The sequence below is a fragment of the Jaculus jaculus genome, chromosome 1 (genome assembly GCF_020740685.1).
Source record: "Jaculus jaculus isolate mJacJac1 chromosome 1, mJacJac1.mat.Y.cur, whole genome shotgun sequence".
Classification (NCBI taxonomy): domain Eukaryota; kingdom Metazoa; phylum Chordata; class Mammalia; order Rodentia; family Dipodidae; genus Jaculus; species Jaculus jaculus.
In genome coordinates, this window is record NC_059102.1 from 150,039,880 (window position 1) to 150,109,230 (window position 69,351).

The window sequence follows — 69,351 nt, forward strand, 5'->3', positions numbered from 1 at the left end:
GCCTGGATATCCATGACCTCACAGTGTCTGACACTACCCAAACAAGACCATCATAATAGGAAGAAAAGATCATGACATCAAAAGAAAAGAGATGGCTTGAGAGGGGGAGGAGATATGATGGAGAGTGGAGTTTCAAAGGGGAAAGTGGGGGGAGGGAGGGAATTACCATGGGATATTGTTTACAATTATGAAAGTTGTTAATAAAAAAAAAAAGGAAAAGAAAGAAACTGGAAATAAACCTTTCAAACAAAAAAGAAAGAAGTGGACTGGTGTGAGCAGAGGGATAAGGCACAGAAATGAAATCTTTGGGCCAATACTGCTGCCCATTCAGCTGCAACTGAGAGATTGCAACCTTTGAGATTGGGCCAGCTGACCTGCACTGGGGCAACAGGAAGAATGTAGACTCTTTTGAAGGGGTCTGAGTGCTCAAGGAGTGTCCTGTTCTTCAAACTCTGCTCTTCAAACCTCCCCCCCCCCATTAATAATTTGGGACCCTACCTGGTATTGTGAAGTATAAGAAAGGCAGGAAAGAGAGGGTCATTGAATTTGCAACATGGTCTTGTGTTCTGGAAACAGCCATGGGCAGTGTGAAGCAGGTTTGCTGGATGCTTGCATGAAGACCCAATGGAACCATGAGGATGAACCGTGGGGTTGCAATGGAGACCCAGAGGAGATGCTGGGACCACAAGATGGCTGCTAAGGAGAGCTGATGGCCCTGATGAAGTTTTCCAGGACTGTGAGTAGCCTAGCTGGAGGGGCACAATTGGCACTGCAGGGACATGTTGCTAGTTAGAATTATCAAACTTGGAGACTTGTCACTGACTAGTCATTGGACTTGGAGTTACAGAGTTTGATGTTTGCCCTGTTTAAATCTTGTATTTGTTGAATATTTCTTTGCTGTGCCCAATGTCATCTTTGCAGTGTGAATGTTTATTCTGTGCCATAATGGGTTTTTTTTGGGGGGGTGGTGGTATCATGGCTCAATTAAAAAATCTCAGACTATGAAAATGTTTGAACATCATTGGGATTGATAACAAACTATGGGGACTTCTAAAGTTGGATGAATGCATTGTAATTTACATCATGTATGGTTATCAGTTTACGGGGGCTAGGGTAGAATGTGGTGGTTTGATTCAGGTGTCCCCCATAAACTTAGGTTTTCTGAATGCTAGGTTCCCAGCTGATGGAGATTTGGGAATTAACACCTCTTGGAGGCAGTGTATTGTTGGGGGCAGTTTAATGGGTATTATAGCCAGTTTCCCCTTGCCAGTGTTTGGCACACCCTCCGGTTGCTATTGTTCACCTTATGTTGGCCAGGGGGTGTTGTCCACCCTCTGTTCATGCCATTGTTTTCTCCTGCAATCATGGAGCTTCCCCTTGAGTCTGTAAGCTAAAATAAACCCTTTTTTTTCAAAAGCTGCTCTTGGTCGGGTGATTTCTGCCAGCAATGTGAACCTGACTGCAACACTCTTAAATATAACAAATAAAATAAAATAAAGTTTTTCTTAAAAAAAAGAAAGAAAGAAAGAAATAAAAAGAAGAAAGGGGAATCTTCTTGAGTTCCAGGTCAACCTGGTCTACATACCAAGTTCCAGGCCAGTCCAATCTACATAATGAGACACTATCTCAAAAAACTAAGGAGAGGGACTAGGAAGGGTGATGGTGCACTCATTTAATCCCAGCACTTGGCAAGCTATGTTTGGAGGATTGCCATGAGTTTAAGGCCAGCCTGGAGCTACAGAGTGAGTTCCAGGTCAGCCTGGGCTGGAGTGAGATCCTGCCTCAAAAAAAAAAACAAAACAAAACCACCACCACCACAACAACAATGAGCTGGATGAGGGATGGAGAGAGGGCTTAGTGATTAAGGCAATTGCCTGCAAAGCCTAGGGAGCCAGGTTCAACTCCTAGAACACACATAAGCCAGATTCACATGGTAATGTATGCCTCTAAAGTTTGTTTGTAGTAGATAGAGGCCCTGGCATGCCCATTCTCTCTCCCCCACCTCATAAATAAATAATTTAAAACAATTTTTTTGTTCATTTTTATTTATTTATTTGAAAGTGACAGACAGAGAAAGAGGCAGAGAGAGAGAGAGAGAATGGGCACACCGAGGCCTCCAGCCACTGCAAACAAACTCCAGACGTGTGCGCCTCCTTGTGCATCTGGCTAATGTGGGTCCTGGAGAATGGAGCCTCGAACCAGGGTCCTTAGGCTTCACAGGCAAGCGCTTAACCGCTAAGCCATCTCTCCAGCCCTTAAAACAATTCTTTTAAAAAGCTCTGGATGAGCTGGGAGTGGTGGCACATGCCTTTAATCCCAGCACTCGGGAGGAAGAGGTAGGAGGATCACCGTGAGTTTGAGGCCACCCTGAGACTACATAGTGATTCCAGGTCAGCCTGGGCTAGAGTGAAACCCTACCTCACAAAAACCAAACCAAAACAAAACAAACAAGTGCTGGATGAAACGTGGTACACATGTCTGTGATCCCAAGGTATCTGTGATGGAGCCAGCAGAATCCAGGAGCTCACAGGCTAGCTAGACTGGCACTTGCAGTGACAGAACAAGAGACTTTTTCTTGAGATGAGTGTAGAAGGAAAGCCAACACCCCGAGGCTGTCCTCTGACCTCCACAAGCACACTTTTGCACACATACAAATTAAACAAAAAAACCCGGGAGCCGGGCGTGGCAGTGCACACCTTTAATCCCAGCACTCGGGAGGCAGAGGTAGGGGGATCGCTGTGAGTTCAAGGCCACCCTGAGAGTACAGAGTTAATTCCAGGTCAGCCTGGACCAGAGTGAGACCTTACCTCAAAAAAAAAAAAAAAAAACCTGGTGGAGGATCAAGAAGGGCTTCGTACCCAACGTGCAGGTTGAAGGAGTTTTTTTATGTGAATGATGCTCTGGAAAAAGTACTGTTCGAGGAATTAAGGCATGTCTGCCCCAGTGATGGTGTTTGTGGCTCCCTGCCAGCCATAAAGCAAATTGGAAACGTGGCAGCCTTGCCTGGGATTGTTCATATATCAGACTTCCTGATGTCCATTCGGGCTATGACTTTGCCACTGAGAATATGGCTGCCTTTGATATGAATGACCCTGAAGCAGTGGCATCCCCAGTTGGTGCTGGATCTGACATTCACTGTGGTGTCCACTTGCTAAGAACCAGTTTAGATAAAGGTGATGTCCAGCCTGTGAAGGAGCAGCTTGCCCAAGCTATGTTTGACCACATCCCTGTTGGAGTGGCATCCAAAGGTGTCCTCCCAATGAATGCCAAAGACTTGGAAGAGGCTTTGGAGAAGGGTGTAGATTGGTCCCTGAGAGAAGGCTATGCCTGGGCAGAAGACAAGGACGCTGCAAGCTGACCCCAATAAGGTTTCATCCAGGGCAATGAAAAAGAGGCCTTCCTCAGTTGGGGACCCTGGTGGCGGGCAAGCACTATGCAGAAATACAAGTTGTGGATGAGATTTTCAATGAATATGCTGCTTAGGTGACGGGCATCGACCATAAGGGACGACAGGTGTGTGTGATGTGTGTGTGTGTGTGTATGTGTGTGTGATGATTCACAGTGGAAGCAGAGGCTTGGGCCACAAAGTAGTCACAGATGCACTGGTAGCTATGGAAAAGGCCATGAAGAAAGACAAGATTATAGTCAGTGACCGGCAGTTGGATCCCTTCCCCAGAGGGGCAGGGCTACTTAAAGGGGATGGCAGCATCCGGGAACTATGCCTGGGTTGACGGCTCATCCATGACCTCCTTAACCTGTCAGGCACTTGCCAAGGTCCTCAACACAACCCCTGATGACCTGGCCCTGCAGGTGATCTATGATGTTTCCCACAATATTGCCAAGGTGGAATAACACGTGGTGGACAGGAAGGAGCGGACGCTGCTGGTGCACAGGAAGAGAGTCCCGAGCTCTCCCTCCACAGCACCCCCTCATTGCTGTTGATCACCAGCTCACTCGTGCTCATTGACGGCACCACGGGAACCTGTAGTTAAGTTCTGACTGGCACTGGACAGCACATGACTGAGACCTTTGGAACAACCTGTCATGGAGCGGACCATGCGTTGTCCCAAGCAAAATTATGGCGTAGTTTGGATTTCCAGGATGTCTTGGGCAAATTGGTAGATATGGGAATTGCAATCTGTGTTGTCTCACCCAAGCTAGTTATGGAAGAAACCCCCAAATCCTATAAGAATGTGACAGATGTGGTAAATACCCACCACGATGCTAGAATCAGCCCGAAGGCCAGGAAACTGAGACCAGTTGCTGTGATCAAAGTGCAGAACCCTGGGCTGGAGAGATGGCTTAGCGGTTAAGCGCTTGCCTGTGAAGCCTACGGACCCCGGTTCGAGGCTCGGTTCCCCAGGTCCCACGTTAGCCAGATGCACAGGGGGGCGCACGCGTCTGGAGTTCGTTTGCAGAGGCTGGAAGCCCTGGCGCGCCCATTCTCTCTCTCTCCCTGTATCTGTCTTTCTCTCTGTGTCTGTCGCTCTCAAATAAATAAATAAAATTTTAAAAAAATGCAGAACCCTGACTAGTGGACCCTCTGGACACTACTCACCCTCGGTAAAGCAGCAATGGACTGACACGTTCTTAAGACATCAGGTTGAATACCTGACCACGTCCCAAGCATGCGGCAGTAGCTGCACTTGCTAAAGTGGCTGACAGCAAGCTGTATTTCCAGGAGGCAGTGTTGTAAATCAGCCTCCCAGGAGTCACGTCCTCCATCTGAAACAGGGTAAATATGCTGCCTCCCACACAGTGGGTTTTTTTTTTTTTTCGTTTTTGTTTTTTGTCCCATACAGTTTTAGGAAATCTGATCGGGCATGGGGGGTGTCAAGAAATTTGCCTTACTCAGTCACAGTAGTCTGTCGTGTCAGGATGAAGTTCTTTATACTACGCTCTGTTTTTAGCACAGGAGGTGTCATGAAGAACATCCTATTTTTGAGGGCTGGAGAGATGGCTCAGTGGTGGTTAAGGCATTTGCCTGCAAGGCCAAAGGATTCCAGTTTGATTCTCCAAGACCCATGTAAGCCACATGCACAAGGGGGCACATGCGTCTGGTGTTCATTTGCAGCGCCCATTCTCTCTCTCTCTCTTTATCTGCCTCTGTCTCTCACTTGCTCTCTCAAAATGGATACATTAAAAAATAAATAAATAAATAAATAAAAAGGTTTTTGATGTTTCAAAAAAAGGCTGGGCATGCTGGCGCACACTTTTTTTTAATAATTTTTTAAAAGTTTTTATTAGCATTTTCCATGATTATTAAAAAAATCCCATGGTAATTCCCTCCCTCCCCACCCTCCACACTTTCCCCTTTGAAATTCCATTCTCCATCATATTACTTCCCCATCACAATCATTGTACTTACATATATACAATATCAACCTATTAAGTACTCTCGTCCCTTCCTTTCTCTACCCTTTATATCTCCTTTTTAACTTACTGGCCTCTGCTACTAAGTATTTTCCTTCTCACGCAGAAGCCCAGTCATCTGTAGCTAGTATCCACATATGAGAGAGAACATGTGGCGCTTGGCTTTCTGGGCCTGGGTTACCTCACTTAGTATAATCCTTTCCAGGTCCATCCATTTTTCTGCAAATTTCATAACTTCATTTTTCTTTACCGCTGAGTAGAACTCCATTGTATAAATGTGCCACATCTTCATTATCCACTCATCTGTTGAGGGACATCTAGGCTGGTTCCATTTCCCAGCTATTATAAATTGAGCAGCAATAAACATAGTTGAGCATGTACTTCTAAGGAAATGAGATGATTCCTTTGGATATATGCCTAGGAGTGCTATAGCTGCGTCATATGGTAGATCAATCTCTAGCTGTTTTAGGAACCTCCACACTGTTTTCCACCCAAGACCAATATGTTGAAGGGTTTCCCCTACTTTTTCCTCTAGCAGTTTCAGAGTTTCAGGTCTGATGTTAAGGTCTTTAATCCATTTGGACTTAATTCTTGTGCATGGCGAGAGAGAAGAATCTATTTTCATCCTTCTGCAGATATATATCCAGTTTTCCCAACACCATTTGCTGAAGAGGCTGTCTTTTCTCCAATGAGTATTTTTGGCATTTTTATCGAATATCAGGTGGCTATAGCTACTTGGGCTTACATCTGGGTCCTCTGTTCTGTTCCACTGATCTACATGTCTGTTTTTGTGACTGGCGCACATTTTTAATCCCAGCACTTGGGAGGGAGAGGTAGGAAGATCAACATGAGTTCAAGGTCACCCTGAGATAACATAGTGAATTCCAGTTCAGCCTGAGCTAGAGTGAGACCTTACCTCAAAAAAAAAAAAAAAAAAAGCAAAGAGAGAGAGAGAGCATGCACATACACACCCATGCATACATGTGCACACAAATAAATAAATAAATTTTTAAGGTCTTTAAAAACACTAAGAAGGGACTGGAGAGATTGCTTAGTGGTTAAGGTGCTTACCTGCAAAACCAAAGGATCCAGGTTTGATTTCCCCAGGACCTATGTAAGCCAGATGCACAAGGTAGCACATGTGTCTGGAATTTATGTGCAGTGGCTGGAGGCCCTGGTGCTCCTATTCTCTCTCTCTCAAATAAAATAAATAATAAAACAATAACCACCCAGCATGGTGGCACACGCCTTTAATCCCAGCACTCAGGAGGCAGAGGTAGGAGGACTGACAAGAGTTTGAGGCCACCCTAGGACTACATAGTGAATTCCAGGTCAGCCCTGGCTACAGTGAGACCCTACCGCAGAAAAAAAAAAAAAAGGCCTTTAATTCCAGCACTTGGAAGGCAGAAATAGAAGGATCACTGTGGGTTCGAGGCCAACCTGGAGCTAGAGTTCCAGGTCAGCCTGGGCTAGAGACCCTACCTTGGAAAAATAAAACACTAAGAAGTGACCACAGCACAGTCAAGATGGCATTCTGGGTACTTATGAAGAAAGGACTGTGGCACAAGCTGGCACAGAGCTCCACACAGTCGTGGCCTCAGGTCCTGGCCATACAGCAGTCAAAGACCTGGGGGTGGGGGGTAGCCTCATATGCTTGTACATGCCTTTAATTTCAGCATTCAGGAAGCAGAGGCAGGAAGATTGGTGTGAGTTCCAAACCAGCCTGCGATTACAGAGTGAGATCCAGGTCAGCCTGGGCTAGAGTGAGACCCTACCTGGAAAAAAAACAAAAAAATAATAAAATAAAATAAACTGAGAGGTGGGAGGGATGAGGTGCACTGATCATGCTAGGTAGACAAGGAAGACATGTGAACTCAGCCCAAGGAAGGAGGAAAGACAGGAAGAAGGAAGGAAAAGGAAGAGGAGGGGAAGGGGACTCCTATAAGCTGGAAAAACTAGAGCAGCGGTCATAGCCAAGCTCCCTTAGTGGCAGCCAGCTCCAGGCCAAAGGCACAGTCTTGCCTTCATCTTTGCCCACAGGGATGGGCCTCTGTCCACACACAAGGGAAGCTACTCACGGGCCGCTCTAAGTCCCAAGGCATCCTGAGGAGGGGTTGAGGCACCGATGAGGGCAGAGGAGAGACTCCCTGTAGAGCTCCACCCCCAATTCAGTGCCTAGCACAAGCAGAGCCACCATGTGCTGGGCTAGACACCAACACACCGAGACCGGCCTTGCTGCAAGGGGTTCCGAGTACTGCCCCGGCCTCGGACTATGGGGTGGAGACAGTCCAGCTCCAGCTGTGAGCATTAGAATGGGGGAGGGCACGACTCTAATAGGAAGTAGGAGGCTTGTTGGGAGGTAGAGGTAGGAGGCAATGAGTTCGAGGCCACCCTGAGACTGCATAGTGAATTCCAGGTCAGCCTGGACTAGAGTGAGGCCCTGCCTGGAAAAAAACAGAGAAAAAAAAAAAAAAAAAAACAGAAAGAAGGAGAGAAGGGGGCGGGAGTGGGAGACTTGGAAATACTCCTGGGGCGAGACCTTTGTTCCTGCGCTTCTGAACCTGTCCACTAAGGGGCAGTATATCGAAGCCCTCGGCCTGGCCCTGGCCATAGATTCAGGGATGGGCTCCACCACAGGTGGGAAAGAGACGTTTCAAGTACAAGGATCCCTTATTGGATTTGAATTTCAGGTAAACAGCAATACTCTTCCGATCTATCGTGGTTTGTGGGTTTTTGTTTTGTGTTTTGTTTTTTTATTTTACCCCAGCTACACAATTAGATGGTGTTCATCTGAAAATCAAATTCATCCTGGGTCTGGCTTCCCTTTGCAGGGGCGGGCCTCTGGATGGGTCACCAGGAGGCCACACCTGCCCCAGCCTTGACTCAAGTACAGCTCCTGGACCTTGTCGCTCCAGCTCACAGTTACCCCCAGGTGGGAGGGCCTAGCCCATTAGCTTCTACTGAGCACTCCTGGGTTGAGACAGTGGAGGGTGTGGTGAGGGTCAAAGGCCGGAAAATGTGGGTCTGCTGGCTCTAGGATGGCTCCGTTTGTGTTTAGTGTCGTTGGCATCCCCCGAACTGCACAACTTTGCCCAATTGAGCCTGGCGGTCCTGCCCAGTTTTTGTGGCCCTCTTCACGATCATCCCGCCACAACCTGCCTGCTCCTTCTGGGGCCTCCTGGGTTCCTTTCAAGTCATGAACCCACGTGGAATTCACCTGGGTTTATGATGCGAGGAGGCAGGAACTGAGTCACCTCCAGTCTTTGGGAGTTGCCACTTGCCTGGGCTCTGTGGAACGACCCACCCTCTGACATGGGGTACAGGCGAGAATTTAGGGGCTCTAGAGAGCCAAGGAGAACAGAGAGGTGGGGGTGGGGATAGACAGCCCCCAAGGCACAGAGACTCTGTGAAGCTGTGTCCCATCCCTTTGGGAATATGGCATTCGCACATCTGGAGGGCTGCTCTGTGTCCCCAGAGGCTCACCAGCTCTGCTGCAGCTCCTTCCACGTGGCCCCCCAGTCCCTCCGCTGTCCCTTTCTGTGGACCCTGGGCTCAGCCAGCAATTCCAGGCCTCCACCTGTCCCCACACTCCCAGCACCACCCAGCCACCCAGCCTCTCTAAATGTAAGAGAGGGTCCCTCATTACTTCTTTAAAGCCATGGGGGACACCTGACAGTGGCGGGGGTGGGGGTGGGGTGAGGCTTGCAAAGAGGGCTGTCAAAGTCAGACCCAGAAGTAGAAATGGTAGGAAGAGCGACGGCAGGGGTTGGGGGCAGTGGTGGGCAGGAAAGCCCCCTGCCCTTGTGACCAGGGCCTGGCAGGACCCTGAGGATTCCTCTTCTCCCCTGACCCACATAGGCGCATGGGTCCCACAGCCAAGGCTTGGCTCAGCTTCCTGAGGACCCGGGACACTAGGCTCACTGTGTTCTCTTCTGGTCTCCTTGGAAGGCCTGTTTGGGCCGTCATGGTCATGCTAAGAGTGGGACTCATAGAGGCACGGTGACAGCTCAGCTCACACAAACACCATTGTGTCAGCTCTTCTCTCCTAGTCCAGGGCAGCACTGGCCTTCCCCGTGGCGGGAGAGCACAATGGATCACAGAGGGGAAAGAGATTGCCAGGTTTTTTGACCAGAAGCGGTAGACCTGACAGGTACGGTCTTGGGCTGCAAATCTAGAAGCCAGACCCCAGTCTTCATCTTTCTGAGAGGGTGGTTCTCATGGGACTTGCCCTGTTGAAAGTCTGCGGTCAGGGCTCCTGAACAGAGCTGGACAAGGCACTGGCCAGGGCTGGAAGTGAAAACAGCTTGGCTGTCTGTCCCCAGCCGGTTTCATCAGGTGGCAGAGAAAGCTGGAGGAGAGCAGCAGCCCGTGTGACCGCAAGGGTCCTTCCACCCATCCCCTTACCTACTCAGTAACAATGTGGGAACCAACCAACCTTGGATCTGTGGCTTCCAGACTGCAGATGACCACCGCCCCCAACACACCACACACACACCTGACTGTGGAAGCAGAGAGTGATGTCCATAGGGCAAAGTGCTGGGTGGGCGATCGAGATGGCTCTCCTGCCCTATGGGGCAACATCAAGGGGAACTGGCACCACCCCTGCCAGGCAGAGGCAGCTCCTCCCTGGTGGGGAGTGTGGGGTGAGGCCGTGCTGCTCAAGGGCTCTGTCCTTGTCCCTCCCTCTCCAGCTGGCTTGAGGAGCAGCCAGCCCAGCTGACTGTGTTGAGATGCCAGCTGGGCCAGGGGTCAGATGGTCTGAGCCCTTTAACCACGCTCTGTCAGGAGCCCAGCACATCTGTCTCCACCACCCACTTCACATGCCAGAGGCCTCACAAGCCATTTCATCATCACCGGACCCCAATGTCACCATATCCCTGTCCCCTTTACACAGATAGTACACTGAGACCCAAAGACACAGGACTAGCCCGAGGTCACCCAGGGCCACGTGGTGCAGCTGGGCTGCCTGGCTCTGAGCCTGGGCAGTTGTGCCTCGCCACCAAGCCACTCTGAGAGGCTTGGGAGCTTGGACACTCCCTCTAAACCCTCCCAGGACTCCTTTTCCTATCCTAATGGGGAATGGGTGAGCTAGCCAATGACTTGACCTCCCAGGTCCCTGGCTCTGGATCTATGGAGTCTTCTCTCTGTCTGAGGAGGGTCTCGGTCCCTTCTAGAACATCATGCACAGCGTCTCTCTGCCTCCCTCCCCCAGCCTGAAGACCCAGATGCGTAACTTGACCCCAGAGCCCAACTGAGTTCTGCCCCCTCCCCGACCCCACCCGCACCCTCCCTGTTCCCTTGGGAAATGTATGGACCCCCGTCCCTGGAGGGACAGAAATCTGGCCTGATAGTTCATCTATTTTTAAGCGCAAGCCCATGAAATATTCAAGGGCTTCTTTATTTACAGGTGGCAGGGACCTGGGCATCGGTGTCCCCTGTGTCACACCCACCAAGGGGCCCTAAAAACCCAGGGAGAGCTATAGGGGATAGGTCAGTGCCAACTCCTCAGCTGGGCTCTGGGCCCTCCCTCTCTCTCCTCACCTCCCTCTCTCTCCTCCTTCTCCCCTCCTCTGGTCTGCCCTGAACTCCTCAGGAGCTCAGTGCTCTGGAGCTGCCTATCCTAAGGAGCAGAGCTCATAAAGGCACCGTCCCCTCCCCCCCCCCACAACAGCCCCAGGCTTTTACCTCCTGCCCAGCTGATTGCTGTTCTGGTCAGTGTCACTCACCCCCACCCAGGGCCTCAGGCACCATGGGGCGGCTCACTTCCTCTCAGCGAAGCCATAGAGGCGACGTGCCTCTTCCTTATTACCGACTAGGATGCTGCGGCTCTGATGCTCGGGAGTGTGACTGAAGCTAGGTCAACCGGACTTCAAAGCCAGGTGGCCTGCCCTGCCCTGCCACCCAGCAATTTATCTCTGCCTCCCTGAAATGAGGAGCTTCGCGGCCCTCTCCGGCCCTCAAGCTCCTAAGCGAAATGACTACTTAACTGGGCCTCCTGGAGAGGAGACTGGGAGGGTCTCAGCCCCCCCACCCCCGCCTGTGGCAGCGTGTCCCCACACCGGGCATCCTGTCACCACCAGCATCTTCCCCAGTGGGTCCCCTGTGAGGAAGGCAGCTCAGCCCTGACTATGCCACACCTGGTGTCATGTGTTGGCTGGGTCCCAGCCAATGCCCAGGAGAGCTCTTGGCCATCCTCAGCCTGCAATGGGAGAGCCAGCCTGACTCAGCCTCCACAGGAAACGCATCCCCCCCCCACACACATACACAACCCAGGGTGGTGGGGGCAACTGTTCCTACCCAACCCAACCAGCGCCTCCTTCCTGATCCTACTCTTGGATAAGGCTGCCAGAACCGAAGGTGGTGTGGCCAAGAAACACTATTTTAGGACTGGAGAAATGGCTTAGCAGTTAAGCGCTTGCCTGTGACGCCTAAGGACCCCGGTTCGAGGCTCGGTTCCCCAGGTCCCACGTTAGCCAGATGCACAAGGGGGCGCACACGTCTGGAGTTTGTTTGCAGAGGCTGGAAGCCCTGGCGCGCCCATTCTCTCTCTCTCCCTCTATCTGTCTTTCTCCCTGTGTCTGTCGCTCTCAAATAAATAAAAAATGAACAAAAAGTATTTTTTAAAAAAGAGATGTTTTCCTTTAAAAAAAAAAAAGAAACACTATTTTAGAGGAAATCTCTCTCAGTATCTCCGATAGCCTTAAGGTCCTCTGAGGCATCATTTCTAGAAGTAAAAGGTTTTCATGTTTTTCTTTTCTTGTCAGCCTCCAAATGTGACACTAATCAAAACACAGTTTCCTTAGAACAGCCTTCCCCATGCGGGACACATGCCCACTTTCTCCTTTCTGTAGGAGGCGAAGTTGCCAATGTCTTTCACCGTTTTAAGGCCCTAAGAGGAGGGGGGGGGAGGTCAGGTGATAAGAAGAAAACCAACCGCCTTGTGCCTTGTCTCCGGGAGAGCCACAAGGCCAGCCAGATCTCTGGCCTCAAGCTGACCCTGCTACCACCCCTGGGAGCAGTGCAGTCACAGAGCCCTAGGCAGTATGAGGGACAGGGGCATGAGACCTAGTGCCAGGCCAGCCTCCTCCCCACTCTTCACTCCTGGGCTGGGCCTCAGTTTCCCAACTGTAAAATGGGGGCAACCCCTTAGCTCTCATTGGGAAGCCTTTACCAAGCACATTTTTGGTATCAGACATTGTTGGAAGGGCTGGAACTGAGCAAAGTCTCAAAGGGGAATGTTTCAGTTTGGAAGCACAGGGGAGGCAGACGAGGTGAGAAAGTGTTAGGAAGAATGTGAGGGACCACGCTATGAGGTACCAAGGCGGCTGAGGTGGGAGGATCACCACAGTCCAGGAGCTCAAGACCAGCTGGGCAACATCGAGAAGTCTCATTTCAAAATAATACAAAATAAATAGAGAGAAAGAAGGCGGACTGGGAATTAAGGAGGAAGTATTCTGTGTAGCCCTGAGGTAGGGGGCTGTGAAGCTTCAAGGACTGGGTTGCACTGGGACTGAAAAGAATCTGGGGACCCCTGCTGCAAGCCACACATCAGTCTTCACCAGATTTCTCTCCAAGGGTCTCTGGGTAGTCTTTTCCAAGAAGCTAAAAAAAAAAAATCTCTGGGCTGGAGAGATGGCTTAGTAGTTAAGCAGTTGCCTATGAAGCCTAAGCACCCCAGTTCGAGGCTCGATTCCCCAGGACCCACGTTAGCCAGATGCACAAGGGGGCGCACGCGTCTGGAGTTCGTCTGCAGCGGCTGGAGGCCCTGATGCATCCATTCTCTCTCTCTCTCTATCTGCCTCTTTCTCTCTCTTTCGCTCTCAAATAAATAAATAAAAATAAACAACAACAACAAAAATCTCACAGCCTGCCATGGCCGCCTCTCAGCCTTGCAACATAGCCTTTCCTTACACAGGGCCTTGGGCTCTGGGACCTGGGGCTGGAGTAGGCCTCTTTCCTCAAGAGTGGGAAGGTGACAAGCTATCTCTGTTCCAACTAAACAAAACAATGCCAGGCAGTTCTGATAGGTTTGATCCTAAAATGCCCACAGGTGTGATGAAAATGGCACCACACTGACAACTCAACTATGAGGGGAATCCAGCCATCCTGCCAGCCTCTAGAAAGAGCTGCTGCTACTGGCTGGGGCAGCTGAGAACTCAGTGCCCTGTGACAGTGGATGTTACAACAGCCCGCGGGCGATTTTGCCCTGCTGAGGAGAGGAGAGGGAAGCGGTGCCCTCAGAACAATCCGGGGGGCGCGGGGCAGCTGTGAGCAAGTGCAGCACGTTCCCACCCCTGGGTGCAGGGGACTTGTCTGAAAAGGAAGCTAGCTGCATTTCGTCAACTTGATCTACTGTGAGCACATGATCCCTGGTTGGGGGTGGGTAGGTGTGGGTGTGGATGTGGGTGGCTTGGAACAGCCCGCACAGGACCTTCTCCTCCTCCTCCTCCTAGGGTGACAAGTGTCCCAGGGAGCACCAGCTGCACAGGGGCCCTTGCCAGGCTGACAGGTCTGCTGAGCTGAGCCAATGGGAACACAACTGCCCGATAGCCACTGGCTGGCCCTGCACCAGAAGGTCTTGGGAGACACATGTCACAGGCACACACCTCCAGAAAACTGGCCCTGGTCCCTGTCGGGCCCCTTTCCCTACCTCCCCTCCCCCAGGCTGCTGCATCACGGGGGGTGGGGGGTGGGGGGGTGGAGCTCCAGAGTTGGCTCAGTGTCCCCCACCCTAGGGGATTCAAAGGGCCCTGGTGACCATCCAGGTGACCATGGGCCATTCATTAGTAGTTCAAGGGCTTCTTTATGTGGTGACTAGACCGCCACGATGATCCTCACGCCCTTGGAGGAGCTGTGGTTCTGGGCTGGGTGTGTGTGTGTGTGTGTGTGTGTGTGTGTGTGGTGGGTGTGTCGGGGGGTAGGGGGAGAAGACCTGTAGCTGCGAGGCGGGAGTCTGTAAGTGTGGGAGGCCACTCCCGAGCTCAGCTCACCCTGTTGCGCAGAAGAGAGCCACGGTGGTGGTGGTGGGGGGGGTGGCGAGCGCCACCCAGAGCCTCAGGGACTTGGGGCACGGGGCGGGGCCGGGATGGGTGACACAGCGGTGTGGGGTGGGGCGGGGCGCGATGCCCCGCGAGCGAGCCGGACCGGGCGGGGCGGTGATGAGGCGGGGCGGTGGCCGCACCTAACCTGTCCCGCCCTCCCGCGCTCCTCTCTCTCTGTGTCTCTCTCTCGCCATAAGGGGCGGCGGGGCTGGCGGGGCGGCTGGACGCCGTCGGGGCTGGGGCGCGGCCACCAATGGAGCAGCTGTGGCCGTGGCTGACGGCGGCGCTGCTGCTGCTGCTGCTGCTGGTGCAGCTGAGCCGCGCCGCCAGGTTCTACGCCAAGGTCGGCCTGTACTGTTTGCTCTGCATGTTCATGTCCGCCGTGGCCTCGGTCGTCTGTCTGCTGCGCCACGGCGGCCGGACGGTGGACAACATGAGGCAAGTGCGCTGGGGGTGTGGAGGGGGGGAGCTGGGTGCTGGGGCGCGCGCGGGGGGGGGGGGATCCCGTGGGAAGCAGGCAGGGATCGCGCGCGCTTCCGCTTCCCGAAACTTTCTCCGCTCCCCGCACTCTTCCTGCTCCGCCCCGCCGTCCCGGGCCCGCCGCCGACCGGCCCGCGTCACAATATGCCCACCCCACCCCCGGGGCACGGCGGCAGCGCGCTCTCGGGGCCTTTCCTCGCCCGTGCGCCGGCTTCGCGGTGGATGGTTGATGGGACTCGGGGTGGAGAGCCAGGGGCGGGGGGGTGCGCTGCTGCGCGAAGCTGGGAAGAGACCCGATCTCGTTTCACCGATCGCGGGGGGGGGGGCGGGGAGGGGGGAGAACGAGGCCGGTGATGGGCTTTAAGGGAATGTTCAGGGCCGCAGACACTTCGGGCTTCCCTTGTCGTCTCTCTCTCTCTCCCTCCTCCCCCGCGCCCACCCCGTCTCGGCCTTGGTCGCAGGTGAGGAGGAGACACCTGTAGCCAGGTGTGGCCGCAGATTCCTCTGGCCTTAACTTCCTCTTCTGGGGAAGTGGAGAGATGAGAGGGGAGGAGCTGCCTGCCCCTGGGCCAGCTAGGGAAGGAGGAAGGGTAAGGGGGACAGTGGCGCGAATCCCGCCCCCCCCCCCCCGCAGCCTCGCACAGCAGGGAAGCCTGGTGGTCAGGCAGGGAGTCAGTTCAGGGCTTTGGGCTGGGCTGACCTCTTCTTAGTTGAGGGGACGGCTTTCTGCTCTTTCTCCCAGTTGATGGTTCACGGGGACTGTTTGCTACACCTCCTCTCTGCCCTGTTTGGACTGTCTAGCTGATGGTTTTGCAATGCCCCAGCCTTGGCTGGGTGTAGGGCATCCTGTGATCCCTGAGGCCCCATCTTCTCAAGTGGTTACAGAGTTTCCTGATTTTGCACCATCTCCACTGTGGCCTGTCTTGGGGGGAGGGGGTGCTGTCTGAACCAGCCATATTTCATGAGTCCCAGGTCTCATCAGGAGAGTGGGCCCCCAAGAAGCCCAGTTACAGAGAGGGCTAATTATTCATCTGTGGTGACCTGTCCGCTTTATCCAGTGTTCTAGGGAGCCGGCCTAAGGTTAAGACAGGTGTGTGGAGGCGTGCCTCATACCTCCAGCTGCCCTAAAGAGGGGTCCTCCACCCTATACAATGTCCCTCCGCCTTGTCTGAGATTAAGATGAGGGAACTGTCTGAGCCAGAGGAGGGTCTCCACAGGGCTCTTAAGGCCAGGGGCCTGGTGGGCTTTCTGCCCTCTCTGAGCCGGATCAGGGGAGGGTATGCCTGGTTCTGAGGCCCTGGGCCTGACAGCTTAGCGGGGTGCACGTGGAGAGTCTGGGCCCTGGGCTTTTTGACTGCCCCTGATTTGGGAGCTCCTTGTAGTTGGTTTTAGCCCTCTTCCCCTGTAATAGCTCTCCCATCCTCTTCCCCCCCTTCGCTTCCTACCTCACTGGCAGCTCTTCTGGAACTGCTGCTGGCTCCTGGGCTGGCCAAACCACCATGGGTTTGTGCCATCCCCAGTCCCACCGTACCCAGCCTTCAGCTAAGACAAGGGGTCCCTTGGACCTTTCTGTACCCTCCCCCTAGCTAGAGTCTAGACAAAGACCTTGTACCCCCCAGGACACTGGCTGGCTAACAGCAGGTGTTCTGTCCCGGCTGGTGGGAAGAGTAGCCTGGAGGCCCAGGAGCCCCTCCCCCCTCCCCTCCCCCCTGCCCCCTGCCCCCTGCAGCCCCATCCCAAGGTCCCTGTGATGACTTCCCTCAATGACAATGGCCAAGTATTGGATATGGAAAGGCAGGATCTGGAGGCTGTGAGTCACTGGGAGGGGTCAGTGTTGAGAAGGGGCTTGCTGGGTCAGGGAGTGTGAGTCAGGGGGAAAGGAAAGGACCGGCACAGACTCTGAACCTGGGTGGTGGAGGCCCGCCTAGTGGGTAGACCCATCCCCCTGCACCACCAATACAGAGCCGGAAGCGCAGAGTAGCAACCTGAGACTTAAGGCCAGGGGGTGGAGGTATGAGAAGAAAAAGTGAGTGGCCCCCTTCCCTGAGAGCCAGAACCTGGCTCATCTGGAACCCCAGAGAGCCACTCCAGAGGAAGTGCTGTTGTCCATCCTGTGTGCCCAGCCCAGCTGTGGTGATGCTGCCCCAGGCCACACACAGACACGTTAAGAGTGGTGTCTACCAGCAGGGAGCTTGGTGGCCACGGTGGGGTTGGAGGTCAGGCCCTGAGCTCCAGGAGTGGCAGCCCCGTTCTGTACGCCCTTTGCCATTTGGACTGGAGTTCTGAGGATGCAGGGAACAGTCTTGAGAACACAGTGCTGAGGCCGTTTGGCCATACGTGGCTTGAGTGGGTGACCCAGGACACCTCCAGGGAGCATTGTGTATGGAGGCCAGAGCCCGTCTCTGTGTGCAGGCCAGGGAGGTAGATGCTCTCTAATTATACATACATTTAATGGGGGGGTGAAGGTGGTAAAACCCAGAGAGGCTGTATTAGAACTGGGCCCAGCTGGAGGGTTGGCTCACTTTAATAAGAACAGTTTAGGGCTGGAGAGATGGCTTAGTGGTTACGATGCTTGCCTGCAAAGCCAAAAGGACCCAGGTTCAATTCCCCAGGACCCATGTTAGCCGGATACACAAGGTGGTGCATGAGTCTGGAGTTCATTTGCAGTGGCTAGAGACCCTGGTGCGTCCATTTCTCTCTCTCTCTCTCTCTCTCTCTCTCTCTCTCTCTCAAAAATAAATAAATAAATTTGAAAAAGAGCTGGAGAGATGGCTTAGTGGTTAAGGTCCTTGCTTACAAAGCCTAAGGCCTCATTCCAGGTCCCACGTAAGCCAAACGCACAGTGACATGCACAGTGACCAGTGGCGCAATCAGGCAAGGTCACACATGCGGACAAGGGGGCCCATGCATCTGGAATCGAGTTTCAGTGGCTGAGGCCCCAGTGTGCCAACTCTTTGTCACTCTCCCTTTCTTGCATTACAAAAAAAAAAAAAAAATTCGGGTGTGGTGGCGCCTTTAATTCCAGCACTCAGGAGGCAGAGGTAGGAGGATCACTGTGAGTTCAAGGCCACTGAAACTACATAGTGAATTCCAGGTCAGCCTGGAATAGAGTGAGACTACCTTGAAAAAAAAAAAAAGCCTGTCTGTTGGGCTTAAATATTAAGAACAGGGGCTGGAGATATGTCTTGTGTTTGCCTGCAAAGCCAAAGGACCTCAGTTTGCTTCCCTAGGACCCATGTAAGCCAGATACACAGGTGGCCCATGTGTCTGGAGTTAGTTTGCAGCGGCCATTGGGAAGGCTACCAGAGCCAAGCTCCATCATTTTCAGGGGTCAAGATGCCACTACTGTGGTTAGAGAGGAAGGAGCCCTTCCCATTACCGTGCTCCTTCCATATGACTCCACACTTCGAAATGGCCGGGACTGGCCAAGGGCTATGCCTGCTTCCCATGACCTGGGGCAAACAGAGGTAACAGAAGGGGTGGGCCTTGCTGTGGCTCCTGGGGATCTGTCACATAGGCCTAGATTGGAAGCAACAGGAAGGTTTCCAAAAACAACCTCACCCTGTCTCCTTCTGCTCGCTGGTGCCTGTCATGTGGCCTCTCTGGGGTCTCCTGGCGCCCTAGCTAAGTCCACGGATGGCTCCTCACATGCCCTTCCCTAGCAAATCAGCCCCGCATGGCCCATGGAGTTCCCGGCTCCCCACCTAGCAAGTCTCCGCCCAACATGCCACATGGTCTTCTGGGAACAGCCCAGGACCAGAAGCAAGGGCAAGGGTCAGCTAGTGGCCTTCCACGAGGACAGCCAGGCCTATGGCCTAAACCCTGACCTTGAACTGAACTGCTTCCCGGCTTCCTGGAGCCAGCTGTGGGCAGTGATGAAATAGGTAGAGGGGACAGAGTAGGTGAAGACACTGTCCCTCCTTAAAAGGAGTTATTCTCCTTCTCTGCTTGTGTCAGGATTGGCACAGCTACTGCTGACGGAGGTCCCCCAGGGCAGGGTCAGGCGGGGGAGGGGAGAGGGACCAGGCTCGTAGAAGATCGCTTCTTCCCCTTGCACAGGTAGGAAGGGACACCTGAGTCAAGAGTATCTCTGGGTCACAACTGGAATGCTAAAAGCCAGGCTCCAAATCCTAGTTGTGTGACCCAAAGCCGGAGCTTAGTAAGCCCCCAAGTGGTCACACCCTGGCAGTCAGTCCCCATGCCTCACACTGGAAAACAGAAAGCCCAGCTGAGCACTGACTCTATCCCCAGGCACTTGGGCTTCTGGACCTTGACATTTTACAGTTAAGGCGCTTGCCTGCAAAGCCAAAGGACCCAAGTTCAATTACCTAGGACCCACGTAAGCCAGATGCATAAGGAGGTACATGTGTCTGGAGTTTGTTTGCAGTGGCTGGAGGCCCTGCCATGCCATTCTCTCTCTCTCTCTCTCTCTCCCTCTCTGAAATAAACAAAAATAAAAATTTTGGGCCGGGCGTGGTGGCGCACGCCTTTAATCCCAGCACTTGGGAGGCAGAGGTAGGAGGATTGCCATGAGTTCAAGGCCACCCTGAGATGACAGAGTTAATTCCAGGTCAGCCTGGACCAGAGTGAGACCCTACCTCGAAAAACCAAAAAATAAAAATAAAAGTATTTAAAAATATATTTTTATTATTTACAAGAAGAGAGGCAGACAGAATTGGTGTGCCAGGGCCTTCAGCCATCGCAAACGAACTCCCGATACATGCGCCTCTGTGCATGTGGCTTTATGTGGTCACTAAGGAATCAAACCTGGTCATTAGGCCTTGCAGGCCTTAACTGCGGAGCCATCTCTCCAGCCCCAACCTTGGCACTTTTTGAGTGGAGAGAGAGAGAAGACAAGGGTATGCCTGCCCTCTGAGATCTCAGGACATGTGAGGTACCTGGACATCAGAGGCTTGGGGAGGAGGCTGGACTGGCAGCTAAGGTTGTCACCCTGAGAATGACCCTTCTCTTCCCTCTCCTTCTGCTTCTCTAGGCACTTTGAACCCCCCTCCCCTTGGGAGTCTGACTTTGGGGTTGAGTGGGGGCTGCCAAGCCCCTAGTCACTGAGGCAAGGCTGAGACAGCCTCAGGAACCCTCACTTTGCCCCCTGTCCCTGCCCACACACCTCAGGCCCGTTTAGGAAACTGCTGACCACGTGGCTTCCTCCCTTTGGAAAGCCCTGGAGGCAGGTCACTAACCCCACTGACCTCTGAGCCTACACCTCCCCTGTAGAGCAGGTGCCAAAACCTACCCACCAGGCCGTGTCAGAGCAAAGCTGTGCGATGCCGGAATCCTTGAGTATGGAGTCTGATGTAGCAAACACCAGGTGAAGCCACATTCCCCTCCCCCCCAACACACACATTTAGTGTAGCCTCCCACCAGGGCTCCCAGTGTCTGCCCGAAGCTGCAGCTCTGCAGCGCTTAGCTGGTACCTTCCCCTGTCTGGAGAAACCCATTTATTTATTTATGGAAACCAGGGTCTTGTGCATTCCAATCCAGTGCTTTATCACAGAGCCATGCCCCAGCCCAAGATTGTAATGTCTGTTTTACCATAGTTGTTTTTGGGATTCTCCCCATCCTCCCCCACCTTTTTTTTTAATTTTAGAGAGAGAGGGAGGGAGGGAGAAACAGAGAGAATTGGCATGCCAGGGCCTCAGCCACTGCTATAGAACTCCAGACACTTGCGCCACCTAGTGGGCATGTTTGACTTTGTGCTTGCCTCGCCTTTGTCCGTCTGGCTTATATGGGATCTGGGGAGTTGAACATGGGTCCTCAGGCTTACAGGCAAGTGTCTTAACTGCTAAGCCATCTCTCCAGCCTCAGAATTCCTTTTTTATTATTATTTTGAAGAGAGAGACAGATTTGGCGCACCAGGACTTCAGCCACTGCAGTCAAACTTCAGGTGCTTGCATCACCTAGTGGGCATGTGCCACCTTGCGCCTGCCTCACCCTTGTGTGTCTGGCTTACATGGGATCTGGAGATTCAAACATGGGTCCTTAGCTTTCGCAGGCAAGCACCTTAACCACTAAGCCATCTCTCCAGCACCAGGATTCCTTTTTTTTTTCTTTTACATTTATTTATTTGCAAGTAGAGAGATACAGACATAAAGAGACAGATGAAATGTGCAGGCCAGGGCCTCCAGCCACTGCAAACGAACTCCAGATGCATGTGCTACCTGGCTGAAGTGTATCTGGCTTTACTGAAGAATTGGACCTGCATGGTTAGGCTTTGCAGACAAGCACTGTAACCACTGAGCCCTCTCTCCAGCCTTTATTTATTTATTTAAATGTGGTACGTGCATGCCAAGGTGTCTTGCCACTGAACTCCTGAGGCATGCACAAATTTGTTTCTGGCTTTATTTACTTGGGTATTGGGGAATTCAACTCAGGCCACCAGACTTTGCAAGCAAGTACCTTTAACTGCTAATCCATTTCTCCAGCTGCCACCATTTTTTTTTTAATTCTAAGAAGTTCAAGGTCATCCTCTACTCCATATTGAGTATGAGGCCAGCCTGAGCTACATGAGACCCTGTCTCAAAAAAATGCAAATGCTCAGGACTAAAATTGTTTTCGATTTTGAGTGGGTTAGGGTTTTGGAAGATTTACATGTACATTATAGAGGCAGTCCACTGAGTGTGGTGGCACACACTTTTAATCCCGTTGCTTAGGAGGCTGAGGTAGGATCACTGTGAGTTCTAGGCCCGCCTCGGCTAGAGTGAGACTCTGCTTTAAAAAAAAAAAATTATACAAACATAATGAGGCTGACAGGGACTGGGACCCAAGTCTAAATAGAAAGTCTTGCTGTTTGTCATCTATATCTGTACACATTTCCCAAAGGTAACTTTCTAGAATGTTTTTAGTGCTTCTCCATGTGACTGTAGCCCCCTCACATGAGGTCTTTTTTTTTTTTTTGGAGGTAGAGCCTTGTATTAGCCCAGGTTGACCTGGAATTCACTATATAGTGTCAGGCTGGCCTCAAACACTCAACAGCTATCCTCCTGCGTTGGCCTCTCAAGTGCTGGGATTAAAGGTGAGTCCCCACCATGCCCAGCAAGTGTGGAACTTTTACATACCCCCTAAAATTGGGATTTTGGAGAAGCATTTGGGATTTAGGGCTAGGGACGCTGAAGCTGGTGGAATCAAGCTGTGGTGTGGCTTGGTGACACCGCCCTTGAACTGCCTGCCAGAGGCTCTGGCTTCCATCCCCTGCGGCATGCGTACACACACACACTAAAACATGAATGTCCCTGGCAATAAATCAATTCAGATGGCTGTGATTTTCCTCTGCCTTGCCCTTCAGGCGTTCATAGGCACTTCCAGATGCCATGATTCTAATCACCTGGACTGGCTCCAAACTCTTCTGATACTGCCTTAGGGAGGATTCCTTGAGGTGCCTGGCAAGGTTAGGGCAGGCTTCTCACCTGCTCTGTAGACCCATCTCTCTCTTTAAATTTTTATTTTATTTATTTATTTTAGAGAGAGGGGGAGAGAATGGGCATGCCAGGGCATGTAATCACTACAAACGAACTCCAGACACATGTGCCACCTTGTGTGTCTGGCTTACATGGGCCCTGGGAATTGAACCTGGGACTTTTGGCTTTGCAGGCCAGTGCCTTAACCACTAAGCCAGCTCCAGCCCTATCCTATTTTATTTATTTACTAGAGAGAGACAATGGGTGTGCTAGGGCCTCTAGCCATTGCAAATGAACTCCACACACATGCGCCACCTGTGCATCTGGCCTACATAGGTACCGGGGTCCTTAAGCTTTGCAGGAAAGCACCTTAGCGCCAAGGCCTCTCTCCAGCCCTAGACCCATCTCTTGTCTCTTGCCCAGCGAGTGGGGGCCACTGTCCCGGGCCCTGTTAGTTTTTACGCTTTATTTATTGGCAAGCAGAGAGGGATAGAGAGCAGAGAGAGAATGGGCACACCAGGGCCTCCAGCTGCTACAAACTCGGGGTGTATGCACCACTTTTACAGGTACTGGGGAATCAAACCCAGGGTTATTAGGCTGTGTGGGCAAGTACCTCAACCACTGAGCCATCTCTCCAGCCTGTGTGTGTGTGTGTGTGTGTGTGTGTGTGTGTGTGTGTGTGATGGGCAGATGCATGCACCCCATGAATATGCATAAAGAGGCCAGAGGAAAACAGTGGGTGTCCTTCTCTTACGCACATCCACACATTTCTTTCCTTGGGACAGGTCTCTTCCCCAGCCTAGAGTTGCTGATCAGGGAGTCCCAGAGATTCTCCAGTCTCTTCCTCAGCCCCCAGACTGGGGCTATAGAAGTGCTTGACCACACCCAGCTTTTTATGAGTCCTGAGTTGAACTCGACATTACCCTAGAGGCCTTCATGCTTCAGCAGCAAGCACGCTTAACCACTGAGCCATCCCCCAGCTCATGTTTTCGTTGAATCCCTGCCTAAGCTCCCTTGCAGCTTCACCGGGATCCCAGAAGTTGTGACTTATGGAAGAAGAAATGGGAGGATGAGGAAAAAGAGGGGACCCTAGACTTTCAGACCTGGGGAGGAGGGCTGAAATAACACTGTGAATCAGCGTTGGGCTTCCTTCCCTGACTTGGTTCCCCCTTCCCACTGGTGGGTTCCATGACAATGCAGCTGGTGAGAAGCCTCATTGGTTTTCAGTCTCAGAAGGAAATCCTGTGGGAGTCTACTTCTATGAGGCCCCCAGAGCTGACAACTCTGGGGACAGACAGGACAGAAGAGTGGGAGTTTTCAGGGGCTGAGGACAAAGTGTCAGTTTAAAGGGGACACGGTGGGTTTGGAAGAGATTTCGGAAGATGGACTATGGCAATGGCTAGACAGTGGTGATATACTTAAGAAGTAAAGTGGTGTTTTATTTGTTTGTTTGTTTATTTTTGGCTTTTTGAGGTAGGGTCTTGCTCTAGCCCAGGCTGACCTGGAATTCACTATGGAGTCTCAGGGTGGCCTAGAGCTGTCTGCAATCCTCCTACGTCTGCCTCCCGAGTACTGGGATTGATTAAAGGCATGCGCCACCACGCCCAGCCCTTTTAAGATTTATTTTAAAAATATTTTTCTTTGAGACAGAGACAGTATGAGCACGGGCACACCAGGGCCTCTTGTCATGCAGACAAACTCCAGACACATGTGTCGCTTGGCATCTGGCTTTACATGAGTACTGGGGAATTGAACCTTGGCCAGCAGGCTTTGCAAGCATGGCCTTTAACCACTGAGCCATCTCCCCCGTCCTTTACCATAATATTTATTTATTTATTTGGGAGAGAGAATGGGCACATCAGGGCCTCTAGCCACTGCAAACAAACTCCAGGCACATGTACCACCTTCTGCATCTGACTTACATAGGGAATCTAACTGGGGTCCTCAGGCTTTCCAGGCAAGCACCTTAACCACTAACTCAGATAGAGGCTTGGGGAGATGGCTCAGTGGTTAAAGCATGCCATGTAAGTGTGGCAACCTGCGTTCTGTTCCCTAGAATCGCTTAAAGCCAGGCATGGTAGTCTGTGTCTGTAGTAGCTACGTACAATGAGATGGGAGGTAGAGACTGGAGTCTCAGCTAGCCTGGGGTAGTCAGGAACAAGGCTTCCAATAAGTTGGGAGACAAGGACTGACTGACTGACACCTGAAGTTGCCTCTGACCTCCACATATGTGCTGTGGTATGTGTGTGTACCCACACTTACACATGTACCTATACAGTCACATTGATTTAATCTCTGGGACCTCTTCTCAGAACTGTTGGGAACCCAGAGATGGGGTGTACTATAGTCTGTGAAGAACAGGGTGTGCTGGGATCGATGGGGTGGCACCTCCCTCTTTCTGTTACCAAGGACTACACCATAAAGGAAAGATGTTCTGGTGGGAAGAGCAAGAGGGCTGGATCACCCCTGCTTGCATCCCTGTAACCCAGTGCCTGTGACAGTCTCTCTAAATAACTGGGGCTTGTTACAGGATACTTAAGGTGCCCCCTTGGGAAGCAGGGTGAGCTGGCCTTCAGGACTGTGCCTTGAGTCTCCTGGCCCATGCTGCGTGGCCTGCCCTCTCCCCAGCATGGCCCTTCCCTGGCAGGAGGCCAAGCCGCTGGCTGCGGGAACCCTCTGCTCACTGATGCCTCTGCCCTCAGCATCATCAGCTGGTTTGTGCGTTCCTTCAAGTACGTGTATGGCCTCCACTTTGAGGTCAAGGGCCGCCGGAAGCTAGAGGTGAACAGCCCCTGTGTCATCATCTCCAATCACCAGAGCATCCTGGACATGATGGGTAGGCTGCCACCGAGGCTTGGGTATGGGAAGGGCGGAGGAGGGAGACTGGCCTGGACCCTTGGTGGTCTAGGCAGAGCAAGGCCCGGAGACCCATGCCTTCCTCCAGCCCCGGGCCTGCCCCAAGCTGGGCATTAGGGTAGCCTGGGGTTCCGTCGTGAGCCGCACTCTTCCGTAAGAAGGGGTTGAGCCTGAAGTCTCAGGGACTGCCAGGTGGGCTATGGGACGTGTGTTGCCAGCCCCTCCTCCTGGTGGGGGGGCCCACGCCTGGCTCTGAGAATGTCCTTTTTAGTTTCTTTCCCTCTTTCCCTTTTTTTTTCCCTTTCCCTCTTATCTCTTCTCCTTCCTGTCCCTTTTTTCCCTGTCTCTTGTACCCACCCCGTCATTTCTTTCCTTCGTTGCTGTTTTCTATCTCCCTCCTCTCTCACTTTTGCTGTCTCTCCTTTTTTTTTTATATATCTCCTGTCCCTATCTTTCCATCCATCTCTTCATCCTCTGTCTTTTCTGAGTCTCTGTCTCTCGTCTCCGTCTCTCTCATCCGTGCCTTCTCCTCTGTCTGTAATTCCCTCTCTGTCTCTCGTCTCCGTCTGTCTCTTCTGGTTCCTTCTCTGTGTCTGTCTCTGCCGTGTCCGTCTTCCTTGCTCTGTCCTCTCTCTGCCTGTCTCTCCTTCTGTCTCCTCCTCTCCTTGGCCTGCCTTCTGCTTAACCTATGTTTCTCTTTCTGTCTCTCCATCTCTGTCCCTTCTCTCCATTTGTCTCTATCTCTCTGCCTGTCCTCTATCTCTTCATTTCTCTCTCTTCTGCCTGTCTTCCACTCTGATTTATTTTTACTTATTTAGTTATTAGAGACCAGGGAAGGAGGGAGAGAAAATGGGTGCACCCAGGGCCTCTAGCCACTGCAAACAAACCCCAGGCACATGCACCACCATGTGCATCTGGCTTACCTGTGTCCTGGAGAATCGAACCTGGGTCCTTAGGCTCCGAAGGCAAGCACCTTAACCTCTAGGCCATCTCTCCAGTCCCCCGACTTCTCTGTCTCCCTCTCCTTCCTACCCAGGCCTCATGGAGATCCTCCCCAAGCGCTGCGTACAGATTGCCAAGCGCGAGCTGATGTTTCTGGGGCCCGTGGGTCTCATCATGTACCTGGGGGGCGTCTTCTTCATCAACCGCCAGCGCTCCAGAACCGCCATGTCTGTGATGGCCGACGTGGGCAAACACATGGTCAGGGACAATGTGAGTATGAGCGCCGCCCCAGAGAATTCTGCGCATCTGAAAATTGTCCAGGAACTTTAGGAGCTGCTGCTGGGGGGGGCTGTCGGCAGAGAAACCTGCTGCCTAGTGTGAGGTTCCTTGGGAGGGTCGTGGCCCTGGGGTGGCCAAGCAGTGGCTGCCTGCTTTCTCCCTATAGGTCAAAGTGTGGATCTACCCCGAGGGCACACGCAACGACAATGGAGACCTGCTGCCCTTTAAGAAAGGAGCTTTCTACCTGGCTATCCAGGCCCAGGTAGGCCAGGCTGTGCCCTCTTGGGCTGGGCTGGGCAGGGACTGGGACATAGGTCAAGGTGACTTTAGGGTAAAGTTGTTGTCCTGAACAGGCTGGGGACTTCTGGTCCTTGGGGACTTCTGTACCTGGCAGAGACAGGGCCTAGCTACTCCCTGTCACCCCTAGCACCCCACTCCCACCCCGCCCACACACACCTACTGCCCAGCAAAGACTGCTGCTTGGGCAGGCCCATGAACACTCAGCACCAGCATCCACTCGCCCTGGCTGGCCAGGCTGGTAGTCTCCCTCACTTGAGCTCTGTGAGAGGTGCACATGAGGCCTGCTAGGCCCTGGGGAGTTTTGCTTGGCTGGATAGGCCAGATATGACGAACAGCATTCCTCTAATGGCCTAGGTCCCGACGGGTTTGGACGAGGGGGCCCAGGCTGGGTACAGCTCCGGTGTGGGCAGAGCGTCCTGTGAGCTCTGCTTCCCGACATTGGACTTCCATGGTCTTCTGGGGGCAGGGCGGGCTTGGAATAGTGTGTCCCTGGGGTATCCCTGACAGCCTAGGGAGGGGGGCTCTCTCCTACGGGATCGAGGTCCTCTGTTTCCATGCTGGGGAGACCCACATGGCAGGGAAAGCCACCATTGGGGGCAGGGGAAGGGACTTTGTCCTGTTCATCTGGTTATTGCCTGGCAAGTCTCTGTACTCTGTCCCTGAGGTTTCCCTGTGGCAGGCGGCCTCCAGGACCCCTAGTGCCTTAGTTCTATAAGAGGATAGCTACCCCCGCCTCCTTGAGGCCCCCACCAACAGCAAGAGATTGAAGAGCCCTGGCCCGGGGCAGGAGTCTGTACTCTGACCCTAGAACTGCCTGGAAATGAGTCCCGGGGGGTGGCAGGGCCTGGGGCTGAAGTCATGTACCCCTTGCCTTGATGGCAGACTCGATGAGCAGGCCCTGTGGGGGGGGGGGGGAGACCAGCAGCTGGGATGGGTGTAGGGATGGCAGAATCCCAAGAGATGCATCGTTTCTTGCCCCTTCCCCGGGGCATGGTTATGCTGTGGCCTGCCCCCCCCCCACACACACACACAACTAGGCCCCCTGATGCCTGGCTAATCATTAACTGCCACTGCCATCTGTCACCACTGGAGCTGACCCTGGGGCCTTCCAGGAACGCCAGTGGGATCCACCTCCTCTCCTGGGTGGCGTGGCCCCAGGCCTCCTGGGGATGGGGAACAGGATAGCAGGGGAGAAGGGGAACCCTCTTCAACCCCGATAGGTAGGATCTTGTCCTCCCACTCCCAGGCTGATTTTATGATCCAGTGTGGGGAGACAAGCGCATGCTAACCCAGAGTGGCTTCCCAGAGGTGGTGGTGTAGAGCCAGACCGAGTCTGAAATTCCGGACCTCCTAGGGCATGATGGGATTTTGGATAGAGGGGTCGCCATGCCTGGAAGCAGTCAGGGCTGGTACAAGTGGGTGGCAGAGCACCTCCATGACCGTATGTCTGGCTGTACTTCCCTGTCCACAGGTTCCCATCATTCCAGTGGTGTACTCCTCCTTCTCCTCCTTCTACAACGTCAAGACGAAGCTCTTCACCTCGGGTGAGCCACAGCCAGAGCCATGGGCCAGGAACTCAGGGATCCTGTCTAACCTAGCAGGCAGTCAGAGTCCTGGGCTTCTCCACAGAGTTCCCATTTCTGTTTTCCTCCCTCCCTCCCTTCCTTCCTTCCTTTTTTTCTTTTGGTTTTTCAAGGTAGGGTCTTGCTGTAGCCCAGGCTAGCCTAGAATTCACTATGGAGTCTCAGGCTGGCCTTGAACTCACTCATAGCGATCCTCCTACCTCTGCCTCCCTAGTGCTGGGTTAAAGGCGTGTGCCACCATGCCCGGCTAGAGTTCCCATTTCTGAGTGGGGTGAATGGATGAATGAATGAATCCAGGCCCTGAATCAGTCGGAGCTTATGGCCAGCATGGCTTTATCTTAGTGCTCTTCCCTGTGGCCCTGTGAGGGTGGGTGGTAGCACCCCATTTTTCAGATGAGGAAACAGGATGGTGTGGTCTGTAACTGGTCCAGGCTGTACACACACATTGAAATCTGCATACTGAGCTAGCCTGCCCCACCACCACCACCCCCCCCCCCACACACACACACCCCTACACACAGAGAGAGAAGTGGTCCAGGTTGAGCAACAGCTTCCAGGCAAGTCCTCAGGTCTCACCTGGAGCTTAGGGTAAGCTCAGAGGTCAAAGGGCAGTAGGAAGAGCCAGCCTCTGTCTCTAGCATTGAGCCCCGGGTTCCCGCCGAAGCAGAGGACAGAAAGGGCAGGTATAGTGGATGAGGGCTGCCCAGGCAGATGCCCTAGGTCATGGGTGGTAGATACTGGGGTGGTCAGTTACTGAAACCCCACTGAGTACACACACGTCCACAGTGCAATTACAAACAAGCCCACCCCGCCCAGGAGTCAAAGAGCCGTGACCGGGTGGCAGGAGACCCAGCAGTAAGGAAGCCAGGCAAGGAGTCACTGCAGTGGCAGTGCCAGTGGGCCCCTAGGTCCCTGACATCCGCTGTACCCGCTCCAGGAACAATCAAGGTAGAGGTGCTAGACGCAGTCCCTACCACTGGCCTCACCAATGACGACGTCACCGAGCTCATGGACACCTGTCAGAAGGCCATGAGAAGCACCTTCTTGGAAATATCCAGGACACCCCAGGAGAACGGAGCCCCGGAAGAGCCTGGATACCAGCCAGCCCAGTAACTCGGGCCCCACAGAGCGGAGGAGTGGGGGAGGGCGAGCAGGCAGGAGGGCGGAGGCTGGAGGATGGACATAAAGAAGCCCGCACCAAACCCAGTTCTCATTCTGGCCTTGAAGCAGTAGTTCCTTCTGACACAGCCTCAGACCGAGGCCCCCACATGATTCCTTGACCTGACACCATGCGTGGTCACTCAGTGGGTACACTGAGTCACGAGACCTGGAGATGCCCAAAAGTAGGCAGGAGTGGCCAGAGCTGAGGTCCTACGTCCCCTGAAACAGCTGCTGAAAGCCCACAGGGTGCAGAATCAGGATAGAGACCAGGCCATGGCCTGCATCAGGCCTTCAAGGAGAAGGGCCCGGCCAGGCTCCCATTATCAGGATGCCTGGGCCACCTAGCACCAGGAGGACAGACTGTGAGTTACAAGTCACTGCTGTACTCGGTTCGTTCTTTTTTTTTTTTTTTTTTTTTTTTTTTAATAAACGGACTCTTGAAAGTGCTCTGTGAGCTACGGTCTGTCACGAGTCCCTAACCTCTGAATTCCCTGCAGGTAGTAGTGGGCTATGGTTACCCACAGTGCATTTCTAAGTGGCATATGGAGCCCATCAAACGGAGCCACGGGCCTAGTGGTATGTCGAGGAAGGTTGACGAGCTGCCTTTTGACTTACGGATGGGTGTGGGGACCTACTATCGCTGCTTGTGGAAATGAGGCACCTGGGCAGGAAAGTGCCCATTACTGAGTGGGAAGGCTCCTCCCAGGACCCCCTCCCCCACAATCCACCCACTGACACAACAGTTCAAGTCCTAATTTTATTATGAAAGAAATGGAGGCAGGCCCTTACCCTACCAACTGGTAGACAGCCATCGTACCTTCCCTGGCATTCACACAGGAGGACCCTACCCCACGTCCAAGTCCCAGCAACCTGGCAGAGTAGAGACACTAACAAGTGTCTGGAGTCTAGCTGGGAGGGGTGGAGGTGGCCGCTCAGTCCAGTGTGGGTGCCAAGGTGGCCTTCACAACTCCTTCTTGCAGGAACCTAGGGTGGGAGGGGAGGCTGGGGTCAACCTCAGCAGATCTGACCCCCACCCTCTGGCCTTCTAGTCCCTATCTACCACCCAGGGGCTCCTCAGGATCTCTGGGCCTGGGAGATGGCATGTTGGCACTCACAGGACCCCAGCTGCTCCTCCAGGAAGGAGACCTGCTCACTCAGGGAGTCAATGCGGTCCAGCTGTTGGAAGGAGTGGGCCAGCAGGCTGGCAGGGTCCTGCAGTCCGGGCTCCAAGGCTCGTGAGGCCAGGCTGTGCAGTGGGGCCAGTACCAGCTGCAGCTTCTGAAGGAGGGGTGCAGAAAGCCACTGACCCTGGGGCTGGCCCCTCAACCCTCTCAGCTTCGTGGGCTCTTAGGGAAAACGAAGAGGAGGTGTGGCAAGTCTCTACCTAGCCCTAGGAGCAGGATTCCGCTGACCGCTAAAGGAATCAGTTGCACTGGACCCTGCTCGCCACTAGAGGGTGGTGTTCCACTGGCAGAGCCGTGGGAAACCCCAAAATAACATCTGTCCCAGGGTGACAGGTGGGGTGAGCTTTCTGGTCCTGGAATCCCCCTATACACGTGACTTGAGGTAGCCAAGCTTGGATCTTCTTGGCCAGGGGCATCTCACATGAAGTGTTTTACATAGCAAGGAAGCCGGCATCTTTGTAGTCCTCCTCCATGGAACCCCACAACCTCATGGGCTGGAACCACAACCCTGAAGACTGTTGTCTGTGGGCCCTGGCAAGGCTGGAACCCCATGAATGCTGCTCAGCCCCACCCCCACCCAGGCCTCACCTGCTCCAGCACATCGACCCGGGACCGCAGCCTGTGCACCTCCTCCCTCACCGGGCTGTCCATTCCTGGGGAGGGGGCAGATCCAGGCCCGGGTCAGGGAGGGCAGCTCCCTACCCCACCAGAACTGACCTCTATCCCCAGGGAGACATTTGAGGCCCGCCACCCCCGCCCCCGGCCCCAGCTGTGGGAACACAGTCCTGGAGATGAAGGGCTAGCGCTCTGGACTGCTGTCCACTCGGGACTGGAGGCCTCAGGCCCTGCTGAGGAACATGGGCATGCAGCTCTGAGTGCTCCCCAGAGCTCCCCCTTGGTCCTGGGCTCCTGATCTTGTGTGCGGATGGTAGTCTTCACGGAAATCCGACGGGCTCCTGGCGCTGGGCTGCTAACGACGCATTATTACTCACGGTACGAGTTTGAAGTGTCACAGCGCGTACCAAAAGTAATAATGTGCTGTCACCAGCGACGGCATGGTGTGTCTTCCATTCTCCGGGCCAAGATGGGCTTCCCCCCACCCACCCCGGGGGAGCCCTTCCCACAACACCTTCCAGAAACCTGGGGAAAGTGGCTCTGCTGCCTTCCATATGAACCTCCTTCCAGCCCAAAGCTCCTGGGCCCTGTCTTTCCCGTGTGGTGATAACCTCCCCTGAGGGCTGGCTGCCCTCAGTGTCCCCATGCCCAGCTCAGCCACGGAAGGATGCCCACATTCCAAGCCCAAGCATAGCAGCAAGTGTGTGTGTGGTGGGGCGGTGAAGTCACCTGTTGTAGGGTTTGGGGCCACCTGAGAGGAGTCTTCCTTGGGCAGGCAGAGCGTCCCGTCTTCAGACAAGCTGTGCCCCTCCCAACACTGGCACCAATAACTGCCCGCGGTGTTGACACAGTGTTGGGGACAGCTGGCTTCTCCGGTATTGCATTCATCCACGTCTGTGGGAAACGGGGGTCAGATGAACAGTTGTCCACAGATGGCTAGGTCCCACTCAGGGAGTCTTAAGACAACTGGGAGGACAGGAGTGGCCTTACCTGTGTGGCAGGTGTCTCCCCGCCATCCTGCAGGGCAGCGGCAGCGGCCTGGCCACACACAGCTCCCTCCGTTCCCACATGGTGGCTGGCATATTGCTGCACGTGGGGAAAGCCTGTCACCAACTCAGAGGGAGGCAGGGGCTATGCTGGGCAGCGGGGGTCTGTCATGCAGGACATGCTGCCCTTACCTGTTCCACAGGCCCCAGGGAGCCCGCCGGTCCTCTTCCAGCCAGGGCAACAGGCGTAGCGAGGCCTGGTAAGGGCTGGCCCAGGGCTGTGGCGGTAGGCGGTCCTGTAGATGGTTCTGCAAGGAGGGGAAATGGCTCAAAGGGGCCCAACATGAAGTGGCTTAGGCAAGGCCTTCCCTAGACAGGATGTGCCCTGGCCACTCCAACTGCCAGCTTCTAGATGGTTTAATACTATCACCCCAGGGTCCGATCAGTGCCCTCCCCAGGGATGGTAGTGTGCATCACTGCACAGCCCTTTCCCTGCTAGTGTCCTGCTGCCCGGTAGCAGGACCAAAGCTCTACGGTGGGCACCTAGTTCCAGAACCAGGCAGGGCTGTGCCTCCCCCCCCCCCCCGCAGGGGTCACTTGCGCACTGGGTTGAAGTCTGGCTTGCTGCCCTTCCTTGGGCCTGGGGTCCTCAGCACTGAAACTGCTGACGCTAGCACTCTGCTATCTTTGGGGGCTCAGGAGTCTCTGGACTCCGGGCGTCCAGGCTCATGCACCTGGGGCCTTTCCCAGATGTTTCTAGGAAGCTGAGCTTCCCACATTTGAAACAAGGAAGAGCCTCTGAGCTGTGCCCTGGGGCTGCATGCCTCTCACGCTAACCTGCTAGCCTGATGAGACCGCTAGGGGTCTCCACTGGAGCGCACTGGAATGTGTCACGGGGAAAAGGGTGATGGCTCCAGTCCCCGGGGCTGGAGTAGGATGACAGGCAGACTTAAAAGAGGTAGGCTTAGCGGTTAAGCGCTTGCCTGTGAAGCCTAAGGACCCCGGTTCGAGGCTCGGTTCCCCAGGTCCCACGTTAGCCAGATGCACAAGGGGGCGCACGCCTCTGGAGTTCATTTGCAGAGGCTGGAAGCCCTGGCACGCCCATTTTCTCTCTCTCCCTCTATCTGTCTTTCTCTCTGTGTCTGTCGCTCTCAAGAGGTAGGCACTACTACTGATGCCAGGGAGGGATGAGTGCCTGCCCTGCCCTTAGAGTGGAGGGGTACTGAAGGGATAAGCAGCCCCTATAAAAATAGGCCCTGAGGGGCTGGAGAGATGGCTTAGTGGTTAAGACACTTGCCTGGGAAGCCTAAGGAACCAGGCTCAATTCCGCAGAACCCACATTAAGTCAGATGCACATGGTGGCGCATGCATCTGGAGTTCATCTGCAGAGGGGCCCTGGAGTTCCCATTCTCTCTTTCTCAAAAAGAAAAAGATAGCCAGGCGTAGCGGCGCCCACCTTTGATCCCAGCACTCGGGAGGTAGGATACCCGAGGGTTCGAGGCCACCCTGAGGCTACATTAATGAATTCCAGTCAGCTTGGGCTACAGTGAGACCCTACCTGGAAAAACCAATAAATAAGTAAATAATTTTTTTTTAAAGGCCCTGATGTCAGGGGCAGCTCAATGCTCAGGCCTGAGCCTCCAATCTTGGGGTGTTTGTGGGTTTGCCCCTTCCTGTGTGTGTGGTGAGCAAGGAACCTAGTTCTGGGCAGTAGACACTTACCGGTAGGTACTGCAGGCTCGGTGCCCGTCGCAGGTGGTGAGGAAGGGCTGGTATACTCGCTGCACAAAGGACTCCAAGACAGGGCCCCTGGCAGCCCCCACAGCACACACCCTGCGGCTATTGAGGGGGTGGCAGAAGTCAGCAGGAAGTCCCAGAGCCAGAACCCCCCAAGCCCGGGGATACAGAAATACGGGGAAGGGGCTTCCAGTGTTGCTGTGAGCAGAACCGGCACCTGGAGCCTACACGGAATCCCTCCCAAGTACTGGAGGTGGGGGGGGGGGGGAGACTGCCTTGAACAGGGCTGACAGTTCCTCTCTGCAACCCCAGCATCCCAAGGCCCAAGCCTTGGCTCACCTGGGCCGGTAGACATGCTCGGTGCCACCTGCCACCGAGACTAGAAACCAAGTCACAAGCAGCTCCACAGAGCCCCGCATGGCCTGTGTCTCTGGGTGGGCTGGCCTTCTCTTCTGGGTGGCCTGGGGAGGGGGCAAGTCAGAATACCATCAGTCCATTTCAGACCCCTGGTGAGGTTGGTACCTCTGGTCACTTGCTGAAGCAATACTGCAAGGTGAGGCCCAGGGTGAACATTTGATGCCAGTTCCTCCTTCCTCCCCTGGCTGGATTTAGGGTCCTTGTACATAACCAGTCCAGTTTGGCCTCCACTGCCTGCAGGTGGTGGGGAGACCAGCACAGCCAGGGACTTTTGACACCCCATCATGATCTTTTTGGACTTTGGGCTCTTGGCTAAATGCAGAGCCAGCCCCTGGGGCACTGTGGATTCCATGGGGTGCAGGTGTCTGCTGTCCACAGAGATAGAGAGCCATGATGGTGTGCGCACCTTTCAAGCAAGAGGGTCTACAACCTGGGGGTGCACGTGTGCAAATGCATCACAGCCCTAAGCAGGAAGATCAGATGCCAAGGGCTCACTGGAGCCATCTCCAGCTTTCTTCCTGGCTGTGTGGTGTGGTCCAAGGAGACAGGAATGCAGAAACCCCAGCTCAGAGTTAATGGTCTGTGACAATGTGGAAGGGACTGGGGCGGGCCTGTGCCGTGGGGAGGGGTGGCTGCCCCTTTGTCCTATGTGCAGCCATGGGGATAGAAAGCTGGCAAGCGCCACTCCACGACAACATGAGTTCTTCTTAATGAGGAGGTGGCTCCTTCCCACACTGCCCCCAAAGGAAGGGGCCAGGAGACTGGTGTGGTTGATGGAGTTTGGGGCAAACCAACCTATCCACTGAACTCAGTTTCCTCCAAGATACCACTAGTGTCTGCGACAGTAGTTCCCACAGACAGTGACACCCCTGAGTGGGTGGTTACCGAGCCCTAGTTGGCTGGCCAAACCCTTCTGTGAGAGAGCGAGCCTCTGCCTGCTTCTCAAGGCTGCCACAGAGACCAGTCCACATGGCCCCTGCATCACACTAAGATCCTTCCTGCACCCCTGTCTGTGGAGGCGGAAGGGGAGGGCAGGGCGGGGCTGGGGGTGGGGGCTTTGAACTGAACTGCCTGCACTTAGTTTGGGTGCAAAGAGGCAATACTGAAGCATCCAAGCTGGAGTGTGGCTTACCCGTCTGAGGGAACTTAGGAAAGTTAGCCCTGGAGTGGGCCCTAAGGGGAGGACACCATCAGGGGGGTGGGTCTGGTAGTTCAGGCAAAAATCAAATGGCCCCTGAGCGGTAGGGCCTAGGAAGAAAGGAGTGGGCCAGCATTCGTATAACATGGGCAGCTAGATGCCAGAGGTCCACAACCCCTGTGCCCACCCCTACAGGAGCCTGGGGACCTCTCTCCCACAGACGCTAGCCCTCCCACAAAACCTCTCTCTGTCTGTGGCTAGAAAGGGAACTGTGTTTTAGAACAGGAGAAGCGATTTTTGAAAAGTCATGCTTTGCCCGAGCCCAGAGGAGGCCTGTGCAGCTCTGGGCTCACAGCTCTTTTCCTTTGGTGTTCAGACCTGCCGGCAAACAGGCTGTGTCGCCTGCAGGATGATAAGCGAGCATTTCCCCTGGAGTGTTGTTACCATGGGCCCTTGCGGCCCTCTCCCCCTCTACCTTGCCACTCAACAGCCTCCACAGTGGGTGGAGGGGGGGGGCGGGGGAGCTTGGGTCTGGAGAGGCAACGGTCTGGCCAAAGCAAGGGGGTGGGCGCCGGATCACTTTGCGCCAGGAGGGTTATCTGGACATCGACACCTACTGGAGGTGAGGAGGGATGAGGGTGGCACGATGACCAGACGGATTCGGCGGGGACGTCCTCTCTCTCCACTGCCTGCCCGCGCCCCTCCCAGGCTCCACGGAGATGGGGATGGAGTGTGACAACGCGACTTGGCTGCGCCGTTGGGGGGAGCCATGAGCCCCCACGGCCCTGAGTCAGGTCCTGGTGGTGGGGGTCGCAGGACTTGGGACAGGGTGAGGGGAGTAGCGCCCTTGTCGCCAGCAGGGGTCGCCGTTTCTCAAGGCCACTGGGCCCATTCTCCCGGCGGCCGCAGGACCAGGGTTGGGGCGTGGGGTCCGCGCGCGCGCGCGCCTGCCCGGCGCGGCCCAGCTGCAGCCCCCGCGCGCTCACCTCTCGGGTCCCCGCGATCGCTCGCTCGGCGTCGCCCGGGTGGCAGCCCCCCCAGCTCCGCACCCGGCAGCCCCAGCCTACCCGTAGGCCCCGTCCGGGTGGCCTACAGATCCCCGCCCCCGACGCCCCTACGCCCCGGTCCCCGGCTCCCTCCGCACTCACCGCGCGGTCCGGGGCGCGCACGCGCCGCCGCCGCCGCCACCGCTGCCGCGCTGTGGGGGCCCCGAGCCCCGCCCCGCCCCGCCCCTGTCCCCGCCCCACCTGGCGACCGAGCGGGAGCCCTGCCCCGGGGCGGGAGGCGAAACCCCACCTCGGCCCCATTGCGCGGATGGAGAAACTGAGACCCTGCGGCGGAGGCTCCCGCGGCCTTGCAGCGAATCATCCAGCTCCCGCGGCTCTAGGCGCAAACCAGCCTTGGAGCGGTCGGCGCAAGCCCATTCAGGATGGGGCCCTCCCTAGCCCTGCTGCGGGGCGCGTGAGGGACACAGGGCCGAGCTGGTGCTGGAAGCCGCGTGGGGCGCCCAGATTGACCCTCGCGCACTCTCAAGGCTCCCAGGCTGACGACTTGCCGGTGGGATAGTCTTTGAAGGCTCCAGCCGCCCCGTGGGGGAGCTGAAGCTAATCCACTTTGCAGCCTTAGGGGGCTGGGAGTCACTCCCAGCCCTATAGACCCGGTACCCGCTCCGAATCACTGGACAGAACCCAGGTGGGACCCCCAAACCTCTTGCCTAGCCATAGTGTGTTAGGAGGGGAATCTTCCCAGGACTCCCTCCTGACACCTCTTGGCCACCCTCACTGGTGGCCCTCTTATTCAGGAGACCTCTTATTAGGGTCACCCCTAGTACTCTTCCCAAGAATTGATCTCCCCTCCCCCACACGGTTACCCCTACAGGTTTGTGGGCTGGTCATTTCTCCTCTCCCAGCACCCATTTCTGAATTAGCCCTGCGACTCTGTGACTGTATTTCCTTGCCACGACTGTCCGGGCTCTTACAGTACAAGAGGTGCTGGCCTTGTCAACCCCTTGAACCCTGTCCAGGTCCTGGTCGCGTAACTCATGTGTATGCATGTGTAAGATGTGTGCTTCCAGGAAGGCTTGGCAACTGGCTGCTGCCCAGAGGGCTTGGGACTACTTACCTGTGGCCAAGCCACACCTCATCCCCTGGGTACTGATGGCAGCTGCTCTTCCGGGTGGTCCAGGCTGCCACAGCCTTGCTGCTGCTGGAGGCTGTGGGTCAGAGATGGGATGTCCGTTAGGGCCTGGGTCACCCTGATGATGTCCAGGTGCTTGGAAGGGGCTCAGGGTCGGGGCTTCCCTGTGGCCTCAGCCTGCACTACAAGTCCCCTCCCCCCAGCCCATAATGAGAAATCCTGGATCTGCCAGCAGAAGCAACCACTGCCCTGCCCAGCCCCACTCCCTGTCCATCTTGGTCTTTCTGACCAGCAGGCTCCCCTCCTCGGCCTATTGGGCAGAGGGGCAACCCGGATGCCTCTTGCCGGTCTTCTCTGCTCTCGCCCAGGCCATGGCTTAACCAGCTTCTCATCTGAAAAATGGCTGTGCTGGTTGCGGGGAGGAGTCCAGAAACTCCTCTGTGGCTTAGGGGCATTTGGGACAGGGCTTAAGAACAAGGGACAAGGAGCCCAGGCGGCTCCTTCAGGGGCCAAGATCAGCCCAGGTGACTACATTATACTCTTCCAAGCTGCCTCTAAGCCTGAGCCCCCCCCCCCCCACAACGGCCCAGCAAGAAGATGGTTCCTTCCAGACCCGTTTCCATGCCTCCACGTGCTACAGACCTAGCTTTGGGTCCCCCTCTCCCAAGGAGTGCTCCCCTGACCGCACCCCTATGCCCCTGGGCATCCTGTCATCCACCATTAGTGACAAACCGAAGAGACCTCAGCCCTGTGTCAGCAGAAGAGGAATGGGGACTATAAGTCCTGCCCAGGGGACACCTTGCTAAGCTGAGCCCTGGTGCCAACCCGGGGACTCCTTCAAGGGCAAAGATAAGAGTGGGACCATGAGGTGGAGCTGGGTGTCAAGCCACTCCCAGCTTCTCCATCCTGGGATCAGCCCCTGGGCAGCTAGGGGTGAGGAACGGCGTCTAGACTGGGGCCCCCCAGAGCAAATACTGCGTCAAAGGGGGTCCGACATCCCCCTCCGGGAGATAGGGACGTACAGTGGGACAGCATCCCCCCCGCCCCAGCTAGGCAGGTTAGAGCCCAAGAGACAGGTGCCACGGTCACCCCATCAGGAGCCGGGCACACTCAGGGCCTGATCTGCCCTCCCTGCCCCGCAGGGCCACCCTGCATACCTTCCGCTGCTCAGGTCTGGCCATGGCCACCACCACCGCCGCCTCCTTCAGCCAGGCAAGTACCCTGTCCCTTGAGGGGACAAGTAGCCCGTTGGCTGTCTGGGGCCCCTTCTGAAGACCTCCCGCCTAGCCCGTCCGCTGTAGCCTCCATCCCGGCCAGTGCAGAGGCTCCTCCCGGGCGGGCGAGGAAGGGCGGCTATTTATGCTCCATCCCCTGTAAAATCGGGATTGGGATGGGCCCTTCCCACCGGACTTCCTGTGTGTGTTCTCTGCTGATAACAGGGATCCGTCAGAGGACAAACAGGAGGCCAAGGGGCTGGGGGGGGGGGCATCAAGAGGGGGGGGCTGACCAAGCTGCAGGAGGGAGGGGGGTGCCGTCCCCTAGGGCTTCAGTGTGTAACCCTGAAGCAACTGGAGACAAAACTTAAACTCAGGGGCAACCTGGCTGGCCTGGGGACAGTGCAGAACTGAGGCTGTGGTGCCGGGGCCTTGCCATCACTTGGCGATCACAGAGCTAAACACACACAAACCAGGTCCACGTGGCTGACAGAAGGGACCTTCTTGCATCTTCGGGCTACAGGAGCTTGGATCTTTCCCCAGGTGTGTGTGTGTGAGAGAGACCCAGCTAGGGAGCCTAGAGGGCCTCCAGCCCAAGGGAGAGCCCAGCCTTGCTAGAGCCATGACCACAGGAGGCACGGAGGTAGTAGGCTGTTAGAAGCAGCCTGAGGATGGGCAGTACCGGCTGCAGGACCTGAGAGCAGCCTGCTCTGGGAAGCCCCCAAGGCCCAGTGGTCATGGGTGTGGCGTGGTGTGGTGAAGGCAGATGTCAACTCTGACTCTCCTGGAACACATGCTGCCCCCCCACCCACCCACAGGGCCACTGAGCCCTCTTGATCCTACAGATATGCAGCGGGGGGGAAAAAACCCAGTGCCCCAATTCACAGGGGTGCTCTGGACTGATGGCCTGTGGGGACAAAGAATACTTAGGCTTGCTTTCCCCCTCCTCGGCCTCCAGCAAGTTAGGGAGAAGATGGAGGAGTCTTTGGCTCTGTGATTACCTAGGGCCGCTCCCAGCCCCTATTCTAAAGCTCAGAAGAGAGCCCCAGGCTGGATTCACACGCACTATGGGAGTAAGTGGCCGGAGGGGTGCAATGCCAGAGGCTAGGCAGTCACCAAGGACATGCCCAAGCCCCAGTGGCCCAGGATACCCAGTGTCCTTCGAGGGTACCAACCCTAGCTTGGCTTAGTCTGCCCAATGCCGGGGACACCCTCTTTCTGTGTCCTACCTCTCTCTCACCCCAACCAGTGGACAACTTGGGCCAGTATGCAGGTGGATCAGCGAACGTCCTGCTGTGCTGAGGAGGGGGAGGGTTACCCTACGCGCACGTCTCACAGAGCAGCGACTCCCCCACCCCCCAACAGCAGGGAGGGGGCTGCTACAGGCTGTGGGCCATTTAGGATGATATGCTCCTTTTCTTGGGCCTCAGTTTCCCCACGTGTTCCATGGGGACAGGAGAGGTGCTAGTCACCAGGATTGTGAAGACTGGAGGGACTCCTGGCATTGTTGGTCTTTGGTTCACAGAACTTTAAAGAAAATATTTTTTATTCTTTTATTTATCTATTTGACAGAGAGAGAGAGAGAGAAGCAGAGAGAGAGGGCACACTAGGGCTTCTAGTCACTGCAAATGAACTCCAGACACATGCGCCACCTTGTGCATCTGGCTTACGTGGGTCCTGGGGAATTGAACCTGGATCCTTTGGCTTTGCAGGCAAGCACCTTAACCGCTAAGCCATCTCTCCAGCCCTCAAAGGGCCTTTGTTTAGGAGGTGCCCTGCTCAAAGGGGCGACCTGACAGGTACAGCCTCTGGCCCCACCCTTTTGGTACACACCTACGGGCCACACCTTCAGCACCTCGCTGACTCACTCTGTCCACAAGAGCAGGGCGTCCCGCCAGCATGTGAGGGCTAGCTGGAATGTGTCCCTAGCCCTAGAGGTGCCCCTGCGTTGTGTCATCTGGGCTTGCCTCTCTGCACCCTAGCCCCCACAGCCAGGGACCTTCCTTGCTCCTCTCCATGGAAGAATCTGCAAAGGTTGGGCTGTCCAGATCCAGACCCTTTTGGGTACAGAAAGGGAAACTGAGGCTTAGAGCGGGAAGAGACTTGGCCCAGGTGCCCAAGTGAGCAGAGAATGAGAACAGAGTGGAGTGTACCTACCCCTACCTAAGTGGGTAGGTTGGTGGGTTACCCTCTCTCTCTAGTGCTCAGAGCATAGAGAAACGAATGGACTTGCAGATGGGGAGGGAGTCCCCAGACCAGGTCCCCACAGGTCTGCCCACGTACAGATGCCCACCAGAGCCTGGGAGCCAGCATGGGTGGGCCTCCCCGATCTCCTGTTCGCTCGCTCGTGTGTCTGTGTTTCCCTCCAAACCAGCTGTGTCTTCCCTTGCTCCACCCAGAACAAGACCACGACCTACCCGAGGAAAGGAAACTTTGGCTCAGGACCACAAAGGGCCAGTCTTGCCCCATGCTATCACCTAAATCCCACCATGGGACCTGACCCACAAGCACTCTCCCAGATCCCAGGGATGGATAATCCAGTGGGGCTGGGGACAGGTTGGGGTCTTGCCTTGACACCAGGCATGTCAGGGACAGGGGGCTGAGGGGTTGGAGAGGGAAAGTGGGTGGGGGGCTAGCTGACAATCTCTGGGGCTGTAGAAGGAGCAGGGGGTCAAGGGAGATGCTCAAAGCCTAGGGGATGTCCTTTCCATCCCTGAATGTACCCACTGTCTCAGGCCTTTCTTCTCCTCCCTGGTGGGAGCTTTTACAGTCACTGAACACTTGGGAAGGAGTCAAGGGTGCCTCCTACACAGATCTGCCATTCCCTACTGCCACCAGGTCATTCTTACATTGTCCCCCCATCACCCACAACTCCTATAGAACAAAGACCTGGTGGGTCCCGGGCTAGGGGCTACCACACGCTCAAATTAGTATCCAAGGCAGGAGCCAGCTGCAGTCAGAAAGCTGTCATACTGGTCTCCATGCTTTGCCTCCGTGTCCCCATCTGCCCAGACAATTAGCCTCAACTGTCACAGCTGCCTTCTAGCGCACCTGTGAATTATTTTGAGATTGATGGTCAAGGATTGTAATAGCTGCCTTACCTTCCCACGGGTCAGGTGTACGGAGCAGTGGCAGGGGTCGACCAGAGCCTCTCTGGCTTCCCGGGACTCCCCTCGAACCCCTCACCGCTGGGCATTTGCCCTCAGCAGCCCGACAAGCGACCCACCCCCAACAGAGACCAGCCTGGGCATCTCGGGCAGTGTGAGGCTGAGGGGCGGCAGGCGCGGACCCGCGCGCACCCTCACCGCAGGAAGGAAGGACCAGCACAGGCACAGCGGAGAGATGGGGTTTCCTGTTTATCCACCAGGATGGTGGCCAGATTAGGGACAGAATGGCCCTGTCAGACAAGGCCGGGCCCAGCTTCCCATCAAAGTATGCTGCTGACCTGGTGACCGGCCCCTGCTGAGGGCTGGAAAGAAGGCAGGGTGTCCCATGAGCAAGTGAATTGTCCACTCCGTAGTTGGACAGGTTAGGTGAAGGGTTTAGACAGAACCTGGAGTCTGCGGGGTGGCCTGTGTGTCCAGTTTTCAGGGGATACTTTGAGTTGAGAATTCCCTGGTCCAGCCCAGGTTGCGGAGGCTCACAGAGGCCCAGTGGTTGGGGGTGGGGCGTGGGCCCGGAGCACTGGGTCGGGGGACGATGCTGGGGGGATACTTGGCTAGGAACCACTGCATGGCCAGGACAGCCTTTCATATGCTCATCCACTCGCTGTGCAGACCAAAGACTTCAGATGTCCCTGTCCTCCACGTCCACTCCTCGGTCTGTCCTTGTTGTGGGCTGAGAGGTGACCCTGGACCGCTCACTCAGCCCACGGGGTGTCCCGATGGGCTCTGCCTCCAGAATGTGTCTGGGGTTGTGCCCCCTCCCCCTGCCGCCGTACCCCGTTCTGTCAACCAAGCGCCCTGACTGAATGTCCCAGCCAACCCTCCGAGTGTCACAGGATGCTTCTGTCCTCCGTGCTTAGGTCGTTGTTCTGACAGAGCCCCTGCCGTGTCTCTTCATCACGCTTAGGACAACTCTCTGAGCCCATACTCCGTGGAGCAGGACCCTGTGTACCTGGGGACAGAGGATGAAGGGGTGGGGGTGACAAAATGAGTTCAGGGTTCTCGACCAGTGGGGTGACCACCTGCATTGCAGGGAGATGGTGACACAGAGACTACAGTTTGTCAGTGATCACAAAGTAAGCAGGCTCTGACTGACACCAGTGCTCTGGCCTGTAGACATGCCCCCCCCCATCATAGCTCAGGGGTCCTCCACGTTCCTCACTCCCATAGGACCCTGGCACATTGTGTGACCCACGGGTGCAGCTGTCCCTCACAGTTGCTTTCCCTTTCCCCTCACAGCCGTGTCACAGCCCACGATACCGTAGGCCGTGGGTTTCTACACCCAGTGGTGAGGGAGGGGATGGGTGTTCTTTCCAGACCCGGGGGTCTGTTAGACACAAGAGCCGGAATAGTCTCAGCACACACACACACACCGAGGTCTTCTCTTGGGGAGGCAGAAGGGGCCGGGCGTGGTGGCGCACGCCTTTAATCCCAGCACTCAGGAGGCAGAGGAGGGAGGATCACCATGATTCGAGGCCATCCTGAGACTACATAGTGAATTCCAGGTCAGGCTGGGCTAAAGAGAAACCCTACCTTGAAAGACAAAAAAAAGAAGATAAAAAAAAAGAGAGAGAGAGAGAGAGAGGCAGAAGTGCCTGGACCCTCTCCACACCCTCCGGGGCACATGCTGCTGTCATTTTAGCCACTGTGGTTTGTCTGCAGCAGCCTCACATGTCACATGCTCTGTCGATGTGGGCACCTGGGCTACAGAATTCATCTGAGGGAAAGACTCATTTCCTAGGAGGGGACCCCAGGGATCAGAGCTCAGGTGGGGATTCAGATAATAGAGCCAAGTGTGTAAACTGAGACAGTGCAACAAGCCAGGGCCCTAAGGGAAGAGAGAAAAGGGTGCCAGGTACTGACTCCTGTGTGAACTTGGGAAGGGTCCCTGGGTTTACTGGTGTGCTTGGCCTCCTCCTACCCCGACGAGCTGAGCCCCTTAGACAGACAGCCGTTAACAACAGGGGAAAAAACACTCTATCTCTAGGGCGGAAAGGGAAGTCCCCAAGTCAAGTCGATGGAGATGGGTGCTGGGTCAGCAGCCCGGTCCTCTGCTTAGAACCATCGTGTCCCCTTCCATGCTGTCCCTTGCTCAAAAATGGGGGTGGGGAGACAGCAGCCAGAGGAATGGCCAGACCTCTTAGGGGAGCTCTAGGTCACTGGTGGAGGTATTTGGGGGAAGGGAGTGTCTCCCTAATCCACACTAAGTCCCCAAGTAGAGGGGCCTTATTGGAAGCCATCATTGGTTGGGGGGGGGGGTCTAGACCTGCCAGAGCAGCGGCCTCCTCAGGCTCTGCTGGGGGGGGGGAGCAGGGCCACCCCTCTCCCTGCTGGCCGCTTATTGGCCTCTGTGGTCCTGGGAGGCAGGGGCTCTGGGAGAGGTAAGAGTCAGTGCCCGTCCAGGGGACAAGTCACTCCTGTGAGGCTGTTGTGGGTTCCCACTGAGGATTCTTCATATGCCAGCTCAGGGCATGGGAGGAAAGGTAGCCGGAGTCCTGGGACAGTGAGGGTCCAGCCCCTACTGCTGAGATGTGTGTCCACGGCCCCAAGTTCAGAGTCCATGTAGCGCCCCCCACCCACCCACCCACCACCCGTGGGCACCCACACGGCTCTGCTCCGCAGCTGTCTGCTCTTGTTATTTTTAATATCCTTGAAAAGCTTAGAGAGAAGGGAAAACAGGCATCTGTGTGGCGGGACCAGAAATCTCTGTTTCCTCTGGGCCAGGAAACAGGAAGTGCGTGTGTGGGGCGATGGGGAACCAGCCTCTGAGAACAATGGAAGCCCCAGCGAGGGGAAGGGAACTGCGTCAGGGCCTGGGGGCTGCAGGAAGCCTTGACCTCGCCTGCTGTGAGCCTGAGGGGCCCCAGTATAAATTTAGCTAGAGCTCTTTTCCTGAGGAAAAGCTCAAAGGCTGGGGGTGGGGAGGCTGATTTCAGTCCCTGGAGAGCCAAGGTAAACTGAGTCCCCTGGTAGGAAGAGGGGAGGGAATTGGAATGGCACTCAAATGGTTTGGGGTTTGGGATTTGGGGCTGCAGGTTCTGGGGCGTTAGCCTTCCTCTTACATATACCTAAGGAGGTGAAGCGGCCACCCAGAGACGGTTACAGCCAGCAAGGAGGCCCTTTACCTCTTCCAGAGACGCTTTCCCAACCACCCCCCCCTTGTCCTCAGCTGCTTGTCTGACTATGTCACCACTATAGGGACCCCACGGTGCTAGCCAGCCTGGGATGAATGCCCCAGGAGGGACCAGGCTCAGAGGCCTCCTGGGAGGCAAACAGCTCTGCTGAGATGCCACACACTCTCCCAATCCTCCCGTGAAAGCACGTGTTTGGGGGGACAGTCCAGGGTTATGTGGCATCACCGCAGTCGATTCTAGGGCCAGTGACCTCATGAAAGAACCCAGTCTTTGGACTTTCACTCTCAAGCTGTCCTACTCAGCTCAGATGACTCATAATCTACGGTCCCCACAGACTGGCTCCATCGGGACAGGGCATGAGGGGGGCGGGACAGCGCCAGGGTTCTTGTGTCTGGCATGTTTCAGGGTTTGTTTTCTGGCTTCTTCTAAGTCGTAGCATGGGTCAACATGGATGGACACATGGTGTTGGTCTCTTCATCTGTGCGTGAGCATGTGTGTGGGCTGTGTCCACCTCTGGCTGATTTGAACTTGGTGTTGTATGCAAGGTTTTTGAGGCCATTACGTATCCTCTCTCTCTTTCCTTCCATCCCCTCTTTCTCTCCAGGGTCTTGCTTATCTCAGGCTGGCCTTGAACTCCTTATGTTGCTTCAAATGGCCTTGTACTTTTGATCCTTCTTCCACCTCCAGAGTGCTGGGATTACTGGGGTGCACTATTACATTCAGTTTGTGCTTTCTTCTGGGCTGGGGATCAAACTCATGACCTCATGTAATCACAGATGAGCACTCTGCCAATATTTATTTAGTTATTTATTTTGTGAGAGAGTAATTGCATGAGCCAGCAGGGGCATACCAGGGCCTCTCGCAAACAAACTCCAAAGACATGCGCCACGTTGCGCATCCAGCTTTATATGGGTACTGGGGAATTGAATCCAGACTGGCAGGCTTCGCAAGCAAGCACCTGGCACAGTTGAGCTGTCCCCCCAGCCTTAAGCTGGAGAGATTTCTGATCACACAAGCCTCTGGGCAACCTCTAGGGACCTGGTGAGAACTGGGCAGAGGAGTGCTACAATCCTCTGGGATGCCTCCGCAGAGGGTAAAACAGACACCTCGGGGCTGCTGTTGTGGCCTGATGTGGATCAAGAACAGAGCTCTGCTGAGCCCCGAAATGCTCTTAAGTCATGTTACGCCGCTGAGGGCAGGTCCCCTGCTCAGCTGCAGCTGGGGGACTGAGGCATAAAAGGAGAGGAGCTGGCAGGAGGCCCCAGTCTGGGGCAGACAAGGTGAACCTGGCAGTAGCCATCAGGCTCCGGGATCAGGTCCACCCTCTCTAGAAGGGTCACAGCAGATGAAGGGAGGAAGCCCAGCACTCTGAACCCTTGGCGAGAGTGACAGTCCTGACACGCTAGTGCCAAGCAGAAGGGCACAGAAGGTCAGAGCTCCCCTCCCATAGGGTGACCTTCTCTTTCCCTCTGGGAATCTGGAGCCAAGAGCTCTGCTAGGTGCTGGAGCCAGCCTCTCTCCCACTGCTAAGGGCTGTGGACATGGGACATCCTTCTGCACACTCCAGGGGCATCTGATCCCAGCCTGGGCTGTCCCTGTGTGAGACGGCCTGCTGGGAGTCCCCAAGGACAGCCCCAAGAATGTTTGCAGGACTGCCCTTTGGGTGGGTGGGTGCTCATTCTCAGTGTCCGTGCGCAACCGCAAACGCCCATGGTCTTGTCCTTTCTATCTGGATGGAGGGACCCGATTAGGCCCTGGCTCACCCACCAGCCCGAGAGAGGAGCAGTGAGCAGACCCGGCAGCTCTGATCAGGGCTGTGCTCAGGGTTCCCCCAGGGCCTGAGGAAGTCCTGTGAGGCCTCAGTTGTGCCTCCTCCTTCTCCCAGCTGGTCTCTTTGTTTATTCAACTATTTCTTTCTTCGTTCTTTCTTCCTTCCTTCCTTCCTTTCTTTCTTTTTTAGTTTTCCAAAGTAGGGTCTCAGGCTAGCCCACACTGACCTGTAACTCTGTAGCTCCAGGCTGGCCTCAAACTTACAGCGATCCTCCTACCTCTGCTTCCCAAGTGCTGGGACTAAAGGCATGAGTAACCTTGCCCAGCCTGTCCCTTTAAGGAGTACCAAAGCTTTGTCTGCCCAGTCCTCACCCCATCATGTTAGGAGGAAACCAGTGCTTGCTGGGTTCTACAATAGCATGTGGCAAAGCACAGATTAGAACCCAGACCCCTGAGCCCTGCATCTCCCCCACCACCACCGCCACACACCATCCTATATCACTTCCTGCCCCCCTGCCACCCCCCAAGTTCTATGATCTGAGTGGCTGGAGTGAGCCCTGGGCCTGGGTTCCTTCTCTTCTGCGTCCATCATGGCCTCCTGGGTCCCCCAATGTCCTGGGTCCTGCCCTGTGCCTCCCCACTGAACCCTAAGGGTGAGCATGTAAGCGAACCCTGAGTCTTTGCCAGGCCAGAAGGGGGTGTAGGGCCTCTGCTTCAGGAACACCACCTCTGACCGTGTGGGCGAGGGGACATGAGTGCCACTACCTCAGGCCACATGCTATCCCACACAGCGCCCTCTGGTCTCTCAACCAGGATGTCCCCAGGACCCTCCCCCACTGTCAGGCCTCTCTGGGGATCACAGCTTCCTGAGCTAACCCTGATCTGGACAATGGTCGGAAACTCCTGGCTCGGGCTGTGAGCCAGACACGTGTGGCCGAGAGGTAGTGGGGGCTGGTGAGCGAGAGTGTGGGTGCTGGTGGAGCAGGGGCGCTGGCACGTGGGTGAGGGATGGTGAAAGGGGTGCTGGGAGTACTAGTGAGCCATGAGGGGCAGTGGGTAGGAGATGGGGGGTTGTAGGGGCTGATGTGGGGGCGGGTGAGTAGATGCAGTTGGGTGGGGCTGCTGGGTGAACCAGGCCCTTCCAGCTGCCCTGCCGCCACGTCCCCAGGCCGTAAGTGTCCACTGTCCCATGGAGAACTGGGCTGACAAGTGATCAGAAGCAGGTCACAAATGGCCTCGCGTCCAGGCGCAGATGGGACCCCTGCTTCTCTAGGTTGACAGATGGAGCTGGGACTCAGACATGGTCAGAGGTGCTCGTGGCTGTTGGAGGGTTACAGCACCCTCTCCCCCCTCCCCCATCATATGGGCAGGACTAGTTTTAAAGGAATGAAGTCCAGAAGGAAGAAAGAAGTGGCCTCCTCCAAGGCTTGGTCCAGGCTGCAGTGCCCTGAGAGAAGTGGCAGCTGCCCAGCCTTGCAGACCACAGTAAGAATCAGGCCTTGGTGACGAGCCCACGCCCAAAGCTCAGCAAGGCCACTCCTGCCCAGTCCATGGGGAGGGTGTGGTGGGCAGGATTTCCCAGCAGAGCTGCTACCTGAAGGGAGGAATCACCCAGCCTGTGCCCAGGGTGTGGCTGGGGAGGGACCGGAAGACCACTTCAGGCTAAGGATCACTTATTTATTTGCACTGTTTTTTGGCATGTGTGTAGTGATGTGTGGTGTGTGCATGGGTATGTGCTCATGCGTGGTGTGTGTGTGTGCATGGGTATGTGCTGATGCGTGGTGTGTATGTGTGTGTGCATGGGTATGTGCTGATGTGTGGTGTGTGTGTGTGTGTGTGCATGGGTATGTGCTCATGTGTGGTGTGTGTGTGTGTGTGCATGGGTATGTGCTGATGCGTGGTGTGTGTGTGTGTGTGTGCATGGGTATGTGCTGATGCATGGTGTGTATGGTGTGTGTGCATGGGTATGTGCTCATGTGTGATGTGTGTGTGTGTGCACATGAGTATGTGCTCATGTGTGGTGTGTGTGTGTGTGTGCATGGGTATGTGCTGACGCATGGTGTGTGTGTGTGTGTGCATGGGTATGTGCTGATGCATGGTGTGTATGTGTGTGCGCATGGGTATGTGCTCATGTGTGGTGTGTGTGTGTGTGTGCATGGGTATGTGCTGATGCGTGGTGTGTGTGTGTGTGTGTGTGTGTGTGTGTGCATGGGTATGTGCTGATGCATGGTGTGTGTGTGTGTGCATGGGTATGTGGTCATCCGTGGTGTGTATGGCGTGTGTGCATGGGTATGTGCTGATGCATGGTGTGTGTGTGTGTGTGTGTGTGTGCATGGGTATGTGCTGATGCATGGTGTGTATGTGTGTGTGCATGGGTATGTGCTCATGTGTGGTGTGAATGGTGTGTGTGCATGGGTATGTGCTGATGCGTGGTGTGTGTGTGTGTGCGCACATGGGTATGTGTGATGGGTGGTTTGTGGTGTGTGCATGGGCATGTGCTGATATGTGGTGTGTATGCGTGTGTGTGTGTGTATGGTGTGTGTGCATGGGTATGTGCTCATGTGTGGTGTGTGTGTGTGTGTGCATGGGTATGTGCTGATGCGTGGTGTGTGTGTGTGTGTGTGTGCATGGGTATGTGCTGACGCATGGTGTGTGTGTGTGTGTGCATGGGTATGTGCTGATGCATGGTGTGTATGTGTGTGTGCATGGGTATGTGCTCATGTGTGGTGTGTATGTGTGTGCGCATGGGTATGTGCTCATGTGTGGTGTGTGTGTGTGTGTGCGCATGGGTATGTGTGATGGGTGGTTTGTGGTGTGTGCATGGGCATGTGCTGATATGTGGTGTGTATGCGTGCGTGTGTGTGTGTGTGTGTGTATGTGTGTGTGTGTGCGCACGCATGGGTATGTCTGATACAGCAGGCAGAGATAAATATCACCTGTCCCCCTCCATCACTCAAGGGCCTTTTTTTCCTTTTGACAGTTTTTACTGATTTTGGAGTTCGGTGTTCACAAGCCCTGACAGCTCTCTGGTCTCCACTCCCAGGAGTCCTGGTTTCACATATGTGCGTGGTGCTGCCCAGGGTGCCTGTGGGCTCTGGACAGTCAGTGGTCTCAGGCCCTCCCGCTTGCACAGGAAGCGCACTTAACCTCGGGGCCATCTCTCCAGCCCCTACCTGAACTTTTAAAAAAAGATTTTATTTCATTTATTTAATTGTTAGAAAGAGAGAGGATGAGCATGCCAGGGCCTCCAGCTACTGCAAATGAACTCCAGACGCTTGTGCCACCGTGTCCATCTGGCTTACATGGGCTCTGAGGGGTTGAACCTGGGTCCTTAGGCTTCACAGGCGAGCCCCTTAACTGCTAAGCCATCTTTCCAGCCCCCCTAGCTGAACTTTTTAAAAATAAAAATTAGAGCCAGGTGTGGTGGCGCACGCCTTTAATCCCAGCACTTGGGAGGCAGAGGTAGGAGGATCACTGAGAGTTCGAGGCCACCCTGAGACTACAGAGTGAATTCAGGTCAGCCTGAGCCAGAGTGAGACCCTACCTCGAAAAACCAAAACGACAACACAAAAAAATAACCAACAAAAATTAGAATTAGTTTTTGTCATTCAGGCCAGGAAGTAATACAGACTCTTTTTAGAAGAGACGTTAGATTTGATCCTCCTGAGCATGACGGAGATGCCCCTCCCCAGCCTGGCAGCTGTGGGGTCTTGGCACTGGGTCACACGTCTATGCCCACCCTGCTGGACATGTAGATCTGCTTCAGATTCACAGTAAGCTGAGCATGGGGGCAGAGGTTTCCTGTTCCTCTTGCCCTGTGTCCACAGCCCTCCCCACGGCAGCCATGTGCCCACAGGGACAGGAGGTGGCACGCGGGCCATCCTGGGCCTGCGCTTTCCTGAGTGTGGGGGTTTGCATTGTGGTTCCCAGCTGGTCGCTACTTGGGAGGTGGCGCCTGGCTGAAGGAAGTGCTGGGGGTCAGCTTAGGGGTGTTACAGCCAACTCCGCTTTGCTAGAGTTTGTCTCACCCGCCCGCTGCTGTTTACAGCTGCTGTGTCAGAGGTGGGGCCCAGCCTCCGCTCCACCACCTTCTCCCTGCCATCAGGGAGCTTCCCCTCCAAACTGTAAGCCCAAATAAACAACTTTCTCTCCTACCAGCTGCTTCTGGTCGGGTGCCTTGTGGCAGCAATGAGAAGGCAACTGCAACATCAGGCTTTGGACGGACTATCCCATAGCACCAGGCGGAGGGATTCCGTGCCTTAAGAGTCTTTCAAATGACAGGTTTCCACATTGGGCACTTGTGCCCAGGAATCCACAGTGGCCCTAGTCTGGGTCTTTTCTATGGGCTCCAGAAGCAGCCCGTGCCCCACCTAATTTCCAGGTGGTCCCTGACTCATCCCTGCCACTCTCTGGACCTCTGTGGCCTGGCCACCATACGGCAAGGATCCCTCGCAACACGATGCCTTTGAGCCGTGCCTGTCATATGCATGTCCATGAATCACTCCTTTTCATTGCTGAATGGAAGTCCATGGCATAGGGAGGAGCACCGCTTACCATGAGCACAGTTTAAACGAAAGGAGGGCTGGAGAGATGGCTTAGCGGTTAAGGTGCTTGCCTGTGAAGACTAAGGACCCAGGTTTGATTCCCCAGTATCCATGTAAGCCAGATGCACAAGGGGGCGCATGCATCTGGAGTTTGTTTGCAGTGGCTAGAGGCCCTGGTATGCCCATTCTCTCTATCTGCCTCTTTCTCTGTCTCTCTCTCAAATAAATAAATAAATATTTATAAAAAAAAATAAATGGCCCCAGTCTCTGAAAGGGACCATATTTTCCAGCAACTCTGTTTCCAGGTGTCTTCTGGAAGGATCTGGAAGTGGATTCCCACAGCCTTGCAGTGAGTTGGGCCAGCATTCATAAGAGCCAGAGGAGAAACACCAGTGACAGGTGAGAAGCAAAACGTGGCATAGCCACACAATGTCATCCAGCCCCAAGGGACTGATGATTGGGCTGACATGGTCACTGGCAGGGCTTGTGGAGCGCGAGGCCCCAACTTCCATCCCTGGTACCACAAAATAAGTAAATTAGGATAAAGGAATAAACAGTGTGGAGGACTGCCTGCAGTCAGGGGAAGGCAGTCACAAAAAGATAAGCACTGGACAGTTCCACATATCTGGAACGTCCAAAGTGAATACACAGGGACAGAAGGCGGTTTAGTGATCTCAGGAGCTTGGGGGTGCGAGGGGAATGCTAGTGGGGACGGGGTCTCAGTTTAAGGTTTTTATTTTTTTCAAGGTAGGGCCTCACTTCAGCTCAGGCTGACCTGAAATCCACTATGTAGTCTCAGGCTGGCCTCGAACTCAACAGTGATCCTCCTACCTTGGCCTCTCGAGTGCTGGGATTAAAGGCATGAGCCACTATGCCCGGCTTAGCTTAAAGTTTTGAAACTGAATGTGGTGATTCCCTGAGGAGGGTTTACACACAGCAACATGGCCCGGAAGGCAGTTTTGGACTATTTGCAACATCAAAGTAGGGCCGCCTTAGAGTCAGTAGCCCCACCACAGGGTGCCTCAAAAGACCCAAGGTTGGGACTGGAGAGATGGTTTATCAGTTAAAGCCAAAGAACCGCAGTTTGATTCTCCAGGACCCACGTAAGCCAGATGCACAAGGGGGCACATGCATTTGGAGTTCATTTGCAATGGCTGGAAGCCCTGGTGCGCCCATTCTTTCTCTCTCTCTGCCTCTTTCTCTCTCAAATAAATAAATTTTAAAAATACATATATGTTTTTAAAAAAGACCCAAGGTTGGTGTAGGAAGTGACACCTGCCCTGTATTCACTGCCACACTGCAGCCCTCTGTCCAAGGGTCTGTCTGTGGTGGGTGAGTGAGATATCAAGACAGAGAAACGAGCCGGGCGTGGCGCACGCCTTTAATCCCAGCACTCGGGAGGCAGAGATAGGAGGACTGCCGTGAGTTCGAGGCCACCCTGAGACTCCATAGTGAATTCCAGGTCAGCCTGGGCTGGAGTAAGACCCTACCTCGAAAAACCAAAAAAAAAAAAAAAAAAAAAAAAAAGACAGAGAAACGGCCCCACACAGAGCAGGGTAAACCCAAGGGCACTGCCCCTATGAGCCAGCCATGGGGAACCAGGGCCACATGACCTCACTCAAAGAAAACTTAGGGTATTAGAAGTCATGTAGTGATCACATACTTACAACAGTGGCCATCCAGGAACTGCCCACCGGTTACATAGTGACCAAATGACCATGACCGTGATCATGCAATGGATCTGCAACAACCACTCTTTGTCACATGATGATCACATGACCATGTGCAGTGACCACACAATGGTCATGCAATGATTACCCACACATGGTCATAAAATGAACACATAGTGACCTCGAGGTCCACACAGGAACAAAAAGCAACCCTGTTACCACATAATGACCATGGTGACAAAACAGCACCTGAATCTCCAGGATGACCCCACAGTGACCCTGCAGTAACTACACAGTGACTGAAGGCCATGCAGTGGTCACCCAGTGACCACATAGTGGCCAATGAGCAAATAGTGACTCCAGTGATGAGCTAGTGACTGCCCAATGACCACAGTAACCACACAATGATCACATAGAAACCACAACTTACCACCCACTGACCACATCACCTTACTGTGCACCGCGCATGCACGATAACTGGGTAGTCACTAAGCATTTTCTTTTTCAGGGTCGAGTCTCACTCTAGCCGAGGCCGACCTGGAATTCACTATGTAGTCTCAGGGTGGCCTCAAACTCACCATGATTCTCCTACCTCTGCCTCCCGAGTGCTGGGATTAAAGGGGTGTGTCACCACGCCCGGCTTCACTGTGGATTTTGAGTGGTCCTTTTGTGGTTGATGCTCACTGTGTGGTCACTGTGGGTCATATGGTACTATGTGATCACTGTGAGGGCACTAGGTGGCCACTGCAAATCACCATGGTGTTGTGCGAGACCGTATGGTCACCATGGTACTCTGTGTGGTCACTGCATGGTCACTGTGTGGTCACCATGTTACCATGGGAACATAGATGACACTTCTCAGGGTCTGTGGTAGGGCTGGGGTGGAGATGCCCTCCTAGGACACGCAAAAGGAGCAGACTAAGAACCCTCAAAAGATCCACGGGCTGATCCCGACCAGTGCCTCCTGGGAGTGCCTCAGACTGGAACGTGTGGGCAGTGTCCAACACCTGAGGGACCCTGGAATGGGATCAGACTCTAGGAGTACCAAGACTCCCGTGGCTGCCACCCCCACCCCCACCTCCACCTCCGCCCTGTTGGAATGGGGTGGCAGCTGAGGCTCTGGCTTTGCACCCAATGCTGTTTGTGGGGCCTCGACAGACGTGAGTCCCTGCACCCAGCGTGTGCGCTTGCCCAGCAGTTGCTCAGCCTGGAGCCTCCAAAATCTTCTGGGCCCAGACCCCAGGGACAGCAGAACAGGCAGAGAGAGCGAGGCCGAGGGGAGGAGGGCGAGGCAGGCCACCGTCCTCCCACCCTGGCAGCCCTGAGCAGGAAAGGCTGGCGGGGCCGGGACAAAAGGCGGACGTGCTGTGGGCCATGTGTGCCTTATCAGGGCCTGCACCCGCGCCCCCTGGCCCGTGCGGAAACGCTCCTCTCTGCTGCCTTCCTGCCTGCCCTCCACCCCAGTGGTGCTGAAAGGCTGCGCGGGTTAGGAGAAAGAGGAGGTGGTGGGGCCAACACCTTCTCCCAGCAGGGAAGGGGGCAGAGCGGGGCCATTTGGCCTCTGGAAAGAATCCTAGCTAAGCACGGGTGTATTTCAGCTTAGGCTATCCCCCTCCCCCCACAGCATCCGGCACTCTCCCCATTTGTCAGAGGAGGAAACTGAGGCCCAGAGCAGCTGAAGGACACACCAGAGCACCCTAAAACTCTCCAGTTCCCAGAGGTGTCGCTGAAGCTCCTTGGAAGTGATGTCTGGGAGCCTTGATCCAAGCTGCCCTCTGGTGGACATGGGCAGGCAAGGCAGCCGTGGAGGACTGGGCTGAAGGGTGTAACTCACACTCCTTTCCTGGCTGGGAAGCAGGGTGGGGACCTTGCTATTCCTTCCCTATGGAAACAGCCTGAAGATTGAGCTGGGGGAGAGTTCCTGCTCCTCTCCCCAGTTTGTTCCACTCCTGACATAAATTCTCTGTCCAATTTGCCACCTTCTGGGGAGCAAATGGGACACCGGTCAGCAAGCCGTGCGGCCCTCCAAACTTGTCTGCCATGCAGTAATGGCAGCCTTACGTGTTAAACCAAGTTCAGAAAATGGTGATTATCCCCCCAAGTCCCAGTGACTTTTCCTTGCTGTAGGGAGATGCTCAGACTCCCTTATGCCCCCTGCTTTGTTTTGGAGTTTTTGTTTGTTTGTTTGTTTTTAGTTTTTCGAGGTAGGGTCTCACTCTGGTCCAGGCAGACCTGGAATTCACTATGTAGTCTCAGGGTGGCCTCAACCTCACTGGGATCCTCCTACTTCTGCCTCCCAAGTGCTGGGATTAAAGGCGTGCGCCACCACGCCCGGCTGTGGCCCCCTGTTGGCAGATAGAAATAGGTGTGCCAGGGCCTTCAGCTACTGCAAACAAATTCCAGACACAGGCGCCATCTTATGTATCTGGCTTATGTGGGTCCTGGGGAACCAAACATCCATCCTTTGGCTTTGTAGGCAAATGCCTTAACCACTAAGCAATCTCTCCAGCCCTTGTTTTTTTTTTTTCAAGGTACGGTCTAGCTCTAGTCCAGGCTGACCTGGAATTCAGTATGTAGTTCTCAGACTGGCCCTTGAACTCATAGCGATCCACCTACCTCTGCCTCCCGAGTGCAGTGATTAAAGGCGTGCGCCACTGTGCCTAGCTCTTCTTTCTTTTGAAACAGGGTCATTATGTAGCTGAGGCTGGCCTGGACCTCACAATCTTCCTGCCTCCATCTCCCAAGTGGTGGCTCAGCACCCATGTATGGCTACAGGACACCCACCCCCACCCCACCGCCTCATTTCTGCTGGAGATCAAGACGGACAGTGGAAGAGGCACCAGACGTCTGTGACCTCTGACACCACAGCACCTCCTCTGGTGGGATGAGAGCGCACGAGGGGGCAGGGGCTGGCCAAATGCTTAAATGCTCGTACATCCTGGAGAGGCTATGCCACAGACTGTGAACTCCTCGTGCCATCCGAGAGCAGGTGAGCTGTGCCACACTGTGGGTGAAGTGTTCAGCATACCATCTGGCTGTGAGACTCCTTCCTGCGGGCCTGGGTGGGGCCTGTGACACTGGCACAGGATAGGTCCAGCCTGCTGCCTGCCACCTCCTATTGTTGCCAACCAAGCCATCATCTGTGGCCCCAGCTATGGCTCAGTTCCCCCCCCCAAGCAGTGGTTTGTCAGCACTCTACAATCCAGCGGTGCCTCAGTTTCCCTCAGCAATGTCTGTCCAGGTCTACCACTTCTGTCGGTCCCAGCCATGTCTTGGTTTTCCCCAGCAGTTGGGTGGGTCACAGCTGAGCGGCATTTGTGGTGACCCGATTGTGTGGCCCGAAAGAGAGGCCTGAACTTGTGTCCAGAATACATCCACACATCCGCACGCAGGCCCTGGTCTGGCCTGGCCTGGCCGACTCCCTGCCGACGTGAGTCCCGGAGGTCAGAGGAAGTCCCAACAGCCTTTCGCCTCCCTCACTGAGCTCAGCTGTGCTTTGGAGCCCTGACCCTCCTGCAGAGCCAAGGGCCCTGAGGCCAGCCGCCACTGTCTGCTGACCGCTGCGGTCCCAACAGCACACTTTCCAAGACATGCCTGCCAGGGCCCTGGAAGAAGGCTCAGGGCTTCCCTGACACTTGGCTCCTACCCTCATGCTAGGCTCCCTGGGGCAAAGGCTCAGCACACAAGTCACTCCACACACACAGGGTTTGTCATGCAGTGCAGCAGGCTGATTTGCCCAGTCACTGATGCCTTTCCCCTCCAGGCCAGGGTAAGGACTAGGGAAAGGGATATCTTGGTCTCACGACTGCCTGGGCCCTCCAACAGACTCAAATCAGGGTCCAGCAGGGTGGCCAGGTGCTTGCCTGATGCAGTTCACCCACTGCCCACACGGTGGCAGTGTTTTTCCCCACATGGGCCACAGGAATGCCCAAGGGCTTCACCCTGGCCCCACCAGCCCTGGTCCAGCTTTGAGGTAGATCTAGAGCCCCTGAGGTGGGTCAGCGCATACCGCTGACAGTTCCAGCCGGAGCAGCCCGAGTGGCATTTGCTCCCCAAGGCATTTCCGATGAACAGGGGAAGAGCTCATTCCCTGGGTTGCAGAGTCACTACAGTCTGATTGGTGGGACAGCCTCCACCCTGAAAGGCAGACGTTTCTCAAAGAGAGCCACTCGAGGCTCCACTTCTGCCAAGCCTTGCCCACATGGGCGCTCTACCCAAATCCCAGCTCCCTCCTCCAAGTGGCCAGCTGACCCACGCTGTAGCGTGGCATTTTGGGTGGGCTCACCAGTAGAGGGCCCCATTAGAGCAAGGTGCATTGGGTGCTTGTGACCTGACTCCGAGACACACCTCGCTTGGATGTGGAAAACATACAGAGATAGAGGGGGACAGGAGGGATGGGAGCTGTGCCACCCAATACACTTTTGTTGTTGTTGTCTTAGAGGTAGAGACTCACTCTAGCCCAGGCTAACCTGGAACTCGCTCTGTAGTCCCAGTCTGTCCTCGAACTCAGCGATGCTCCTACCTCGGCATCCCGAGTTCTGGAATTAAAGGTGTGCACCACCACATCCAACCATCCACAGCACTTTGATGCCTATATTTTTTCCGGCTACCAGGTGATGGTGATAGTTGCTCCCAGACCACGTGGTGTGGAATGGGCGACTCCTTGGTGTAGGGTGAGCCTCGAGCTGATAGGAAAGACCCGGCAGTGTGTGGAGCATGAAGATGAAAACAGGAAAGGAAGCTGTGAAGTCACGGGGGAGGTAGGGGTGTGGGAGAGAGCGGTCAAGAAGAGAGGAGACGAGGAGGGTTCCAGCAGGCAGGAAAACTGGATGAGATGGTGATCTGTTCTTTTTTTTTTTCTCAATTTTTATTAACATTTTCTATGATTATAAAAAGTTTCCCATGGTAATACCCTCCCCCCCCCATTTTCCCTTTTGAAATTCCATTCTCCATCATATACCCTTCCCATCTCAGTCTCTCTTTTATTTTGATGTCATGATCTTTTCCTCCTCTTATGATGGTCTTGTGTAGGTAGTGTCAGGCACTATGAGGTCATGGATATCCAGGCTATTTTATTTCTGGAGGGAGCACGTTGTAAGGAGTCCTACCCTTCCTTTGGCTCTTACATGCTTTCTGCCACCTCTTCCGCATTAGACCCTGAGCCTTGGAAGGTGTGATCAAGGTGTTACTCAGTACTCCAGTCACTTCTTTCCAGCACTATGATACCTTCTGAGTCATCCCAAAGTCACTGCCATCTGAAAAGAGAAGATTCTCTATCCAAAAGTGAAAGTAGCGTTAATATAAGGGTATAAATATTAAGAGAAGTGCTTACTGGGCAGTTTGATAAGCATACTATATACATTTTTCCAGACAGCAGCAGATGTTACACCCCTAGGGCTCATAACTACCCCTGTTTTAAGTTTTCAGTATCAGGGATGTGTTTCCCCCAATGGAGCGGGCCTCCAGTCCAATTGGAGGGCAGTTGGTTTCTACCATGACAGACGTGCCCCTATTGCACCCGTTGGCTCATTTGGCCTGGCTGGCCAATTATAAGGCTTGCAGTGTCCACTGTTGAATAAGTGATCTGTTCTTGACCACGCTGAGGAGTCATGCAGCTGGGTGGGCAGATTGGGTGACCAGTGCCAAGTGTAGACACCATTGACAGGGATATTAATGAAAGCACTGGTTATTGGCACAAATGCAGTCTGGGGTGCTAGGGGGAGAAAGGGAGGGGCCCATGTGCAAGTGGAAGGTGAAATGAGGCGTGGGTTTAGTGCCTCATCCTCAGTCCTCATCCTCCACCCGCCAATCAGGAGTGCTGGGATCAAAGTGTGCGCCACCCCACCTGGCTTTTTTTTTTTAAAGATATTTTTGTTTGCTTGTTTGTTTTTATTTGAGAGCGACACACAGACAGAGAGAATGGGTGCACCACGGCCTCCAGCCACTGCAAATGAACTCTAGACGCATGTGCCACCTTGTGCATTTGGCTTACATGGGTCCTGGGGAATCGAGCCTTGAACCGGGATCCTTAGGCTTCACAGGCAAGTGCTTAACTGCTAAGCCATCTCTCCAGCCCACTGGCTTTGTTTTTTATAAATATTTTATTTATTTATATGAGAGAGGGAAAGAGACAGAGAGACGGGGCAGGAATGGGTGTGCCAGGGCCTCCAGCCACTGCAAATGAACTCCAGATGCATGCACCACCTTGTGCATCTGGCTTATGTGGGTCCTGGGGAATCAAACCTGGATCCTTAGGTTTCACAGGCAAGTGTCTTAACTGCTAAACCATCTCTCCACCCTCCTTTAAGTTGTTTTTCTTTTTTAAGAAAAGTATTTATTTGCAAGAGAGAGAAAGAGAGAATGGGTACACCAGAGCCTCTAGCCACTGCAAATGAACTCCAGATGCATGCACCACCTTGTGCATCTGGCTTATGTGGGTCCTGGGGAATCAAACCTGGATCCTTAGGTTTCACAGGCAAGTGTCTTAACTGCTAAACCATCTCTCCACCCTCCTTTAAGTTGTTTTTCTTTTTTAAGAAAAGTATTTATTTGCAAGAGAGAGAAAGAGAGAATGGGTACACCAGAGCCTCTAGCCACTGCAAATGAACTCCAGATGCATGTGCCCCCTTGTGCATCTGACTGCCCTGGGTCCTCGGGAGTCGAACCAGGGACCTTAGGCTTCTCAGGCAGATGCCTTAACTACTAATCCATTTCCCCAGCCCAGTTGTTTTTCTTTTGTTTGCCATAGTTTTTTTTTTTTTTTTTTTTTTTTTTTTTGATAGAGAGACAGAATTGTGTGCCAGGGTCTCAGCCACTGCAATCGAACTCCAGATACTTCCCCTACCTACTGGGCATGTGCAACCTTATGCTTGCTTCACCTTTGTACATCTGGCCTATGTGGGATTTGGAGAGTTGAACATGAGACATGGGTCCTTAGGCTTTGCAGGCAAGTGCCTTAATTGCTAAGCCATCTCTCCAGCCCTGTTTTTTGTTTTGTTTTGTTTTGGTTTTGTTTTTTTCAAGGTAGGGTCTCTCTCTAGCTCAGGCTGACTTGGAATTCACTATGTTGTCTTAGGGTGGCCTTGAAGTCACAATAATCCTCCTACATCTGCATCCCGAGAGCTGGGATTAAAGGTGTGAGACACCACATCTGGCCTTGGAGAATATGATAGAGATGTCTCATTTAATGCTGAACACTCCACTGTCATTTCTTCCTTTCTTTCTTTCTTTCTTTCTTTCTTTCTTTCTTTCTTTCTTCCTTCCTTCCTTCCTTCCTTCCTTCCTTCCTTCCTTCCTTCCTTCCTTCCTTTCTTTCTTTCAGAGTGACAGAGAGAGAAAGAGGCAGAGAGAGAGTGAGAGAGAGAAAGAGAGAGAGAATGCGTGTGCGCCCCCTTGTGCATCTGGCTAACTTGGGTCCTGGGGAATCGAGCCTCAAACCGGAGTCCTTAGTCTTCACAGGCAAGCGCTTAACAGCTAAGCCATCTCTCCAGCCCTCCACTGTCATTTCTTCTCAACACTTTAGTGAGTTTTAAGTCTCCCCAGTGGTCACTACCATCTGAAGAGAAACTTCTTTAAGCAAAAGTGAGAGTAGCATTAATATATGGGCATAAAGATAAGTATTGGAGGGCAGTTTGGTGAGAAGAATATATCTGTTTGGCCAGACAACAATAATAGTTTCCCTGCTAGAGCTTATGACCTCCCCAGCCATAGGCTTTAAAAAAAATTTTTTTTTGTTTATTTTATTTGAAAGTTACAGAGAGAAGGAGGCAGAGAGAAAGAGAGAGAGAGAGAGAGAGAGAGAGAATGGGTGCTCCAGGGCTTCCAGCCACTGCAAACGTATTCTAGATGTGTGTGCCTGCTTGTGCATCTGGCTAACGTGGGTCCTGGGGAATTGATACTCGAACCGGGGTCCTTAGGCTTCATAAACAAGTGCTTAACCACTAAGCCATCTCTCCAGCCCCAGCCATAGGCTTTTGATTAAGTTTTCAGTACCAGGCTCGAATTCCCTCCTGTACAGCAGGCCTCAAGTTCCATCAGAGAGCAGTTGGTTTTCCCCTGTAACAGACATGGCACCACTGCACCATTTGGCACATTTGGCCTGGCTGGCCAGCCATAAAGCTTGCAGGGTCCAGTGCTGGTTAAGACCATTGATGACTTTTCTTCCCTAACGGGCCCATATTCTTTCCAGCATCCTGACAGCTAGTCAACAGGGAGGCTTCCAGCCCAGCTCCAGCTTGATTTCTCAGTGACCTGTTGCCCAAGAGCGTGGAGTCTTCAGCAATAAGATCTTACCATCTAGTGCTGGTGAGCAACCAAGAGCCTTGGCAATAGCCTGTAATGTTTTGGGGGTGCATCAGGAGCCTCTCTGACCAATAATCCACTGGAAGGTTTCCCACCCCTGGCACTCAACTTTTCTTGTAGCAATCTCTGGCTTCTGGGCACAGATTTTCCACCCCCACAGGATACTTCTACACAAACTCCTTTATTTTATTTTTTGGTTTTTTTGAGGTAGGGTCTCGCTCTAGTCCAGGCTGACCTGGAATTCACTATGTAGTCTCAGGGTGGCCTCAAACTCAACAGCGATCCTCCTACCTCTGCCTCCCAAGTGCTGGGATTAAAGGTGTGCGCCACCATGCCTGGCTTTCAAACTCCTTTTTAATAAGAGAAACAGAGAGAGCATGTGTTGCAGTTAGGTTTGCATTGCTGGCAGAAATCACCCGACCAAGAGCAGCTTATGGGGGAAAAAAGGTTTATTTTGGCTTACAGACTTGAGGGGACGCTCCACGATGGCAGAGGAAAATGACAGCATGAGCAGAGGGTGGACATCACCTCCTCACCAACATCGGGTGGACAATAGCGACAGGAGAGTGTGCCAAACACTAGCAAGGGGAAACTGGCTATAATACTCAGAGACCCTACCCTCCCAACAATACAAGAGGCGTTAATTCTCAAATCTCCATCAGCTGGTAACCCAGCATTCCTGAAACCTAAGTTCATGGGGGACACCTGAAATCAGAGACTGAGAAAGAGAAAAAGAGAATTGACACACCAGAGCCCCTAGCCACTGCGCTCGAACTCCAGACACGTGTGTCACCTTGTGCATATGCGTCACCTTGTACATCTGGCTTATGTGGGTTCTGGAGAGTCGAACCTGGGTCCTTAAGCTTCACAGGCAAGCACCTTAGCCACTAAGCCATCTCTCCAGCTCCCAAACTCTTTTAACATATATATTATTTAGCTAACAAAGAAGTAGGTTTCCATATGGCTTATTCATAACATCCTTAATTTTCCTCCCACTTTCCCCTTTTCTCCATTTCTTCCCCTGACCCCACTTCAACCATTTTGCATCCAGTCTTTCCCCCGCTCTCCTTACATATCTACCCATGTATTTCCTTGAGATGGGAGAGGTTTCTCTTTACCTGGAGCTGTTGTCTATCTGTGCACTCCAGAAATTGTCTGGTTTCCACCCATTGTGGACTGGGGTTACATCCAGCTTGGCCACACACAACTTTTTATGTGGATTCTGGGGAGTTGAACTTAGTGGTCTCCGGCTCAAGAGGCTCTCATGCTTGAGTGGGATGCACTCTTTAACTGCTGAGCCAGCTCCCCAGCCCATTTTTCTTAACTTAAAAAAAAAAAAAACCTTGCCCAGTGTGATAGTTAAGGTGTTGTCAACTTGATCTGTTTAGTAATCCACAGGCTGCTTCTAGGAAGGATCAACTAAAGGAGGAGGTCTTTCTCCCAGGGTGAGCCCTTCCCCCAGAGTGGCCGGCCCCGCTCAGAGAGAGACTTGTTATAAGGAAGCTCTGGGTAGAAGAGTTCCCTTTTCCTTCCTTCCTTCCACTTAGCTGCCGGAGCTGCTCCCTACCTTCTAGCGTGGATTGAAGACCAGTACGGACTAAAGACCAACATCAACTGAAGACCCACGTGGATCGAAACCCAGTGGCTCCTCAGGAAGCCTCCAGGCTTTCCGGCTCCTCAGGAGGCCTCCAGGCTTTCCTGCACCATCTGCAGTGCCAGTCGGGACTGCTGAGGCATCTGGCCACGTGGACTGAGCAGCTACCAGGTTCGGTGATTCTCAGGCCTGCAACTGCTATTGGACTACTGTAAGCTAATCCAATAAATTCCCTTTATAAAATAATTCATTCTAGTAATTCTGTTCCTCTAGAGAACCCTGACTAATACAGATTTTGGTACCAGGAGTGGTTCTAGAGAAACAGAATTGTAAGGATGCAGGGGTGGTGGTTCCCACCACATCTCCCTTTAACTCTCCTATTTGGCCTGTTCAGAAGACAGATGGATCCTGGAGAATGACAGTGGATTATTGGAAACTTAATCAGGTGGTGACTCCAATTGCAGCTGCTGTACCAGATGTGGTTTCTTTACTTGAGCAGATTAACACATCTCCTGGTACCTGGTATGCAGCTATTGATCTTGCAAATGCTTTCTTCTCCATACCTGTCCATAGGGACCACCAGAAGCAATTTGCCTTCAGCTGGCAAGGTCAGCAGTACACCTTTACTGTTTTACCTCAAGGTTATATTAACTCTCCAGCCCTGTGTCATAGCTTAGTTCGCAGGGACCTTGATCGCCTGTCCCTTCCACAGGGTGTCACATTGGTCCATTATATCAATGACATAATGCTAATTGGATCAAATGAGCAGGAGGTGGCAACCACTCTGGAGTTGCTGGTACAGCATATGTGCATCAGGGGATGGGAAATAAATCCATCCAAAATTCAAGGACCTTCCACCTCAGTGAAATTTCTAGGAGTTCAGTGGTGTGGGGCATGCAGGGATATTCCTTCTAAGGTGAAGGACAAGTTGTTGCATTTGGCCCCTCCTACCACTAAGAAAGAAGCACAACGTCTAGTGGGCCTATTTGGATTTTGAAGACAGCACATTCCTCACTTGGGTGTCTTACTCCGTCCCATATACCAAGTGACTCGGAAAGCTTCTAGTTTTCATTGGGGCCCAGAACAAGAGAAGGCTCTCCAACAGGTGCAGGCTGCTGTGCAGGCTGCTCTACCCCTTGGGCCATATGATCCAGCAGATCCGATGGTACTTGAGGTTTCAGTGGCAGACAGGGACGCTGTTTGGAGCCTTTGGCAGGCCCCCATAGGTGAATCACAGCGGAGGCCCTTGGGATTTTGGAGCAAGGCCCTGCCATCATCTGCAGACAATTATTCTCCCTTTGAGAGACAGCTCTTGGCCTGCTATTGGGCCTTAGTGGAAACTGAACGTTTGACAATGGGCCATCAAGTTACTATGCGACCCGAGCTGCCCATTATGAGCTGGGTGTTGTCTGACCCACCAGGCCATAAAGTTGGACGTGCACAGCAGCAGTCCATCATCAAGTGGAAGTGGTATATACGTGATCGGGCTCGAGCAGGCCCTGAAGGTACGAGTAAGTTACATGAGGAAGTTGCCCAAATGCCTATGGTTGCTACTCCTGTTGCAATGCCTTCTGTCCCCAAGCATGCACCTATGGCATCATGGGGCGTGCCCTATGATCAACTGACTGAGGAGGAGAGATCTAGGGCATGGTTTACAGATGGTTCAGCACGTTATGTCAGCACTGCCCAGAAGTGGACAGCTGCAGCATTACAGCCCCTTTCTGGGACAACTCTGAAGGACTGTGGTGAAGGGAAGTCTTCACAATGGGCAGAACTTCGGGCAGTGCATATGGTTGTGCATTTTGCTTGGAAGAAAAAATGGCCAGATGTGCGGTTATACACTGACTCATGGGCTGTGGCCAATGGTTTGGCTGGATGGTCTGGGACCTCTCTGAATGGGCAAAGGATATAAGGATACTTGTGTCCCATGTCAGTGCTCATCAGAAGGTGACCTCACTGGAGGATGACTTTAATAATCAAGTAGACAAGCTGACCCATTCTGTGGATAGTGGTCAACCTCCTTCCTCAGCCACCCCTGTCATTGCCCAGTGGGCCCATGAACAAAGTGGCCATGGTGGCAGAGATGCAGGCTATGCATGGGCCCAACAACAAGGACTTCCACTAACTAAGGCTGACCTAGCTACAGCTACTGCTGAGTGCCAAATTTGCCAACGGCAGAGGCCGACTCTGAGCCCCCGATATGGTAGTATTCCTCGGGGTGACCAGCCAGCAACCTGGTGGCAGGTTGACTACATTGGACCTCTTCCATCATGGAAAGGGCAGCGTTTTGTCCTTACTGGAATAGACACTTATTCTGGGTATGCATTTGCCTTTCCTGCACGTAGCGCTTCTGCCAAAACTACCATCCGTGGGCTTACAGAATGCCTTATCCACCGTCATGGCATTCCACACAGCATTGCTTCTGACCAAGGAACTCACTTCACCGCCAAGGAAGTACGGCAGTGGGCTCATGATCATGGAATTCACTGGTCTTACCATGTGTCCCACCATCCTGAAGCAGCTGGCTTGATAGAACGGTGGAACGGCCTTTTGAAGAAACAGCTACAGCGCCAACTGGGTGGCAACAGCTTGGAGGGCTGGGGGAGTGTCCTCCAGCAGGCTGTATATGCTCTGAATCAGCGTCCTATATATGGTACTGTTTCTCCTATAGCCCGGATTCACGGGTCCAGGAATCAAGGGGTGGAAATGGGAATGGTCCCACTTGCCATCACCCCAAGTGACCCATTAGCTAGATTTTTGCTTCCTGTTCCCGCAACCTTACGCTCTGCTGGACTACAAGTCTTGGTCCCAGAGGGGGGAGTGCTTTTGCCAGGAGACACAAAGAACATTCTATTGAACTGGAAGCTAAGACTTCCCCCTGGTCACTTTGGGCTCCTAATGCCCTTGAGTGAACAGGCAGAGAAAGGAGTTACAGTGATTGCAGGGGTGATTGATCCAGATTACCAGGGGGAAATTGGGCTGCTCCTCCACAATGGCGGTAAGGAAGAGTATGCCTGGAGTGCAGGAGATCCTTTAGGGCGTCTGTTAGTATTACCATGTCCTGTTGTCAAAGTCAATGGACGACTGCAACAACCCAATAGAAGTAGTGTGATAAATGGCCCAGATCCTTCAGGAATGAAGGTATGGGTCACCCCTCCAGGTAAAGAACCAAGACCTGCCGAGGTGCTTGCTGAAGGTGGAGGGAATACAGAATGGGTAGTAGAAGAAGGCAGTTACAAATATCAGCTAAGGCCACGTGATCAGTTACAGAAACGAGGACTGTGATTGCAATGTTTCTGTCCTGCCTTGATAACAGAGTGTTTGTATTTACACCAATATTAAGATTGTATCATTAGCTAAACCGTTGAATTTATATTAGACCCATTGTATTAGAGACTAAGCTTGTGTTGGGGGGAAGATTTTGCGGTTCCGGTTGTACGTGGGATAGTTATGCGATGTTAGGCGGAATTATGAGCTTGTTACTGTTTTCATTTGGAAATTAAGTATGATGTAAGGAGACATGATTTGATGCCAAGTTGACAAGGGGTGGACTTGTGATAGTTAAGGTGTTGTCAACTTGATCTGTTTAGTAATCCACAGGCTGCTTCTAGGAAGGATCAACTAAAGGAGGAGGTCTTTCTCCCAGGGTGAGCCCTTCCCCCAGAGTGGGCGGTCCCGCTCAGAGAGGGACTTGATATAAGGAAGCTCTGGGTAGAAGAGTTCCCTTTTTTCCTTCCTTCCTTCCACTTGGCTGCCGGAGCTGCTCCCTACCTTCTAGCGTGGATTGAAGACCAGTACGGACTAAAGACCAACATCAACTGAAGACCCACGTGGATCGAAACCCAGTGGCTCCTCAGGAAGCCTCCAGGCTTTCCGGCTCCTCAGGAGGCCTCCAGGCTTTCCGGCACCATCTGCAGTGCCAGTCGGGACTGCTGAGGCATCTGGCCACGTGGACTGAGCAGCTACCAGGTTCGGTGATTCTCAGGCCTGCAACTGCTATTGGACTACTGTAAGCTAATCCAATAAATTCCCTTTATAAAATAATTCATTCTAGTAATTCTGTTCCTCTAGAGAACCCTGACTAATACACCCATCTGGTAGCACACGCCTTCAGTACCAGCACTGTGGAGGTAGAGGTAGGAGGATCACTGTGATTTCAAAGCTACCCTGAGACCACATAGTGAATTCCAGGTTAGCCTGGGCTAGAGCGATAAACCTACCTTGAAAAACAAACAAAACCCTTTGTGTTGGCCTGGAGAGATGGCTCAGTGGTTAAGGTGCTTGCCTGCAAAGCCTAAAGATCTGTTTCAATTCCCCAGTATCCGCATAAAGCTAGATGCACAAAGTGGTATATGCATCTGGAGTTCATTTGCAGTGGATAGAGGCCCTGGTGCACCCTTCTCTCTCTCCTTGCATATAAATAAAATATTTATTTTATTTACTTTTTTAAGGAGTTTCTTTCCCCAACAGTTCTTTTTTTAAAAAAAAATTGTTTATTTTTATTTATTTATTATTAGAGAGCATCAGACAGAGAGAAAGAGGCACAGAGAGAGAGAGAGAGAGAGAGAGAGAGAGAATGGGCATGCCAGGGCCTCCAGCTACTGCAAATGAACTCCAGATGTGTGTACCCCCTTGTGCATCTGGCTAAGGTGGGCCCTGGAGAATTGAGCCCCAAACCAGGGTCCTTAGGCTTCACAGGCCAGTGCTTAACCACTAAGTCATCTCCCCAGCCCTAAATAAAATATTTAAAATACATATTTAAAAAGTCTGTGTGTGTGTGTTTGAGTGTGTGCTGCATGTGTGTGAAGGTCATAGGATAAACTTAGGTGTTGGCTCTCACTTTGAAAGAGGGTCTCCTACTTGTTACTGTCTTCTCCAGGCTAGTTAGCATGTGAGCTTCCAGAGATACTCCTCTCTCTACCTTGGATCATGCTAGGTAGGTCAGGATTACAAATATGTGCCTCTGTGAACAGCTGTATGTGGGTTCTGGGGGGTCTGGACTCAGGGCATCACAGTCGCACAACAAATGCTTTTATCCACTAAGCCACTCCTCAGTCATCTTGTTTAAAAAAATTTTTTTTCCAAGGTAGGCCTCAGGCTAGCCCAGACTGACCTGGAATTCACTATGTTGTCTAAGGCTGGCCTTGAACTCACAGCAGTCCTCCTACCTCTGCCTCTCAAGTGCTGGGATTAAAGGTGTGTGCCACCACACCCAGCTCTAAAAAGGTTTTTTTTTTTTTTTTTTTTTTTTAGATAGGGTTTCACTCTAGCTCAGGCTGACCTAGGATTCACTATGTAGTCTTAGGGTGGCCTTGAACTCACGATCCTCCTACCTCTGCCTCCTAGTGCTGGGATTAAAGGCATCCTATGTTCAACTCTCCAGATCCCACATAAACTAGATGCACAAAGGTGAGGCAAGCACAAGGTCACACATGCCCACTAGGTAACCAGGTGTCTGGAGCTCAATTTCAGTGGTTGAGTCCCTGGTGCACCGATTCTCTCTCTTTCTCCTCTCTCTATCTCTCTCTAAAATAAAAAAAAAGTCTGGAGAGATATGTTAGTGGTTAAAGCACTTGTCTGTGAAGCCCATGGTCAACCATGGTCAACTCTCCAGATCCCACGAGAGCCAGACACACATGGTGCAAGGTTGTGCATGCACACAAGGTGGCACAAGCATCTTCAGTTTGATTGCAGTGGCTGGAGGTCCTAGTGAGCCAATTCTCTCTCTCTCATAAAAAGTTACCAAAAGGGCTGGAGAGATGGCTTAGCGGTTAAGCGCTTGCCTGTGAAGCCTAAGGACCCCGGTTCAAGGCTCGGTTCCCCAGGTCCCACGTTAGCCAGATGCACAAGGGGGCGCACGCGTCTGGAGTTCGTTTGCAGTGGCTGGAAGCCCTGGCGCGCCCATTCTCTCTCTCTCCCTCTTCTTTCTCTCTATGTCTATCGCTCTCAAATAACTAAATAAAAAATGAACAAAAAATATTAAAAAAAAAAAAAAGTTACCAAAAAAAGCTGAGCGTGGTGGCGCACGCCTTTAATCCCAGCACTTGGGAGGCAGAAGTAGGAGGATCACTATGAGTTCAAGGCCACCCTGAGACTACATAGTGAATTCCAGGTCAGCCTGAACTACAGTGAGACCCCACCTCGAAAAAAAATTTTAAAAAACAAGCTTATTTTTTTTTTAAACAAGAAACAGGGGCTGGAGAGATCGTTCAGTAGTTAAACACACTTGCTTGCAAAGCCTGCTGATCCAGAGTTAAACTCCCCAGTACCCATGTAGAGCCAGACACACAAAGGGGCACATGTGTCTACATTTTGTATGA

The 69,351-nt window shown here is 53.8% G+C and overlaps 2 protein-coding genes across 4 annotated transcripts; one reads left to right on the plus strand and one right to left on the minus strand.

Annotated features, from left to right (window-relative positions):
* Positions 1 to 14,649: 14,649 nt before the first annotated feature.
* On the plus strand, positions 14,650 to 29,833 carry Agpat2 (1-acylglycerol-3-phosphate O-acyltransferase 2). The gene is made up of 6 exons (XM_045132139.1): positions 14,650 to 14,852; positions 25,009 to 25,142; positions 26,199 to 26,374; positions 26,550 to 26,645; positions 28,155 to 28,227; positions 29,204 to 29,833. The coding sequence occupies exons 1-6, from the start codon at positions 14,668 to 14,670 to the stop codon at positions 29,377 to 29,379; spliced, it is 840 nt and encodes a 279-aa protein (XP_044988074.1). The 5' UTR covers positions 14,650 to 14,667; the 3' UTR covers positions 29,380 to 29,833.
* A 337-nt stretch (positions 29,834 to 30,170) lies between these two features.
* Egfl7 (EGF like domain multiple 7) lies at positions 30,171 to 37,716 on the minus strand. 3 transcript variants are annotated; one of them, XM_004654072.2, is made up of 9 exons: positions 37,626 to 37,716; positions 34,289 to 34,410; positions 33,935 to 34,051; positions 32,405 to 32,520; positions 32,217 to 32,312; positions 31,956 to 32,120; positions 31,200 to 31,264; positions 30,543 to 30,705; positions 30,171 to 30,411 (listed from the first exon to the last, which is right to left on the minus strand). In XM_004654072.2, exons 2-9 carry the CDS (start codon positions 34,366 to 34,368, stop codon positions 30,389 to 30,391), a joined length of 825 nt encoding a protein of 274 aa, XP_004654129.1. In that variant the 5' UTR covers positions 34,369 to 34,410; positions 37,626 to 37,716; the 3' UTR covers positions 30,171 to 30,388. The 3 variants fall into 3 exon arrangements, with proteins under 3 accessions (XP_004654129.1, XP_044997551.1, XP_044997552.1); XM_045141616.1 differs by lacking the exon at positions 30,543 to 30,705; XM_045141617.1 differs by lacking the exons at positions 30,543 to 30,705; positions 37,626 to 37,716 and adding an exon at positions 36,653 to 36,676.
* Positions 37,717 to 69,351: the final 31,635 nt, after the last annotated feature.

What these genes read in the sequence shown, in the direction of transcription:
- Egfl7 (XM_045141616.1), bottom strand. Translation starts at nt 34,368, where the DNA reads ATGCGGGGCTCTGTGGAGCTGCTTGTGACTTGGTTTCTAGTCTCGGTG. An exon ending in CGAGCCTGCAGTACCTACCG is followed by an intron (nt 32,521 to 33,934) that starts GTAAGTGTCTAC and finishes CCCTCCTTGCAG; the next exon opens with AACCATCTACAGGACCGCCT. An exon ending in GGCCCCAAACCCTACAACAG is followed by an intron (nt 31,265 to 31,955) that starts GTGACTTCACCG and finishes CCCCCTCCCCAG; the next exon opens with GAATGGACAGCCCGGTGAGG.
- Agpat2 (XM_045132139.1), top strand. Translation starts at nt 14,668, where the DNA reads ATGGAGCAGCTGTGGCCGTGGCTGACGGCGGCGCTGCTGCTGCTGCTG. An exon ending in CGGACGGTGGACAACATGAG is followed by an intron (nt 14,853 to 25,008) that starts GCAAGTGCGCTG and finishes CTCTGCCCTCAG; the next exon opens with CATCATCAGCTGGTTTGTGC. An exon ending in ACCTGGCTATCCAGGCCCAG is followed by an intron (nt 26,646 to 28,154) that starts GTAGGCCAGGCT and finishes CCCTGTCCACAG; the next exon opens with GTTCCCATCATTCCAGTGGT.